Source organism: Harmonia axyridis, chromosome 3 (genome assembly GCF_914767665.1).
Source record: "Harmonia axyridis chromosome 3, icHarAxyr1.1, whole genome shotgun sequence".
Classification (NCBI taxonomy): domain Eukaryota; kingdom Metazoa; phylum Arthropoda; class Insecta; order Coleoptera; family Coccinellidae; genus Harmonia; species Harmonia axyridis.
The window spans coordinates 49,615,688-49,683,852 of record NC_059503.1 but is presented as its reverse complement, the minus strand read 5'-3'; the positions used below and the strand labels follow the sequence as shown (position 1 = coordinate 49,683,852).

General features: G+C 38.0%; 5 protein-coding genes across 5 annotated transcripts; 2 read left to right on the top strand and 3 right to left on the bottom strand.

The window, feature by feature from the left end:
* Positions 1-12,196: 12,196 nt before the first annotated feature.
* Positions 12,197-12,616, bottom strand: LOC123675081 (histone H2B-like). The gene has a single exon (XM_045610326.1). The coding sequence runs from the start codon at positions 12,614-12,616 to the stop codon at positions 12,245-12,247; it is 372 nt and encodes a 123-aa protein (XP_045466282.1). The 3' UTR covers positions 12,197-12,244.
* Positions 12,617-22,761: 10,145 nt separating this feature from the next.
* Positions 22,762-23,172, bottom strand: LOC123675401 (histone H3). The gene has a single exon (XM_045610755.1). It carries the CDS (start codon positions 23,170-23,172, stop codon positions 22,762-22,764), a length of 411 nt encoding a protein of 136 aa, XP_045466711.1.
* A 26-nt stretch (positions 23,173-23,198) lies between these two features.
* LOC123675086 (histone H4) lies at positions 23,199-23,735 on the top strand. Its single transcript, XM_045610332.1, has one exon. The coding sequence runs from the start codon at positions 23,378-23,380 to the stop codon at positions 23,687-23,689; it is 312 nt and encodes a 103-aa protein (XP_045466288.1). The 5' UTR covers positions 23,199-23,377; the 3' UTR covers positions 23,690-23,735.
* A 3,128-nt stretch (positions 23,736-26,863) lies between these two features.
* Positions 26,864-38,550, top strand: LOC123675400 (histone H1B-like). Its single transcript, XM_045610754.1, has 2 exons — positions 26,864-27,585; positions 38,453-38,550. The coding sequence occupies exons 1-2, from the start codon at positions 26,949-26,951 to the stop codon at positions 38,548-38,550; spliced, it is 735 nt and encodes a 244-aa protein (XP_045466710.1). The 5' UTR covers positions 26,864-26,948.
* Positions 38,551-48,241: 9,691 nt separating this feature from the next.
* On the bottom strand, positions 48,242-48,757 carry LOC123675073 (histone H2A). The gene has a single exon (XM_045610317.1). The coding sequence runs from the start codon at positions 48,705-48,707 to the stop codon at positions 48,333-48,335; it is 375 nt and encodes a 124-aa protein (XP_045466273.1). The 5' UTR covers positions 48,708-48,757; the 3' UTR covers positions 48,242-48,332.
* Between the last annotated feature and the right edge of the window lie 19,408 nt (positions 48,758-68,165).

Below are 68,165 nucleotides of genomic sequence, written 5' to 3'. Positions count from 1 at the left end.
GAAACAAACAACAAACAAACAGAGTCAACAACAGAAGCCAGCCGTCCATTTGTGGTTTCAGCAGGAAGACCCAATGGGTTTTCGGGAAACAACCAACATCACCACGTAGGAAGCTATAGCTACCTGCGTGACATCCGAGTCCCGGGATGATCACATGTGTTGAGGATAACGAGGGTTTTTGTTCATAAAACAAAGCACAAAAGGATAAGGACAGTCCCTCACAGAGAAATGCTAACCGTAGACACGTGTTTCGGGCTTAAGGCCCTCATCAGTACGGTGCAAAAATGTTAGGATGAGCAACACCTGAAACAAACAACAAACAAACAGAGTCAACAACAGAAGCCAGCCGTCCATTTGTGGTTTCAGCAGGAAGACCCAATGGGTTTTCGGGAAACAACCAACATCACCACGTAGGAAGCTATAGCTACCTGCGTGACATCCGAGTCCCGGGATGATCACATGTGTTGAGGATAACGAGGGTTTTTGTTCATAAAACAAAGCACAAAAGGATAAGGACAGTCCCTCACAGAGAAATGCTAACCGTAGACACGTGTTTCGGGCTTAAGGCCCTCATCAGTACGGTGCAAAAGTGTTAGGATGAGCAACACCTGAAACAAACAACAAACAAACAGAGTCAACAACAGAAGCCAGCCGTCCATTTGTGGTTTCAGCAGGAAGACCCAATGGGTTTTCGGGAAACAACCAACATCACCACGTAGGAAGCTATAGCTACCTGCGTGACATCCGAGTCCCGGGATGATCACATGTGTTGAGGATAACGAGGGTTTTTGTTCATAAAACAAAGCACAAAAGGATAAGGACAGTCCCTCACAGAGAAATGCTAACCGTAGACACGTGTTTCGGGCTTAAGGCCCTCATCAGTACGGTGCAAAAGTGTTAGGATGAGCAACACCTGAAACAAACAACAAACAAACAGAGTCAACAACAGAAGCCAGCCGTCCATTTGTGGTTTCAGCAGGAAGACCCAATGGGTTTTCGGGAAACAACCAACATCACCACGTAGGAAGCTATAGCTACCTGCGTGACATCCGAGTCCCGGGATGATCACATGTGTTGAGGATAACGAGGGTTTTTGTTCATAAAACAAAGCACAAAAGGATAAGGACAGTCCCTCACAGAGAAATGCTAACCGTAGACACGTGTTTCGGGCTTAAGGCCCTCATCAGTACGGTGCAAAAGTGTTAGGATGAGCAACACCTGAAACAAACAACAAACAAACAGAGTCAACAACAGAAGCCAGCCGTCCATTTGTGGTTTCAGCAGGAAGACCCAATGGGTTTTCGGGAAACAACCAACATCACCACGTAGGAAGCTATAGCTACCTGCGTGACATCCGAGTCCCGGGATGATCACATGTGTTGAGGATAACGAGGGTTTTTGTTCATAAAACAAAGCACAAAAGGATAAGGACAGTCCCTCACAGAGAAATGCTAACCGTAGACACGTGTTTCGGGCTTAAGGCCCTCATCAGTACGGTGCAAAAGTGTTAGGATGAGCAACACCTGAAACAAACAACAAACAAACAGAGTCAACAACAGAAGCCAGCCGTCCATTTGTGGTTTCAGCAGGAAGACCCAATGGGTTTTCGGGAAACAACCAACATCACCACGTAGGAAGCTATAGCTACCTGCGTGACATCCGAGTCCCGGGATGATCACATGTGTTGAGGATAACGAGGGTTTTTGTTCATAAAACAAAGCACAAAAGGATAAGGACAGTCCCTCACAGAGAAATGCTAACCGTAGACACGTGTTTCGGGCTTAAGGCCCTCATCAGTACGGTGCAAAAATGTTAGGATGAGCAACACCTGAAACAAACAACAAACAAACAGAGTCAACAACAGAAGCCAGCCGTCCATTTGTGGTTTCAGCAGGAAGACCCAATGGGTTTTCGGGAAACAACCAACATCACCACGTAGGAAGCTATAGCTACCTGCGTGACATCCGAGTCCCGGGATGATCACATGTGTTGAGGATAACGAGGGTTTTTGTTCATAAAACAAAGCACAAAAGGATAAGGACAGTCCCTCACAGAGAAATGCTAACCGTAGACACGTGTTTCGGGCTTAAGGCCCTCATCAGTACGGTGCAAAAGTGTTAGGATGAGCAACACCTGAAACAAACAACAAACAAACAGAGTCAACAACAGAAGCCAGCCGTCCATTTGTGGTTTCAGCAGGAAGACCCAATGGGTTTTCGGGAAACAACCAACATCACCACGTAGGAAGCTATAGCTACCTGCGTGACATCCGAGTCCCGGGATGATCACATGTGTTGAGGATAACGAGGGTTTTTGTTCATAAAACAAAGCACAAAAGGATAAGGACAGTCCCTCACAGAGAAATGCTAACCGTAGACACGTGTTTCGGGCTTAAGGCCCTCATCAGTACGGTGCAAAAGTGTTAGGATGAGCAACACCTGAAACAAACAACAAACAAACAGAGTCAACAACAGAAGCCAGCCGTCCATTTGTGGTTTCAGCAGGAAGACCCAATGGGTTTTCGGGAAACAACCAACATCACCACGTAGGAAGCTATAGCTACCTGCGTGACATCCGAGTCCCGGGATGATCACATGTGTTGAGGATAACGAGGGTTTTTGTTCATAAAACAAAGCACAAAAGGATAAGGACAGTCCCTCACAGAGAAATGCTAACCGTAGACACGTGTTTCGGGCTTAAGGCCCTCATCAGTACGGTGCAAAAGTGTTAGGATGAGCAACACCTGAAACAAACAACAAACAAACAGAGTCAACAACAGAAGCCAGCCGTCCATTTGTGGTTTCAGCAGGAAGACCCAATGGGTTTTCGGGAAACAACCAACATCACCACGTAGGAAGCTATAGCTACCTGCGTGACATCCGAGTCCCGGGATGATCACATGTGTTGAGGATAACGAGGGTTTTTGTTCATAAAACAAAGCACAAAAGGATAAGGACAGTCCCTCACAGAGAAATGCTAACCGTAGACACGTGTTTCGGGCTTAAGGCCCTCATCAGTACGGTGCAAAAGTGTTAGGATGAGCAACACCTGAAACAAACAACAAACAAACAGAGTCAACAACAGAAGCCAGCCGTCCATTTGTGGTTTCAGCAGGAAGACCCAATGGGTTTTCGGGAAACAACCAACATCACCACGTAGGAAGCTATAGCTACCTGCGTGACATCCGAGTCCCGGGATGATCACATGTGTTGAGGATAACGAGGGTTTTTGTTCATAAAACAAAGCACAAAAGGATAAGGACAGTCCCTCACAGAGAAATGCTAACCGTAGACACGTGTTTCGGGCTTAAGGCCCTCATCAGTACGGTGCAAAAGTGTTAGGATGAGCAACACCTGAAACAAACAACAAACAAACAGAGTCAACAACAGAAGCCAGCCGTCCATTTGTGGTTTCAGCAGGAAGACCCAATGGGTTTTCGGGAAACAACCAACATCACCACGTAGGAAGCTATAGCTACCTGCGTGACATCCGAGTCCCGGGATGATCACATGTGTTGAGGATAACGAGGGTTTTTGTTCATAAAACAAAGCACAAAAGGATAAGGACAGTCCCTCACAGAGAAATGCTAACCGTAGACACGTGTTTCGGGCTTAAGGCCCTCATCAGTACGGTGCAAAAGTGTTAGGATGAGCAACACCTGAAACAAACAACAAACAAACAGAGTCAACAACAGAAGCCAGCCGTCCATTTGTGGTTTCAGCAGGAAGACCCAATGGGTTTTCGGGAAACAACCAACATCACCACGTAGGAAGCTATAGCTACCTGCGTGACATCCGAGTCCCGGGATGATCACATGTGTTGAGGATAACGAGGGTTTTTGTTCATAAAACAAAGCACAAAAGGATAAGGACAGTCCCTCACAGAGAAATGCTAACCGTAGACACGTGTTTCGGGCTTAAGGCCCTCATCAGTACGGTGCAAAAGTGTTAGGATGAGCAACACCTGAAACAAACAACAAACAAACAGAGTCAACAACAGAAGCCAGCCGTCCATTTGTGGTTTCAGCAGGAAGACCCAATGGGTTTTCGGGAAACAACCAACATCACCACGTAGGAAGCTATAGCTACCTGCGTGACATCCGAGTCCCGGGATGATCACATGTGTTGAGGATAACGAGGGTTTTTGTTCATAAAACAAAGCACAAAAGGATAAGGACAGTCCCTCACAGAGAAATGCTAACCGTAGACACGTGTTTCGGGCTTAAGGCCCTCATCAGTACGGTGCAAAAGTGTTAGGATGAGCAACACCTGAAACAAACAACAAACAAACAGAGTCAACAACAGAAGCCAGCCGTCCATTTGTGGTTTCAGCAGGAAGACCCAATGGGTTTTCGGGAAACAACCAACATCACCACGTAGGAAGCTATAGCTACCTGCGTGACATCCGAGTCCCGGGATGATCACATGTGTTGAGGATAACGAGGGTTTTTGTTCATAAAACAAAGCACAAAAGGATAAGGACAGTCCCTCACAGAGAAATGCTAACCGTAGACACGTGTTTCGGGCTTAAGGCCCTCATCAGTACGGTGCAAAAGTGTTAGGATGAGCAACACCTGAAACAAACAACCATAGACGTATCAAAAGAGACCTGATTGTTTACATTTGAAAGTGAGGCCAACATTCACTAGTCCACTATTTGTACTGGCCGACTGTAATCTGGTCTATTTCACTGGGAGAAAGCACTGTTGCCAGATTTATCATTTGGGCTGATGTTTCGGTTCAAAACTTCGTCCGCAGTTCATGTCTATGCGTTCTTAAACTTACTCCGAGTAAGCTATGATTACTCAAAAGCGTTCACAAACGTACTATTCCTTCCTCCGAGTATGCTCTTCGAGTATCACGGCCTATTCGGAGTAAATTTAAGAACGCAACCCTTGAATGATTCGGCGTCTGGGGAAGTGCGGCAACACTGTTCTTATTTTATATAGGCAAATTGTCAAGATGGCAGGTTTCTTTCACGTGGTCTGTCACATTTGTTGCATTGTTGTCAGCACGAGTCCTGAGATATTTAAGGAGATTTAAGGAAATAAATTTGTGTGCTTTAATATTTATTTCGTGATTTGAGCGTTTTAGGCTGAATTTAGTTGAATATATATTTAAATATGATTCGTCAGTGTGAAATTTGTAAGAAAAGTAAGATTTCCCATCCGGATTTATCTTTTCATAAGTAAGTAAAAAAATGTCATATATTCCAGTGACGTAGGTAGATAAAATTATGTAGAATTAGAATAATGTGATTGAATATTCATTTCAGATTTCCATCTGATACCGAAAAGAGAGGAATTTGGGCTTCGCTCCTTGGATTTGAAAGCGTTAATTTCACTAAGAAGTTGGTATTTATTTGTTCGAACCATTTCAATTCAGACGATATTGAAATAAGGCCAAATGGAAAATTCCTCAAGCCAGATGTTGTCCCATTACCTTATCAGAGAGTTTATTCATGAAAATACATTCAATAGAGTTTATTGAATGTATTTTCATGAATAAACTCTCATATTATTATTATTATAACACTGTACTGTACGGTTTTTTTGGTCTCCTGTGAAATTGTTCAAAATGGACTTAGCAGATTTACACTCTTAGCCGACGATATGTAATTGTTCCTCGAAAAAATAAATTATTTGTTTAGAGCATGTTTCCTTCAAGGATACCCATAAAAATTGAAGTCTGAAGTTGGTAACTTATACTTACTAAAATATTCAATAATTCGCAGTTTCCTCAGAATTTGGGAAAAATAGGGGATCCTATAATAAATACCGTATTCAAAACATGTTTTATTTTTATTACCAATAAAATTGGATATTAATTAACAATTTGAAGATTATATTGTGTACCTGCGGAGTTTGGAACTTATTTCAAGTTTATCTTCAGAAATTGAAGGTTCTACAAATTGTACAGAGTATTTATGTGAAATCAGGTACAAAAAAGTAATAGAAAAAATCAAGAAATGGCTATAAAACTCCGTAGGCAGGAAACATTTTTGACTGTTAAGCAAATTTCAGGTATTATTTGAATATTTTAGAATAACACAGTTCTGTTTGTTCATTCATAATTTAAAAACTATTTCTGTTCAATAACTTATAAATTTCAGTGGATTCTAAATAGTTTAGTCTCCTGCCTTTTGTTCTACATGTATAATTTTCATGTAGTCAATTGTGGGGAAAGGGTGATTATTATCTATGCAAAGGTGGAGAGACACTTATTTTTGTTAAAATCTATTCGATATTCGTTAAATCTAGTTTTTAATTAACGTCGACCTGTTTGTCCTATATATTTCATATTGCAAGTTGAACATGTTAACTCATAAAAACTCCTGATTTACTTGTGTTTGGGGTTGAATCGAATCTTTTGCTTCAAATTACAACGATGATATTTCATTTATTATCATTCATATCACCAAAGTACGAGAGAGAAATTAATTTTTTGGTTTTTCAGTTTTTTATGATGGGGTATATTTAATTTTTGATATTTTCTGTTTAACTAAATTTTCTATAATTGCATGTTTGAACCGATTGTTTGCAGCTATTGGTTTTATATATATGGTTCTATTTCGGTTTCGCGGTTTACTTTGGATAATGGTAAAGGTGAAAGCTATGTGTGAATCATTGATCGAAATGCTGAAATCTCTAAACACGTTAAAAGCAAGTTTTTGGTTCGACTGTGATATTGAAAGTTGTTTGCTGGGGTCTAAGAATGTTATGTGATTATTTGTTTCCTTTTCCAATTCGAATTTTATTTTTGGGTGGATATTATTTAAGTATATTTAGAAATTGATTTAGTTGCCTGGATGTTCCAGAAAGGCAAGCATCGTATGTTTTCTACAAATTGATACCAAAAGTATATTTTTAGCGGTAATTTATTGAGTTGAAAATTTTATTTTCTATATAAGACATGAAAATATCTGCGAGAAGTGGGCCTAATGTCAGATATTTTCATGTCCTATATAAAAAATAAAATTTTCAACTCAAAATAAGTGGTAAAAATATACTTTCGGTATCGATTTGTAAATTACATAAACTTGCTTTCCTTTCTGAAACATCCAGACAACTAAATCAATTTCTAAATTACATAAATAATATCCACCCAAAAATAATATTTAAAATATATATATCTTCAAAAACAAATACCGACCAACTTTTCGCCTACGCGGCCAAATATTTCATTCAATAAAATGGGAAAAAGATTTTCGCACGCCCATGGATGGTGTTTTCAATTTCAACAGATAATTCTTTTGCAGTGTTGCCGACTCGAAGCTGAGAGAATTGTTCATCCTTGTCTCACTCGTTAACTGTACTATAGCCGTCCTTATCCAAACAATGTGAATGTTTGCTTCACAACAAAGCGAGTCCCAGTACGGGGATGTTTCGTCTCCTTAGGATAATAAGTCTATGCAAACAACAAACAAACAGAGTCAACAACAGAAGCCAGCCGTCCATTTGTGGTTTCAGCAGGAAGACCCAATGGGTTTTCGGGAAACAACCAACATCACCACGTAGGAAGCTATAGCTACCTGCGTGACATCCGAGTCCCGGGATGATCACATGTGTTGAGGATAACGAGGGTTTTTGTTCATAAAACAAAGCACAAAAGGATAAGGACAGTCCCTCACAGAGAAATGCTAACCGTAGACACGTGTTTCGGGCTTAAGGCCCTCATCAGTACGGTGCAAAAGTGTTAGGATGAGCAACACCTGAAACAAACAACAAACAAACAGAGTCAACAACAGAAGCCAGCCGTCCATTTGTGGTTTCAGCAGGAAGACCCAATGGGTTTTCGGGAAACAACCAACATCACCACGTAGGAAGCTATAGCTACCTGCGTGACATCCGAGTCCCGGGATGATCACATGTGTTGAGGATAACGAGGGTTTTTGTTCATAAAACAAAGCACAAAAGGATAAGGACAGTCCCTCACAGAGAAATGCTAACCGTAGACACGTGTTTCGGGCTTAAGGCCCTCATCAGTACGGTGCAAAAGTGTTAGGATGAGCAACACCTGAAACAAACAACAAACAAACAGAGTCAACAACAGAAGCCAGCCGTCCATTTGTGGTTTCAGCAGGAAGACCCAATGGGTTTTCGGGAAACAACCAACATCACCACGTAGGAAGCTATAGCTACCTGCGTGACATCCGAGTCCCGGGATGATCACATGTGTTGAGGATAACGAGGGTTTTTGTTCATAAAACAAAGCACAAAAGGATAAGGACAGTCCCTCACAGAGAAATGCTAACCGTAGACACGTGTTTCGGGCTTAAGGCCCTCATCAGTACGGTGCAAAGGTGTTAGGATGAGCAACACCTCTGTTGTTGTTGACTCTGTTTGTTTGTTGTTTGTTTCAGGTGTTGCTCATCCTAACACTTTTGCACCGTACTGATGAGGGCCTTAAGCCCGAAACACGTGTCTACGGTTAGCATTTCTCTGTGAGGGACTGTCCTTATCCTTTTGTGCTTTGTTTTATGAACAAAAACCCTCGTTATCCTCAACACATGTGATCATCCCGGGACTCGGATGTCACGCAGGTAGCTATAGCTTCCTACGTGGTGATGTTGGTTGTTTCCCGAAAACCCATTGGGTCTTCCTGCTGAAACCACAAATGGACGGCTGGCTTCTGTTGTTGACTCTGTTTGTTTGTTGTTTGTTTCAGGTGTTGCTCATCCTAACACTTTTGCACCGTACTGATGAGGGCCTTAAGCCCGAAACACGTGTCTACGGTTAGCATTTCTCTGTGAGGGACTGTCCTTATCCTTTTGTGCTTTGTTTTATGAACAAAAACCCTCGTTATCCTCAACACATGTGATCATCCCGGGACTCGGATGTCACGCAGGTAGCTATAGCTTCCTACGTGGTGATGTTGGTTGTTTCCCGAAAACCCATTGGGTCTTCCTGCTGAAACCACAAATGGACGGCTGGCTTCTGTTGTTGACTCTGTTTGTTTGTTGTTTGTTTCAGGTGTTGCTCATCCTAACACTTTTGCACCGTACTGATGAGGGCCTTAAGCCCGAAACACGTGTCTACGGTTAGCATTTCTCTGTGAGGGACTGTCCTTATCCTTTTGTGCTTTGTTTTATGAACAAAAACCCTCGTTATCCTCAACACATGTGATCATCCCGGGACTCGGATGTCACGCAGGTAGCTATAGCTTCCTACGTGGTGATGTTGGTTGTTTCCCGAAAACCCATTGGGTCTTCCTGCTGAAACCACAAATGGACGGCTGGCTTCTGTTGTTGACTCTGTTTGTTTGTTGTTTGTTTCAGGTGTTGCTCATCCTAACACTTTTGCACCGTACTGATGAGGGCCTTAAGCCCGAAACACGTGTCTACGGTTAGCATTTCTCTGTGAGGGACTGTCCTTATCCTTTTGTGCTTTGTTTTATGAACAAAAACCCTCGTTATCCTCAACACATGTGATCATCCCGGGACTCGGATGTCACGCAGGTAGCTATAGCTTCCTACGTGGTGATGTTGGTTGTTTCCCGAAAACCCATTGGGTCTTCCTGCTGAAACCACAAATGGACGGCTGGCTTCTGTTGTTGACTCTGTTTGTTTGTTGTTTGTTTCAGGTGTTGCTCATCCTAACACTTTTGCACCGTACTGATGAGGGCCTTAAGCCCGAAACACGTGTCTACGGTTAGCATTTCTCTGTGAGGGACTGTCCTTATCCTTTTGTGCTTTGTTTTATGAACAAAAACCCTCGTTATCCTCAACACATGTGATCATCCCGGGACTCGGATGTCACGCAGGTAGCTATAGCTTCCTACGTGGTGATGTTGGTTGTTTCCCGAAAACCCATTGGGTCTTCCTGCTGAAACCACAAATGGACGGCTGGCTTCTGTTGTTGACTCTGTTTGTTTGTTGTTTGTTTCAGGTGTTGCTCATCCTAACACTTTTGCACCGTACTGATGAGGGCCTAAAGCCCGAAACACGTGTCTACGGTTAGCATTTCTCTGTGAGGGACTGTCCTTATCCTTTTGTGCTTTGTTTTATGAACAAAAACCCTCGTTATCCTCAACACATGTGATCATCCCGGGACTCGGATGTCACGCAGGTAGCTATAGCTTCCTACGTGGTGATGTTGGTTGTTTCCCGAAAACCCATTGGGTCTTCCTGCTGAAACCACAAATGGACGGCTGGCTTCTGTTGTTGACTCTGTTTGTTTGTTGTTTGTTTCAGGTGTTGCTCATCCTAACACTTTTGCACCGTACTGATGAGGGCCTTAAGCCCGAAACACGTGTCTACGGTTAGCATTTCTCTGTGAGGGACTGTCCTTATCCTTTTGTGCTTTGTTTTATGAACAAAAACCCTCGTTATCCTCAACACATGTGATCATCCCGGGACTCGGATGTCACGCAGGTAGCTATAGCTTCCTACGTGGTGATGTTGGTTGTTTCCCGAAAACCCATTGGGTCTTCCTGCTGAAACCACAAATGGACGGCTGGCTTCTGTTGTTGACTCTGTTTGTTTGTTGTTTGTTTCAGGTGTTGCTCATCCTAACACTTTTGCACCGTACTGATGAGGGCCTTAAGCCCGAAACACGTGTCTACGGTTAGCATTTCTCTGTGAGGGACTGTCCTTATCCTTTTGTGCTTTGTTTTATGAACAAAAACCCTCGTTATCCTCAACACATGTGATCATCCCGGGACTCGGATGTCACGCAGGTAGCTATAGCTTCCTACGTGGTGATGTTGGTTGTTTCCCGAAAACCCATTGGGTCTTCCTGCTGAAACCACAAAAGGACGGCTGGCTTCTGTTGTTGACTCTGTTTGTTTGTTGTTTGTTTCAGGTGTTGCTCATCCTAACACTTTTGCACCGTACTGATGAGGGCCTTAAGCCCGAAACACGTGTCTACGGTTAGCATTTCTCTGTGAGGGACTGTCCTTATCCTTTTGTGCTTTGTTTTATGAACAAAAACCCTCGTTATCCTCAACACATGTGATCATCCCGGGACTCGGATGTCACGCAGGTAGCTATAGCTTCCTACGTGGTGATGTTGGTTGTTTCCCTAAAAACCCATTGGGTCTTCCTGCTGAAACCACAAATGGACGGCTGGCTTCTGTTGTTGACTCTGTTTGTTTGTTGTTTGTTTCAGGTGTTGCTCATCCTAACACTTTTGCACCGTACTGATGAGGGCCTAAAGCCCGAAACACGTGTCTACGGTTAGCATTTCTCTGTGAGGGACTGTCCTTATCCTTTTGTGCTTTGTTTTATGAACAAAAACCCTCGTTATCCTCAACACATGTGATCATCCCGGGACTCGGATGTCACGCAGGTAGCTATAGCTTCCTACGTGGTGATGTTGGTTGTTTCCCGAAAACCCATTGGGTCTTCCTGCTGAAACCACAAATGGACGGCTGGCTTCTGTTGTTGACTCTGTTTGTTTGTTGTTTGTTTCAGGTGTTGCTCATCCTAACACTTTTGCACCGTACTGATGAGGGCCTTAAGCCCGAAACACGTGTCTACGGTTAGCATTTCTCTGTGAGGGACTGTCCTTATCCTTTTGTGCTATATATATATATATATATATATATATATATATATATATATATATATATATATATATATATATATATATATATATATATATATATATATATATATATATATATATATATATATATATATATATTTTTTTTTGTTAACAATCACTGTTTGCAACAGGTTTATATATATATATATATATATATCACATCAGTAATATGATAATAATATATATATATATCTACTCACACCACGAATGGGCTGGTTGAGATGCATCTAACTGGGAACACAGCCAAACTTGGACTTCACGAAGATCTAATAGAGAAGGCGCAAAAGGAGATGATCTTGTGGACCACGAGAATTGTGAGAAGTTTCCTCAGAAGCAATTGAGTGTTGCCTTGTTCTGAGAGGAACCGGCAACCTCTAAGCCTTACCCTGCAACGGTATAAATATATATTTATATATATATATATATATATATATATATATATATAGTAACAATTGAAAAGCAGGTAAATAACATTGAACCGAATATATATACATATATATATATGATATTGGTGTGCAAAATTATCAGACATGGTATAGGAAGTTGACGAACATATTCGAATTATATTAGTATGGATTATTTCAAATTGATAAATCTACATGTCGTTAACGGTGAAATTAGAGATCAGACTATAATTATAAGTTTTAAAAATTTGTGGTTCTGAAAAGAACCGTTTGATATGCAACAACAATTCCTGCTTTATTTGGAACTGGTGTATTTTGTTACTGCTTTAGTTCCTTCGCTGACGGCGTGTTTTGCCAACTCACCGGGCAAGAGAAGGCGCACTGCTGTTTGAATTTCCCTGCTGGTTATTGTCGAACGTTTGTTGTAGTGAGCAAGTCTACTCGCCTCGGCGGCGATGCGTTCGAAAATATCATTAACGAAACTGTTCATGATGCTCATAGCCTTGCTTGAAATACCCGTATCCGGATGGACTTGTTTCAATACTTTATAAATGTAGATAGCGTAACTTTCCTTCCTCTTGCGTTTCTTCTTCTTGTCGCTTTTAGAAATGTTTTTTTGGGCCTTGCCAGCTTTCTTGGCAGCTTTTCCGCTAGTTTTAGGAAGCATCTTCAATCGATCAATCTGACGATAAGTGTAAACTAAAAAATTGGCTTCTCAGTGTAAACTTTTTATTTGAGATCGTACCACCTAAATTGACTCCACCTATTTAAGTTCGGGTATATACCCGAACCTACAAACTTCAAAAGAAAATAGAAGTTGGTCCCGGGTCATCTCCGACAAAACCATTTAGGAACCATAGCACTGCCTTTCACAACACTGCTGACGCATCACCTGAATAATCAACTGATGGACATTTCATCAAACCCGAAGAATTAAAGCTTAGCACAGAGTTCGATGGACTCTAGCAATGGCGAGTGTCTGCAAAAACTACCGCCATCTCATCGTCTATGGTATTCCAAACATGTCGCAAGCTAGATTGTTGTACATTAACCCTTACTGGTGATGGGATGTTATTTACAACTTGTATGCTCATTATCCTCTTCAAAATGTTATGAAACAGTCGGTGGAATGCTGATTAGAGAAGAGCGATATTTCACGAACTGTGATTTAATCACTGAGATCAGAATGTCACAGGTAGTCACGGTTCCGAAAAACGAATACAGAGCGTGACGGGATCACAGTTTGAACATTTCACAGATCTTTTCAGGGCATATCATCGTCCGTTGCAATCGTAAATTATGAAGGCAGCCTGATGTTTTTATTGCTTCGGAACCTTTTTCGACTAACATAATTGCATATTTTTATGACAATCCCAGCATCGTAGGCAACTTTGCATGCTGTAGGAAGTATTTTTGTAGAACTAGTTAAACAATAAATACTTGCTGCAAACTAATAACTACTGCATTACTGCATAATTGGTGGTGGCAATAAAATTCTAATTTTATGCTTATCTTTGATAAACAACCCCAAAGAAATTCTTTCTATATTGAAGTTGTCGACCGAAGCAATAAATGGTACTCTGTATTATAAAAAATAAACGAAAACACGTCAGCGAGATAATAATAATAGGCGAAAGAATAATAACAGGCGAAAGACCAGCAATCTTTGGGCTTTCTTCACAAAAGTTGATGTAAATTATGCTACTTGTAATTTATGCAAGTTGAAATTATCTTTCAAAATCACCTCTTCAAATTTGAGGAAACATTTGAAAAGTCGATATCCTTCTGTTACGTTCCTAACTAAATCTGAAATAAGGAAAAGAGTTGAATATGTAAGAAAAATGGATGTTTTCATAACAATTTTGCTTTGAATGAGTGACCAATTCGAGTTGCAAATATAATCGAACCCAGGTTTGGGTGATTTATACAAATATTATTAACAAGCAACCTAAACAGTGATCACGTCACGCTTTAATTTCACTGATATCATAAAGTAACGTTCACGTTTCACAACGTGATCTAGAAATCACGGTATCGCTTCTCTCTAATGCTGGTCATCAGAATCTTTTGCAGTTGAATGATCGAATTGGAAATAAGACGGCATAATTTGCTTCCAGCTTAAAATAAGCTATTGCGCCAAGATATAGAGGATATCAAAAGACTGATATCCATAATCAAAATTGAAATTCGTAACGCATTTTGTTGGAAGAAATTAAGTAAGGTTATATTGCACTATTGATATCGGATCTTTAATTTGGGATACCTTATAAGTGTTGAAGTAAGAACTGCTGGCCAAATATATTTGGCGCCAGTCCACTTCTATAAAACAACCTGCTGACAACTAATATGATCCGTCTAGTGCGCATGCGCAGCTAGAAATGTAATATGGCCGCTGAAGGTGGAGATGCCAGTTCTGTCAGACACGAATAGATAACGGCGTCACACCTTAAGCAGCAAACCTAACCTCCATTTTGTTTTAGATTTGTGTTTCCAAGTTTGTTAAATCAACGATTAAACTGTACAAAATACCTGTATTTGTCAATCCACCCTTACATGGTATCAGAACCCTAACATGGTAGCGGAGCGTGTAGCGGATCCGAAGTAGCAGAGCTTGTGACGAGCACCCTCACATGATAACAGAGCTTGTGACGTTAAAAGCAATCCACAATCAAGAAGAAATGGATCAATCCCACGTGTCAACAATGGAAGTTCCAGAAAACATTTTCGAGATGCTGACCAACCAGAGTTTTACTCTTACAGTTACACTTTACCCGAGGCAACCAGAACCTATGATTTTGTGAAGAATGCATTTTTAGAGGTAGCAAACTGCCAGTACTTCAGAGAGGTTGACAACAGTATGTATACAGGTAGTAGTTTGAATGATATTTGTTCTGAATGTTTCGATGACACAGATAGGAATCTCGAGACCGAGATCAATGAAGTTTATACTGCATGTTCCTTATGTTTTGATTATCCCATTGGAGAATCTAATATGTTCACGAATAATCTTAATTCTGTTTCAGTTCTCTGCATTAAATGTAGAAAGACTGATAATAATATGATTCTCCATGTGAATGCGAATGTGAAAAGGTGTTTGTAAATCGTAGTGGAATAAAATTGACAATACTTGAGTATTCGGCGTCCGAATTTCTTGAGTGTGCTAAGTCAAGTAGTTAACAGTACAAGGATTACCGTGAGCATTTTATCAACTTAATTAAGATTGCAATACAGTGGTAAATTGGATATTTGAAGACACTTTTCTTAAACTGAATTCACATTCAACGAGAAAACATCTGGAACACCTTATATATGTTGGCTATCGATAACGATAATACATATCGTTCATATCAGTAAATTCGAGATAGGAACCAGACGGTAGATTTATCGGGGATTCCCTTTGTCTGACCAATTGTTTACTGTATTTTTACCGCGGCCTTCCTGTGTTTGTTTTGAAAAGTCTCTTACATAGGCCCGTGAGAGTGAAGGGTGTGTTTTCTTTTCCCATTTTTCCTACCAACGTGTGACAATAATTCCTTTCCCGATTATAGCGTCCGATATTGTTGAAATTTGAGAAACTTACTGTTCTGTTTTTGTTTCTTACTACAAAACTCTTGATAAATTGGATAACTCCTTCTCTGATCACGATATGAATGAGGAGGCAGTTGAGAGAATTCTTCAGGAGATGCAAAAAAACAAGGACGAATTAAAAAGCGCAATATTGTCAAGTGAAAAAAGATTACTGTTTCAAATTGAAAACTTGAAAAGCAGAGTTGATACTCTAGAACAAGAAAACAAACATTTAAAGAATAAACTCGATTCATTAGAGAAAAATTCGAAAGCAAATAACATATTATTATTTGGGTTAGACGTAGAACCTAAGCAAATCACAACTGATTTTGTTGTTGAAAAACTAAATGTTTTGTTGAATGTAAATGTTGAGAAATCACATATAAATAATATTTCGTGCTTGGGGAAGTCAAGGAATTGTCCAGTAAAAGTTGAATTTATATCTCGTCTTGAGAAAACGGAAATTTTCCGTAGAGTAAAAATCTTGAAAGGATCGGGTGTATATATTGAGAACGATCTCACTGCCGCTCAACTTGAAGAAAAGAAGATATTGAGGAGACATCTGCTGGTTGGGAAGAAGAACAAGAAGATTTGTTTCATCAAGAGGAATAAACTTGTTATCGACGGTACTGAATTATCAGTTCCTCAATTATTACAGTTGGAGAGTGGTCAACAGGAACAGATCGGACCAACCACCCCAATCCAAAAGTTGAATTACAACCTGAACCAGGAACAATTTGAACCTCCCGCGGTTAGATCAAGGGAACCCACACCTTTTTCGACAGGAGCAGTGAAGAAGACCCAGAGACCAATTAAACCAGTCGCTACTAGACCTGCCAAGACGAGGTCGACTTCAAACCAAGAACACTAAAAAATTTAAATTAAAGGGAGGAAAATAAAGGGGAAAAATTTTTTTAACACTGAATTGCTGTTTTTCTCCTGTTTCTTTTTTGTTTGGTGTTTATATGATATATTCTATTTCTGTTCGTATTTGTGGGTATTCATTCTGAATTACCTAAAGCTGAGTATTTTGTCTGTGTGTATTTGATCGATTTTTTGTTTGTGTGTATTTTATCTTTATATCTATTTGTTAACATTTCATATTTTCATTGGTTCTGTTTTTACTCATATTATCTATTTATATTTTTTTTTTTTTTTTTTTACTGTATATATACTATTCTTTTGCTGTTGTAGTTTTATAATGGATTGCTTCGAATCTGAGTTGGATGACATAGAGAACAGATATTTTAGTGTTGATGATGCTAGAAAGGAGATTGAATTCGATAGACACATGAATATGGTACATTTTAATATACGTAGTATACGAAAAAATTATGATGATTTAATGTTATACTTAAATGCCTTAGAGTTTGATAATTTGGATGTGATTGTTTTGTCTGAGTGTTGGGATTTGTGTGTGGAGTCAGATTATGGCATTCCTGGTTTCAATGTATATTATAATGGTTCAAAATACAATAAAAATGATGGCTTATTGGTGTATGTGAAATTGACTATAGATGTGTGTGTTCAGGTTGTTAATTTCTCGGAAACTAATGTGCTACATTTAACCTTTGAGTTGAATGGAGCAAATTATGGTTTGACTGCTTCTTACCGACCTCCTTCTACGAATATGAAACTTTACATTGAAGAATTGGATAAGTATCTGATGGGCATTAGTTTTGCGGATGTGGAAATTTTTGTGGGTGACGTTAATATTAATATTGGTGATCCAGTCACTAAGGATAGTTTGATATACCAAACGTGTATGGGACAAAATGGCTTTATTTCTCAGATTAATTCAGGTACTCGGGTTGCTAATACTTCTGCCTCGGTGATTGATCATATTTATGTAAAACTCAGGAATAAACCTCGTAAAACTTTGTTATTATGTCCTGGTATAGTGAAAACTTCGATCACTGATCACTGGGCGGTTTTTTTGTCGGTAAAATCAGCTTCCAATCAAAAACCTAATGTACTTAATTACCCGACAAAGAGAACCTTCATTGATGAAGATAAACTAATCTCTCAACTAATGAATGAAAGCTGGGGGCAGGTCCTTGATGGTTCAGATCCTCAGATGGCATGCACTATCTTTTTGAAATCTTTGATAAAATATATAGAGAGTTCATCCTATATCGTGAATAATAAAAGTGGTAAATTTAAGAAAAATCAGCCCTGGATAACCGTCGGGCTTGTAACGTCTATTAAACGGCGCGATAAGATGAAGCTGTGGCTTAAAAAGAATTTTAACCCTGAAAATAAAAAAAAATTTTGTGAATATAGAAATTTGTTGAATAATTTGATAAGGGAGACTAAAGAATCGTATTATGTGAAACAATTTAAACTAGCCGGTAATGATACTAAGAAATACTGGAAAACTTTAAATGAGATGAATAATACATGTAAGATTAAACAAGATATTCCTCAGGTAATAGTTGATGAGGATGGATGTACTGTCAGGAACTTGGAAGAGAAAGCAAATATTTTCAACGAGTTTTTTATTGATATCGGTAAGCGATTAGCTCGGGGTATAACCAGATATTCAGATTCTGATTTTCTGAAGGTTCCATCGAATTCCTCGTCCATATACTTGGAGCCTGTTGATGAGAATGAGATTGTAAACACTATCTCCTCATTAAAGAATGGTGCCAGCCCCGGACCAGATGGAATCACTTCATCCCTCATTAAGCATATTCATTTGTTCGTTCTAAAGCCCCTCGTGCATATAATTAACTTATGTTTTTCGACCGGTATAGTGCCAACTGAATGGAAACAGTCATATGTAAGTTGTGTTTTCAAATCTGGCGATAGATCCCGTATGACAAATTATCGCCCAATCTCGGTTATTAATAATTTTGCGAAGATTTTTGAAAAATGCCTCAAAAAAAGATTGACATCGTTTCTTGAAAAGAGACAAATACTGAGTAACAAACAGTTTGGTTTCAGGGAAAACATTTCAACCACTGATGCGATTCAGGAACTTGTTGAGAGGGTCATTCATAATATCGATCATAATAGAAAAGTCCTTGCCGTGTTTTTAGATTTGACCAAGGCGTTTGATACGGTGGATCATGCTTTGCTTCTTAGTAGATTAGAGGGTGCCGGTGTTAGGGGTGTTGCATTGAGGTTAATCGGGAGTTATTTGAGCGATCGGTTTCAGAGTGTCAAGATTGGAAATGTGTTGAGTCGTCCACTGCCTGTTGATATTGGTATACCACAAGGAACTGTTCTTGGCCCAACCCTATTTTTGATTTTTATTAATTGGTTACTTCTTGCTTCAGACCTTAATGTAATAGCTTATGCTGACGATTCTGTTATAACCTTCGAAGGAAACACTTGGGACGAGGCTTATCAGACTGCGGTAAAGGGTTTGAAAATTATTTATAAACAACTGTCACATTGTCTATTGAGTTTGAATACCGAAAAAACTAAATTTATTGCGTTTTCACTCAGAGCATCTGATCAGCCACGCTTTCAGTTTGTACGTTTACATGGGGATCATTGTAACCTGTTGGGATGTCAGTGTCCAGCGATTGAGAAAACTGAGTCAATTAAGTATCTTGGTGTCCTCGTTGACCAACATCTAAGATGGAGTGAACATGCAGCCTGTCTTGTGAAGCGTCTCAAGAGACTATTCTACATCTTTTTCAACATCAGGAATGTTCTCTCCACGAAAGAATGTTTTCGTGTTTACGAGGCTCTTGTACTTTCTGTCCTTAGATATGGAATTGTAATATGGGGTGGGGCGAATAGGTATAACATGGGATGCCTTGAAGTTGTTAATAAGGCTATACTTAAAATAATCCTTAAGGTGGGTAGAAGGTTTGCTACTGAGAGGCTTTATGTAGAGTCTGGTCAATTAAGTATAAAACAACTGTACATTTATGAAGTTATATTGAATCAGATGAGACAGAGGAAAAATTTTGTTCAGCACGAGTTTCAAACCAGACAGATTCTGCGTGGAGATCTGTTTGTACCAAGGTTCCATAAAAAACACTTGCAGGAGAGCCTGTCATATTATGGCCCAAAATTTTATAATCTCCTCTCCCAAGAACTTAAATCAACAACCAGTGTAAAAAGTAAACTTTTCAGATATCATCTCCGAAATTATGTAGTTCTTAATTCTGATAGATTCGAGGCCATCCTATCGGCATGATTTTTTGTTTTCTGTTTTTTTTTTTTTTTTCTTTCAACAAATGTATTGATTTTTTGTTTAACTGGGGAGAATGTTCATCAGTTGTAGAAGCAGATAATGACAGCATACAAGCTTGCTTAGGCTGTATATTTCTGCAAGTGAAGTTTTTGTATGATGTATATATTTATACCTATTGATGAATAAATTGAATTGAATTGAATTGAATATATGTGATTTCTGTTTAGAGAGTCGACATGATAGGTTATATAGGTAGCCCCATACGAAGAAAGAAAAAAATTCTTTCAAAAGTCCTTCTGTCAAGTCTTCTGTTCTGACATCTGAATTGGGTTGAGCCCCCTTCTGGGACGAGCTCCCTTCCGTTCAGACAGCTGAACTTGGTTGAGCCCCCTTCTGGGTTGAACTTGCTTCCGTTCAGCCAGCTGAACTGGGTTGAGTTCCCTTCTGGGTTGGGTTCCCTTCCGTTCAGCCTTTCTAGAACTTGCTTAGAGATAGAGTGAGAATTACGAGAGTGTTTTGAGAATAAACAACTAAAATCATCATCTGGGTATTTACAGTTAAAGACAATGGTGTACATAAGGCTCGTTTAGTTGTTGTAGGATGCAAAGATACTGAAAAGTATATTTCTGAGGAAACTGCATCTCCTACACCAACTCTATCAGTAGTTAAATTATTATTTGCATTATCAGTTTCTAGACAATGGCATATTGAACAGTTGGACATCAAAACAGCATTTCTTTATGGTGAAATTGATAGACCAAAATATGTAAGTGTACCAGAAGGAATCAATCTGGATAAAACTAAGGTAATTCTTAAGTTACGAAAAGCTCTTTATGGAATATCGATAGCACCAAAATGTTGGTTTATGACACTCGATAATTTTCTAAAAGAATTCAGGTTTTGAACCAAATTTACGTAAACCATGTTTGTATAAGAAAGAGGAAGATAGTGAGATTATTTTGATTCTAGTATATGTTGATGATCTATTAATTACAGGTACCAGTGAAAAGCTTATTCAAGAAAATGTCAATATGTTCAAATCACGTTTTAATATCAAACAATTTGGCTATCCTACTAAGTTTCTTGGTTTGGAAATCAGTAGATCAAAAAAAAAATAAGTTGTTTCTTTATCAAACTCAATTTGTGAAGGAAATGCTTAAAGAATTTCGAAGGGAAAACTCAAATTCTGTTGATACTCCATTGGTTCCTCAAGGAAATCATAAAGTTCCCGAAGTTACTAATGTAGCAGATTTTCTGTACAAGAAAGCCATAGGCTCTCTGTTGTATTTAAGTTTATTTACAAGACCCGATATATCTTTTGTTGTAGGTTATTTATCTCGATTCCAAGCCAATCCACAACAGTATCATTGGAAATTAGTAAAAAGGGTTTTCAGATATTTGAAAGGTACCAGTCAGTTGGGTCAGTTCATTTCCTGTTGATATATATGAAGACAATGAAGCAGCAAGACAAAACTGTCTTGCAGGTACAAGTAAAAGTCGTTTAAAATATATTGCACGTAAATATTTATTAATTCGTCAACATGTAAGTGACAAGAAAATTAATATTGTGAAGATTAATACCAATGATCAGATTGCTGACATTCTTACAAAACCTTTAAGTGCAGCAAAGCTAAGTAAATTTCGTAATCACCTTGTATTCTATGAGGCTTGATTTTTCAGTTGATTTGTATACAAATAACCCAATATGTTCTCCTTTTTTTCAGTTATCTGTTGTTTATCCATGTATTGTTTAACATACTCGGATAATACTAAAAATCTGTTGAGTATTTGTCTGTGTGGAAAGGTTCTTCGTTCCTGGAAACATGCTATGACAATACTAAAAATCTGTCGAGTATTTGTCTGTGTGGAAAGGTTCTTCGGTTCCTGGAAACATCCTTAGACAATACTAAAAATCTGTTGAATATGTGTCTGTGTGGAAAGGTTCTTCGGTTCCTGGAAACATGCTATGACAATACTAAAAATCTGTTGAATATGTGTCTGTGTGGAAAGGTTCTTCGGTTCCTGGAAACATGCTATGACAATACTAAAAATCTGTTGAATATGTGTCTGTGTGGAAAGGTTCTTCGGTTCCTGGAAACATGCTTAAGACAATACTAAAAATCTGTTGTGTATATGTCGGAGTTTTATTGAAAGGTTCTTCGGTTCCTGGAAATTACTCTAATAAATATGTTTATATGTTAAGTGTTTATTCAAAGTCATGTAGAAGGGTCTCCGGTCCCTGGTTACATACTTTCATAAACACTAGTGTCTTGATTTGAAGGGTCTCCGGTCCCTGGTAATGATAGATGCGAAAGCATTGTGATGAATTAATCAAGTTAGTTCTATATGAAGGAACTTAATATGTATCTGTTATATGTATATGTTGATCTGATGGTATAATATCACTTGTTGGAAGGGTCTCCGGTCCCTGGAAACAATGTATTGATACCATACAAAATATTAAGGAAAGTTGGTTCGCTATAAGGAACCCTATTCGATTGCCTACAGTAACAGCCTCTACAGTTCCACTGACAATCCTGTTGATTTAGTTTTAAGGCTTGATTTATATAAACTCAAAAGAAATATTAACTATTATTTGTATTTATTGTACTGTATATATTCTAGTTTAACTATTGAAATCAGTTGGTTGGAACTTATCTGTATATGTCTTATCTGTTGACTAGTTGTCAGTTCCTCAGTTTGGGAGGGGGTGTTGAAGTAAGAACTGCTGGCCAAATATATTTGGCGCCAGTCCACTTCTATAAAACAACCTGCTGACAACTAATATGATCCGTCTAGTGCGCATGCGCAGCTAGAAATGTAATATGGCCGCTGAAGGTGGAGATGCCAGTTCTGTCAGACACGAATAGATAACGGCGTCACACCTTAAGCAGCAAACCTAACCTCCATTTTGTTTTAGATTTGTGTTTCCAAGTTTGTTAAATCAACGATTAAACTGTACAAAATACCTGTATTTGTCAATCCACCCTTACATGGTATCAGAACCCTAACAAAAGCAATCAATTGTATAAATGTAAAAAAAAAGTTGTGGTTCTGAAAAGAACCGATTTTAAACTTTGTGAAAAAGATGCTTAAGCACGTTCGCCACGGATACGTCGAGCAAGTTGAATGTCCTTCGGCATAATGGTTACTCTCTTGGCGTGAATGGCACATAAATTTGTATCTTCGAATAGACCGACCAGATAAGCTTCGCTAGCTTCTTGAAGGGCCATCACGGCGGAGCTCTGGAAACGGAGATCGGTCTTGAAGTCTTGGGCAATTTCGCGCACTAACCTTTGGAAAGGAAGTTTGCGAATCAACAGCTCGGTACTTTTCTGATAACGACGGATCTCACGAAGAGCTACGGTACCTGGACGGTAACGATGAGGTTTTTTTACGCCACCCGTAGCGGGTGCACTTTTACGTGCCGCTTTTGTGGCAAGTTGCTTACGCGGTGCCTTTCCGCCAGTGGATTTTCTTGCCGTTTGCTTCGTACGGGCCATCTCGAGTATGGGTATAAACTAGTTGAGGTAAATCTTAGATTCATCTATTTATAGCGGAATAGGTAGGCGGTTCCACTGCACATTCTCGCAATATCATTGGTTGGTCGTGTAGATCTAGTGGTGGGGAAAACTGTGATGGTATAAAAGCCGTATTTTACGGTAAAACCTTTAGTTAATTCTTGTTATTGTAATCGTTAACGAAAAAATGACTGGCAGAGGCAAAGGTGGTAAGGGTTTGGGAAAAGGTGGCGCTAAGCGTCACAGGAAAGTTCTACGAGACAATATCCAAGGAATCACGAAGCCCGCTATCAGAAGATTGGCCCGCCGCGGAGGGGTGAAACGTATCTCTGGTTTGATTTACGAAGAAACTAGAGGTGTACTTAAGGTATTCCTAGAAAACGTTATTAGAGACGCTGTAACTTACACCGAACACGCAAAAAGGAAGACTGTAACAGCAATGGACGTCGTATATGCTTTGAAACGCCAAGGTCGTACGTTGTACGGTTTCGGAGGTTAAATTTCACCATCGAAATATTGCTATCGGTCCTTTTCAGGACCACAAAGTTAACGTTTCTTCGTTTTTTCCATTACACAAATATCATACAATCCGAAAGCAAACAAAATTCCCACAAAGGCTAAACCTGTCCGTGAGATGGGCAACCAAATTACAATGACGAGATAATTCTTTTGGAATTCACCGTTAAGGGTAAACAGCTAACATTTTCATTCACCCAACTATAAATATTATTTATTAATTTTTTTTTACTTGGAATTGCTGTGACCATACGATCACAAAATATATAAATATTCCGAGGACAAACAAAAGTGTTGTCTATTCAAGTTTATAAGCATTTAGTTAGTAGTGCTCTAGGAGGAACATTTCTTATCCAAATTTTATTGCCACCTTATTTTATCAATTTGAACAAATTAAGAAATGGGCATATATAAATTATTCCATAAAATATTTTCACAGAATCGATGACGGTAGGCGGCGATAAGATATATAATTATTTCTTCTGCGCGTTCCGTTCATCAACTTTACATCGACAACAGAATGGTAGAGAGTCGAAACAATTTCGTACCTCGGCATGGGATCATTCAAGGGAAATCCGCTGTAGGATTGAAAAGGCAAGAGCAGCTTTCATTAAAATGAAAAAACTTTTCACGATTCACGACCTGAACAAGAAGACCAAAATACGACTTCTTATTAAATATATTCATGTACTAGTACAATACATGTTTTTCCTATGATTACACTTTTCGTTTATTATTATTGTTATGGCAATCAAAAAAAACTTGCAACCTGGTGTGGACATTTTTATTATGGTCCTTAATTTCAGAAGAAAGATTATAGTTTATACCTGTATTTAAATTAAGATAATATTCAGAAAATTTTAAGATTCGTTGTAGGTACTAAAAATACACGTGATGTTGAGAAGGGGGAGGGGGGGTGGTCTTAAACCTCACTACGTATCACCAATGGGTGAGGGGGGTTTAAAAAATGCTAAAAAAAGATCACGTGATTAATGGACAACCCCTAATACAGCAGGCATGGTTGGGGGAAGGAGAGGTCCCGGCAGGAGGAGAATTTCGTGGCTCTGAAATTTGAGAGTCTGGTTCTGGGAAACAACAATTGGACTGTTTCGTGCAGCAGTGAATAAGGTCACAATAGCCAGAATGGTCTCCAATATCCGATAACGGATTGGCACTATCAAGAAGAAGAAGTTCCGTTCATCCCACCCGTTTGAGTTGATAATTCTCGCTAAGTTAATCCCCTCCGCGTATAACGAGATCACACATTTTCTAATCGAGAAGCCAATTTTCTCATTCCTATCCCGCATTGCACAATATTTCACACACGGTACAATCCATATTATATTTACAAAGAAAAAACATATATATCAACCGTTGAACTTATCTCTCATAAGGGTGTCAAATATGAACCGCTGGGTTCATATATATATATATATATATATATATATATATATATATATATATATATTAGGCCATTAAATATGCTGATGATGTCAGTGGTGCCGGTATTAATCATATTAATTGCTTTCACTTAAATATAACATCATTAGTAGTGAATCTTACAATAGAGCGTCTGCCAAAAATATTACATGCAAACTGCTCACCAAAACCTCTCAGCGTGTTCAGATGTTCATTTCTGTTCTATATTGTTAACAAGTGTCGGGGACGTGGCACATCCTTGTATTAATGCTTTTTGAACAATATTCCTTATTCTTCATATAGGGATCTTGTTTTCGCTGTATATTACATGACTCCGATCAACAATACCATTGCATAAACCAGCAAAAATTCTTCATTGCTCACCTCTTTCTTTCTTCTTTTCTTCAATAACAGATTTATGGAAAATTACATTACGGCACTATTATGACCGTTAATAACAATAAAAATTAAATCTGCCAGTATGTACTCATCATCATAAACATTTCAGGCTCTCTTCATCGTTCAGCTTAATGACGAGTTGATGGAAATTTATACTTTCGATTCTATGACCATTCAATCTGCCAGTGAGTTATCAGACTCATCATCAAGACATTCCATATCCATTATAATATAATTATAATACAATATTATTATAATATGATAATAATAATGAGTGGAGGGTGAAGCAACTTTACCTAGACATTCTTCCAGTGCCCATTGGACTGACAATATTATACTTGAGATTTATACTCTCCCGTGTTAATTAAGTTTCACATGTTTGAAGTGCAGAATTAACAATTTAGTATTTCACTTGAATTATTAAAAGTAGTTTACTTACTGAATTATTTGATATCTTAATTAAATGAGGTAATATAGTTTTGTTTGCACGATATCGCTGGTTCCCATTTATATCATTCGCTGATTCCTGCTTCCAGTATGGGATTTCAAATTGTTTTTTTTTATGGAGATTTTATATTATCCTTTTTTTTTCAAACTATTAATTTGTATGATTACCTCCTGGTCCGTTCTTCAGGTAATTCATCCGTTAGTGCGTGTCTAACATTAATCGAGTTTTCATATTAGATTGACTACTTTTTCCGAACGCTCTTTTGTATTACGGCATTATGTAGCGGAAAAGCTTTTCTATGAATTTATGAACAATCAGCTACATTTCCAGCCTGCTCCAAAATACGATTATTATCCTTTCCTGTCTGTTATTTCTCACGAGTTGATTTAAAATTGTCTTCATTGAACAGTTAGAAGATTCATCCACACTAGATCACCCTACCGACTCGCCACTTTCAGAACTATAATAACCCTAATTGTAGGAAAGTTATCGATTATATCAAGTATGCTTTGAATTAATGAAAATTCGAACAATTTACGTTCCCTGAAATACAATTGATTATATTTCCTATTAATCAAATTACATGGAGAAAACTGAGGCCAATACTCTGGCTCGAAGGACCACCTTTGTTAACGATAGCGTTTTATACCGGAATTCACATTCCTTCGTTCGAATGTCGTTTATTATCGATTATGGGACATTTTCCGGGAATATTTCTAGACGATATGGTGCAGAAATTTTCTATTTTTGATTTTTCCATTCGGAAATTTCAAGGATTGATCAATTGAGCATTTTGCTCGAAATAATCCTCATATTCATACATTTCTAGCCAAAGTTCCGTCGACTTCAGTTTTAATGCATTAATTTTCAGTATTTTTCCTGCAGAAAGTGTATCTAACGTTCTTGATATATATACATATATACATATATAGATAAATATATATACCGTGTAACGATTTCATCAATTATCACGATAATGTCTTCTGCCGATACAGAGGTGCAACAAAGCGGTGCGTCCGTTCCAATCGGTGCGAAAACTGCGAAGAAATCCGAGAAAAAGACTGCGACCGCGAAACAGGCCAAACCCAACCATCCTCCGACTTCAGAGATGGTTAATAACGCCATCAAAGATTTGAAAGAAAGAAGTGGATCGTCATTGCAGGCCATCAAGAAATTTATAGCTTCCAACTATAAAGTAGATTCGGAAAAGTTGGCTCCTTTCATTAAGAAATACCTCAAATCAGCTGTGCAATCTGGATCTTTAGTTCAGACAAAAGGAAAAGGCGCATCTGGTTCGTTCAAATTGGCAGCTGGTGGTTCGACATCGGGATCCCAGAAGAAAGTGATTAAAAAAGCCACCTCCAAGTCCAAAGATGATCTTAAAAAATCCACTTCGGCATCAGCTGTGGTGACCGACAAGAAGAAAAAGAAGTCTACTGTTGCCAAAAAACAAGCCGCTGTAACGAAAACGAAGAAAGCAGTTGCAACAACCGAGAAGAAGAGCCCCAAAGCCGCCAAATCCCCTTCTAAAGCTAAGAAGATTGCGAAATCGCCAACTAAGAAACCGAAAGCTCCAAAACCCAAATCAGTCAAGTCTGTGGCAACTCCGAAAAAAGCAGCACCTTTGAAGAAGAAGAAGTGAATATAAAAATTACTGTTGTGATGAGAATGGTTCGTCTAACTAATCGGTCCTTCTCAGGACCTTCAAAAATTATCGATCAAATTTGAAATATTCATCTTGTTCTCCAATTTTTCTGATTCCCCATTTCTCTGTCCACCTTGAAACCGAAAGGCCTTACCGTATTGATTGTTGTCCTTCAATTTATTTTAGAATGAGACTACAAAAATTTTTTTTACAAATTTTGCCTTGAAAATGTTCTTCATTTCATTTCAGGGATCTTAGGGCTTGATGTGCTCTGAGGAAGATGAAAGACTCTGGCATTCTTGTATCGTCAAGTTCTGCGTGCCGACCAGATCTGTCCCCTATTAATTGTACTTGACTTCTCTCTTCGCCTGAACCACGGCACATTCATCTTTCCCCGGCTTCATTCCGATAGCCTCAAAGAACGCTACCACATTTCCCAATTGCTCGTCGTTAGCGGAGTAGAGCTTGAGGTCGTCGATGTATCTAACTGGCTTCTCAGTAGGTTTAGCGCCAAACAAAACCAGAAGAGACTCTGCGTGTCCCCCTGAAAAATATCTATCCTGATTTTGATTTCGACAGTTTTAACATAGATCTTGTTCTTATCCAAAAACATGTGGACAAGAGGTGGCGGGTCAGGTTTTTTTACCTTTAAAACAAAGTCAGTACTTGCAATCAATCATTACCGAATACATATAGGTACTTCAAATAAATATATAATTCAAGCGGAATATCGAAAAAATGCCAATATTCACGTAACAATAAATCGGACAAATGCAGGTACCGAATGAATAATATAAGGCTGCTAATTTCACACATACTTTCTGAAGGACTAATTGATACGTAAGTATCTATCACTTTGCAATCACAAATAAACGTTTCAGAAACTATAATTGATCATTTCAATGAGCGATTAATATTTGTTATTCATATTTAATACCTATATATGTGTGCTCGTTAAATCGCTCTTTGAAATGATCAATTATAGTTTCTGAAAGGTTCTGTGTTTGCAAAATGAAAGGTACCTACGTGTTCATTAGTCCTTTAGGATGTCTGTGTAAAATTAGAAGGTTTTTTCTTATTCCTGCATTTCAAACAGCTGAAAATAGAAAACATGAAATTCGAGCGATTCTTGGGTGTTATTGGTGGTAATAACCTATTGATGGCGGAGCTTATCAGAGAGAAGCACTCTAGCTCAACGATAGAGTCAATAAGGAGGCTCTCAGAAAGGTCCGGAATGATAGTTGGGAAGAGAAACTACTTTCTCTTTCCACAGAAGACAACAGTGTTTGGCGGATGGCCAAAGCACTGCACTCAGATAGGAAACCAACCCCGCCGATTCACGGTTTACGAGGAATGGTATACAGTCCAGAAGAAAAGTCTGAAGCTTTCGCAGATAACCTCCAACGCCAATGCAGCTGTAGTTACAACTATGCGGAATTGGACCACATTGAGGACGTCAACCGCAAAGTGAAAAATGAATCAACGGAAGCTATTGGTTTCGAACCGTTCAGGAAATCCAGAACACTATTATGTCGAGTAAAGTGAGAACGGCACCAGGACCGGACGGCATTACTAACTTGACGTTGCGGAACCTCCCTCGAAAAGCTTTAGTAGCACTGACGAATATAGTCAATGCTAAAGATTCAACACAATAACGAAAGAAAAGAATATCATACAGTAGGAACAGTTCGGTTTTTAAAGCCAACATTCCACTGTGCAACAAGTGCTCCGAGTAGTGGAACCAATCACGGATGGATATAACCGGAAACAAGTCACAGGAGCTGTGTTTTTGGATGTAGCCAAATCGTTTGATAAAGTACGGCCCAAAGGACTGCTATACAAACTGCTTACGGCAGGTTTCCCACTCTCCATGGTCCAACTTTTAGCTTCTTACCTGCATTCTCGCAAGTTTAGAGCCAGATTTGACGGAGTATTGTCTTCAGAGAGGTCTCTTTTAGCCGGAGTTCCGCAAGGATTTCTGCTGTCTCCAATATTTTTCACAATATATGTATCCGAAATGCCAAAAACGGTGAAAAACTCCATGGCACTTTACGCTGACGATACCGCCTTTCTTGCCAGTTCTTGGTGTCCCAAAATGGCAACGAAGTACCTACAAGAAACCCTGAGAAGATCAAAGCAGTTTTTTTTAGCCGAAAGAAAATAGATCCCATCGGACTCGTCGTAATGTTCGGTAGGAGGATTGTAATGGAAAAACGAGGCCAAGTATCTGGGAGTGATACTTGACAAAAAACTCACTTGGAACCAACACGTCACATCAGCTGTGACGAAGGGGAAAGACAACAGCGGCAGCGTTGCAACCGCTACTTTGCAAAAGCACAAAAATGTCTCTTTCCAACAAGCTTCTTCTTTATAAGTCCACCATCCGGCCGGTCATGTGTTACGCATGTTCGGCTCCTAGGAAACACAAACGACCGAAGATGGCACTTCTCTAGGAAGTGTGTATTAGAGCCAAACCCTTACTGGCACAGAGATTGTGTAATGATTACACAAACTTTGCCACCTGCTAGAGCAGATCAAAATAGCTCACCAGAGGTGAATTATATTGAGATGGAGCAGTAAAAGGCTAATTTATAGCCTGACTGCAAAAGAGAAAGAAGTTGTTAGCTCTTCACTGTATTTAATAAGTAGAGCGAGTATGGACTGTATTTTTATTATAGATGTTGCGATGGCAAAAACAATTCACAGATTTTCCGCTAATGAGAAACTGTATATAAAAGCTCTTACCAACTCCAAATGGGCCGTGATGATTTTGGGGGCTTCCTTTTCTTTCGTAGGCCAGGAGGGATCCCTCAATGATGGCACACCAGTTGTCATGCACTTGATATTCTTGAACCTTATAACTAATTACTGTCTCTATCAGTTACTAACACTTGAATTAATTTGCCACACACAGCGAAGTTAATAAACTTATCGAAATTAGCGATAATGCGAATACTATTGTTTATAGCGACGAAATATGCGGAGAACAAGAAAGTAACATTAACAGTTCCAATTAATAATAATGTTTTTGCTGTTATAAAAAACCGCTCGTTCCATATTGGCTCATATTGCCAATATTTTCAAAGCGTTTTATGAGTCAGCAACCCACAATACAGAAAAGTGCAATTGTGTGCTGCCGACACAACAGAAGTTGTAAGTTAAAAAAATTCATACTAACTTTTTTTCTCAAAAATAAAGGGGGAATTCATTTGTTTCAAATTTGATTCATAATGCATTGGGGAGAAGACACAGTAATAACACTAAGAAGTTTTAACACATGATTTATTACAATTTCGATAAGTATGACAGCTTCATAATTTTTCTTTTTGGGTTGAAGGAATCAATAAGGTCAATTGGCTTGAAAAACAATTATGTATGATAATCAAAAAAACAGTTCCTCTGTCCGAAATGATCAATGAGCCTCTCCTTCAACGGAATCGTTCTTCTAATTCTTTCTTTCTACTGATTACTGGTTTTGGAGTTATCTACTAAAAATCTACCATCATCGTTCAGAAATCTATCAAAAATCTACTGACATACTTTTTAGAAAAAATTCCACAGTTGGCACTGCATTACAATTTCACATTATTCAGATTACACTTCATTCTAGTGTCTCTTATGGTTAAATTTTACTTCATGAATAGGATAGATATTAGAGATGCGTATAGATTCGCACATAAAACAAGAAAATTTTTAGGAAATCGTTAAAGAATGGATCGAATTTTTTAGACGAGATATATTCTACGCCTATGGACTCAAAACGTGAACTTACCTATGATAGGTTAGGTTTTCATTTCCGGATGTTTTACACACTATACATGTTTTTCGAGGTTTTACCATGATTAAAATTAACAATATGTAACTTTAAATTCACAAACTTGTATAAAATAACGACGATTACAAACGTGAAATTAAAATGAACAGTTAACCCTTAACGTCCCTCTAGTTGTCACGTGCAATAACAACAACAGAACCGTGTTGCCAAATCCCCACAATATTCGCAAAACATCTATGCCACAGAACGGAGAAAAGTTTACTTCTTCCTCAGAATGGCAACGCAGTACATTATAAGTGTTTGTAAACAAAAATGTTATAGCGATGTCAACAAATGCTATAAGGCACCTCTATATTTTCTTTCCTCTGACGTATTCACCATAAAATCGTACTCAACTTATTATATTTTTCTGTTTATCAATAAGAATTTTCCTTTTATTTACTGTTTTGAACTTGTGACCAATAAATTTTATGTAATGTTGTCTTTGATTTATTGAAATTCAGATGCTTTTTGGTCAAATTTTATCCAGACTGATATATTGGTTGCTGTTGGTAACGATCAAATCATTCAATGATTCTTTGAAGGTGAAATCGTATTTCACAGATTTTCTTCCTCTAATAATCCAGGCTGTAATGACTTGCCTTCTTTTTTCAAACAGTACTGTGAGAAATACTCAAATAAACTAATCAATGTGTGTTTGAAATTGATACAACTTTTTAGTTTCAAAATTTCTTGGATCAAAACCAATAATACAAACAAACTGAATAATCTAACCTCCTGTCAATGACATTTCCAATGCCAACCCGAAATCTGCAATTCAAAATGTTACTGATCGAATGAGCCATTACCAACTTAATTTCGATTTTCCACCAGCCACCCGGGATGTCAATAATTCCTGAACGGACTATATTCTAAAACAAGTTGCAGAATGGGCTTCTATTCTAACACGAATGCGAAATTCGAACGCATGAGTGTTGGAATTGCCTTCTGCAACGAGTATTAGACGATATTTTCTCTATTTCAGTCAAGTTTTGTGAATTATTGTCGAAATTAAATGAAAAATTTAGATTGAATATCCTAGTGACATTTGTATTGTATCATTGCAGTTGGTGTGACTGTTACGAACATTGACAGATTACGAAATTTGGATATGAATCGTACGTTTAGAATTTTGAAATAATTTACAATTACTCATTAAATTCGTTAGTTATGTCTGACGAAATCGATTTAACACCACCAGAATTAAGAGAAATTGCGATTAATGTTGCAAATCATTTCACTATATCCGAATTACTGTCTCCAATGAGTAACGTCATAAAATTCGTACACTCGCTCATAGATGTCCCTAGCAGTATTAAAAATACGATATATCAAATATGATAATTAATGCAGTTAAGAGTTAACTCGTATTACTCGAAACACCACGGGAGCAAGATTTTTCGTTGAGTTACGTATAGTTCGACATAGGCGTAGTTCGAGTTATACAATTCATTCTTGATTAAATTCGACTTACGGGAGAGTTGGATAATACCGAGCCCCTAAGGACTTGGACCTATAATTAGGAAACTATTTGATATTGAAAGAAACAACATTGAGTAATTAGTAGGACATTTATTCAGGTACAATAACCGCATAACAAAAACTTCTGAAATTTAATCAAAAAGTATTTATTGTCAATTTATAAAAAAAAATAGAGGCGCGGTATTATCGAACTGATTCGATATTATCGTGCCCAGGTTTGACAAAATCGTGCCCACATTATTTGCTCGCGAATGGGTAAGTAACAAAAGTATCTAATAATAAAAAAATTGATATCTTTCTGAGTAATTTTCCTGCGTGAAGATAGGGAGAGCCGAATCTTCTTCTCAAAATTAAATCAGTATATAAAATATCACGCAATAAGTATTGATGGAAACTTAAAGTCTATATGACAACAAAACGTAAATATTTTTTTATAACATGAAGTCTAAGTAAATTTTCGTCTGAAGTTTCTAGCAGATGTCTTTATTTTATTTCCGTTTCGAATAGCCTCAAGTACAGACTTCATATTTTACGGATTGATAATATCGCGCCCCGGCGCGGAATAATCAAACTTGATAATTTTATTTTTTAAGCTCAAAATTTTATGGGAAATATTATAGTACGTAAAAAAGTATTCGGTCAATAATTCTACAGTGTACAAGCATTAGAAATTTATAGTATCAAAGTATTACAATATAAATACAGTATTACTTACCTCTTACTGAAAGTACGCGAAAAATTATAAGGAGTGACGAAAAAAACTTCTACAGGGCGTGCTATTTTCGTCGTTTCAGGGACCGTGATGGCATTGCGCGGAGAAGGATGTAGGCATGTCCAGCTTTGATGTATACACACTACATCAAAGAAAAAGTGAATAGTTTTTGAATAATACTGAAGCGCGGAATTATCAACCCCGCGGTATTATCCAACTCTCCCCTACAAGATGATATAGACCTAAACCGCTTTATAGAGGTAAAGAATAGTGATATTTATTCCCTATAATAGGAGTAGATCGTACATATTTGATGAATTTACTGAAAAATGAATTGACAGTGAAAAATTTTATAATGAGATAGACCAATATGTCTCTCTGTGTTGACAAATTCTGAACATTTTAAGAGTTTGTCTGATGGAGGAGTCTGATTTAGACTCTAAAACAAAGGTTAATTAATTCAAAGTGTAAGTATTCCATTTTTTCGTCAACATTTTTTTCAATCCAAGAGCGTAGAAATGGGGAGGTACTGGGTGTGATTACCCCACCCCAAGATTTTCAAAATATAAAATTCTAGAAATATCGCGAATACGAATAACGAAAATTTCTCCATCAAATGAACCAATAATAATAATCATTTTTCTTTCCTTTGAAATCGACACGTCAGTAAAAAATCGGACCCCTTTACCGTTTATGAGTTTATTATCGCTTTCAAAATGAGTACATTAATTGCATTTCAGCTCGTCTTTGTCCGAGGTTTATTATTTTCCTTCATCTATCCGTTTTCTCGGCATCGCCCCTTTTTTGTTACCTGTGATTTTTGCATTCGTCATCGGTATACACTTACCTACCCGTTGTTTTCAGTTTTTTGTATAATTTTCGTCACAATACTGTAGTTGTCAAAGAACTGAACTGAGTAATTCCCATCTGAAAATTGTCTGGGCTGTGTTATATAATTTATTGTGGATCATTCAAATTGCAATTTTTTTTGTGAATATATCAGTTTTGAATTGATTATATCTGAACGGTGTTCCTAAATTGGAGGTACAAATGAAAATGACAGATTTCTCGGATCCTTTTAGGAAAAAAAGTCCTAACACGATTACGCAAACGCTTTGTTTTTGAGATGCCGGTGTTAAAGTTCAAGTTTTTTTCTCATATCACCTATCCTTCACAAGATATTCAATTTTAATTGGCATAGATCTTCCGATTTAAAGTTTTCAGCTTGTGATATGCTTATTTTGTATGCAAATCTGCAGTGTGATATTTTTTGTGGAAGGGTACCTGCTTCTTTCCACCAGAACTATTTTTTGGTGAAGCACTGGTTCTATAGAAAAATGTGGAAAGAAACTCTTGTCTTGTACAACACTTTTTGTTTTGTTATAGTTTTGTCGTTTCTGCTATCGATTTCGAAAAAAAAATTCAAACAGCTCTCTGGTAATCCTCAGGAAAATCCAAATTATTATAAAAATCCAGTTAGTAAGCTGTGATGAATAAATTGATTATAACTTCTGGTACTTATCAACAAATTCTGTAGCGAAGATTAATAAAGATTCGATAAACTAATAAATATAAGCATCACTAAAAATTATGACTATACAAGAAACACCCTGTATCTCGAAAACAAAGCGTTTGCGGTCTCATGTTTATAGGACTTTTTTTTCTTAAAATTATCCTAAGGAATATTTTCCTTCGTAAATCCTTTTTAGGAAAACCCAGTATAAGGTGAGAACAATCGAATTGGTAATAAAAAAAAATATTGAGTAATTAAGATTCAACTTCGTTATCAAACTTTTTTCCCACATTACAGATATGAGTAAACGTTGTTGTAAAAAAAAATTTTGTTCGAGAATCCCCCCCCCCCAAGAAAAAGAAAGATCTCCGTCCTTGGTTTCCAGATTCCTCGTCATTGCTCGTTGCGAGGCGTATACTTGAAAACCGAGTTGTGATCTTTCGAATTATTATGTGTGCTCCAATTATTTTTTCTCTTGATATTTTTGGGCGCCCCTGCAGACCTTGCGCCCGTGACAAGTGCACCTTTGCCACGCCCTAGATACGGCACTGGTATTGCCTATTACCCTAACTGAATCAGGGATGTAATGTATTTCACAAAGACGAAAAACAACACTTCGAATTACGTGGAAGTTGTTTACACATTTAACATATGGAAATTTCCTACGATTCTGCGTTCGAAACTAGTTACTGACAAAGGCTAAGTGTTTTCAGCGGAACAGATGTTTTTAATCTCATTTAGTTTTCGAAGCTTTGCATGCCTTACCGCCCTTTGTATCAAGGCACTTAAACATGAGCCCGCAAACGCTTTGGTTTCGAGATACAGGGTGTTTCTTGTAGTGCTACTTTTTGTGATGCTTAACCAGTTTATCGAATCTTTATTAATCTTCGCTACACAGTTGGTAAATAAGTATCAAAACTTATAATTAATTTATTCATCACAGCTACCTAACTGGATCTTTATAATCATTTGGATTTTCCTGAGAATTGCTATAGAGAGCTGTTTGAATTTTTTTCTCGAAATCGATTGCAAATACGACAAAACTATAACAAACCAAAGTGTAGTACTGAACAAGAGTTTCTTTTTATTTTTTTTAAACTTCCAGTGGTTCACAAAATAGCCTAATTTACATTTTCTTGATATCTCTTTTTGTTAAAAAGTTATTACCATCGGAACACCTTACCCCGGGAACTTCCAGCCCCACTCTCCCCTAATCTCATACCGCCAGTACGTGAAAAATGCAAATCGAATATGAATTCTAACATATGAGTTTAGCAATAAAGAGTTCTAATAATAATAACATAAGATTCTACGGATAGAAAATACATTCGGAAAGATGAGTATGATATGGGTTCTTTGGTTTTTTCAATGAAATAAATTCTACGAAAGTAAGAAAGATAATGGAAAATAAAAAATATATACCTGTATAGCTATAATGGGTTCATATACCTGTATACCTGTAATGGGTCTATGTAGATTGTAGTGTCCCAGCGCAGGTTTTACTGCGTCTACTTAAAGATCTATTGTATTTTGTACGTTGTCATGGAATAGAACTAATTGCTGGATTTTCCAAACGACAATTTGATTATAAAAATATAAGTAACCATTTTTTCGGTAAAACCAGGGTACTCTCGACTTTCCAAGAATAACGAACATTTTTACATTTATCCATCAGATAACAGTAAACTGTGTTCAGTATTACCTGTTCATTCAATAAATCTGTTGAATAATTATGCATATTTTTCTGCTATGGAAATTGATGGCATGGTGGCTATGTTGGAATATCGTGATATTGATGGAGATTCTGTGCCAGTTTTAATGGCATTCAAACATGGATTGGAGGAAGAAAGTCTAGATGACTTTAATAGCAAAATATTATTTATGACAATTCCATCTTTTTTCAATTGTGAAATGCTCATTATTTTTTAAACCACCGGAAATATATTTATTTATTTAAAGATATCAACAAAGTTCCAGTCATAGGTGGCTAGGTTTTTTGAGTGGAATCTGGAATATTCGAATAAGTATTAACTAAATAATCATTGAATATTCACTTAATATTCATTGAATGATCAGTTATTATGTCATAAGAGCATATATAATATTCGATTAAACACTGAGACACGAGAGTGCAACTCGTGTGGTGTTTCCCGAAATACGACGAGATGAAAAGGTCCGCATAATCGAAATATATAGTCTACACTCTGGTATTCGTTATGATTATATCACGAAAAATAATTTCAATTTCTTATTTATTAATGGACCTATAACCAAAGCGCTGCCTTTTAAAAAATTCAATGACATTTCAGTGAGCTTGACTTTTTTTTTTTTGGGCGAACGTCCAAGTACGTTACTATGGAAATAATCACAATCTGACAGGAGGCGAAACACCAAAACGATTATACCAAGTCGTCAAAGGTGTATTTACTTATCAAAACGCCGGAATAGGGTGATAAATTAGTTTGAATAGAGCCTAAAATTATTATGTTATTTAAATTATTCTGAGGAGTATAGTTACGATTGGGTTCCGCTAGCTCAACCGTAAAGCTCGCAGAACCCGCGATTTCTCCGACAATTCAAGAAAAAAAAATTTTTGAATAAGGTAATAATAAATAAGCCTACAAAATCAAAATAAAAATCAAAAATTCGAAAGTCTTTCTGCTAGCTTAACGAGGGTGCACCTTCTCCCCACAAGATATTTAACTTGAATTTGGCATAGATATTCCAATTTAAAGTTTTTGTGATATTTTTTCTGGAAGAGTGCCCGCTTCTTTTCACCAGACCTTTTGGATGAACCACTGGTTGTTTAGAAAAATGTGAAAAGAATCTCTGGTCCAGAACTACACTTAACGGTTTCTTGTCAAACAAATTTTCAGAAATCCCAAGGAAAATTCAAATTATTATAGGATCCAGTGATAAATAATTAATTATAATTTTTGGTATTTATTTATCCAATCTGTAGAGAGGATCAATAAGAGATTCGATAAAATGTTATATGCATCACAAAAAAGTAGGACTACAAGAAACGTAGGTACCCTGTATCCAGAAAACATAGCATTTGCGGGCCCATGTATAGTACATTTGCTCCTTAAAATTATTCAGGGAATTTATCATTTTTCTTCGCACCTCCAATTTAGGAACAATCGAATGGTATGAACAATCGAATTAGAAAAATTCTATTTTAATTTTTGCTTCAAACTTCATTATCGAACTTTTTCTCACATTACAGATATGAGTAAACGTCGTCGTCAACAATTTTTTTTTGATACGCACATTTATCTGGTTATCTAGAACTTCAAATATATCCTTTTCAGAATTTCTAGATGCTTTAACTGTTCCAAAACTTAGAAAGTTTGCGACATACTTCCAAAATATCTTCTCCCTCATCGGAGTTGAATGTGGATATTTTTAATTGAATGTTCGACAAGATCCAAAATTTCATTAATTGAATAGCGGAGATTCACATGGGCGCCCGCAGGGGGGGGCCAGGGGGGGCCATGGCCCCCCCTGAGATTTTGATTTCCTCATTTTTCAGCACAACACCCTCAATATAACTTTATCAATCCAAAGAGCAAAGAAAAAAGGAAAGTAATGGATTCACAACAATTTTCCGGTTTTCAATGACAATCAAGGACACCTTATCGTTTTTCAATAATTTTCATTTTGCCCCCCCTGAGAAAAATTTCTGCGGGCGCCCATGGAGATTCAGTTCGTGAAATTATATTGCACTACTTTCAATAATGAATACACCTGTCACTTGTGAAAAAATTACATAGTTTAATTTCTATGCTATAGAATATTTATTTGAAACGCACCCTAAAAACACATTAGATGGAATTAACCCTACGTATAAATAAATAGATAACATTGATTGATAAAATCTCGAATGACTTTTAAATTATTGAATTTGGGAGCATAATAATGCTGGAACAGTACCCGCTTCATTCAATATATACTTGCGCAGAATTACCCCATCCCATGCGCGATATTATCCCAGCACATGGGGAATTTCGCGCAATGACATTATTATTTCAGATTTTTAATATATTCTCAAAGCGATTCGTCAAATAAATGCAAAATTTCGAAGTTAAATTGTGAAAGTTTGCATTTACATAGGAAACATTTTTGAAACCTTTTCCGTTAGGTGCGCGAAATTCCCCCGTTCTCCCCTACTCAATAGATAAATAATAATGATACTTCCGTACACCGTTCTCTGAAACGATTCGTATCAAAGTTGGTATAAATTAAAATCCGATTGTCAAACAGTATTAATATTAGGGAGAAAAGTCTCACAATTAGACATTAGTAGGAAATCGGAGAAATTAAAGTAGAGGCGTAGGGAATAAAATTCCAGTCCTTATACCTAAAATGAACATCTGAGTCATTATTAATATTCCTACCCCTGATTTTCGATTATGTGAAAAAGGACCTTTTCTCGGAAATTCTATGGGAACTATTTGTAATATTGTTAATGTCAACTTTCAAAGAAAAAGATGGTCATTTAGCTATTGTATAGGTAGCGTTTATTATTGCATTCAAAGGATTTCAGACATGTTTTATTATATACATAGGAAAGGTTGATTTCACTTTTATATGGGTATCTTCGATTCTGAGAAGCTACCAACTTTATCTATTCAAAATATCTGCTCATTAATAACGAATTTGCCTTCTGAAAGACAGGACCTACAAATCCTTTTGTTCGAGTAATAACCAGAGGGCCAAGGGCGTAGAAATGAGAGGATACTCGGGGTAATTACTTCCCCCCCCCCAAGATTTACAAAATATAGAATTTCAGTTTATTATCGCTTTCAAGATGATTACTTTTATTGCTCTGCGAGCACGTCTATGTCCGAAATTTATTATTTTCCTTTATCTACCCGCTTTCGTCGGCGTCCCCTCAGAGGAATATAAATGACTTATCATATTTCAAAATGAAAACAATCTTAACGCGTGACACCACATTTTGCTAAATTCACTATTTGAAGGAAACCTATAAATGTAAGCATTGAATTGAGTTTTACGATATCGCGCAAATACTACACCATAGACGAGATATATTCTATATGTAGAATTACAAGGAACACCCTGTATCTTGAAAACAAAGCGATTGCGGTACCTCCAATTTAGGAACACCCTGTATAAGGGTTGATGATCGAATCGGTAATCAAAAAATTGCTATTATTTTGAGTAATGTTTGCTTCGAACTTCGTTATCGAACCTTTCTTTCTCACATTACAGGTATGAGTAAACGTTGTCGTCGAAAAATGTTTTCGATTTTTTTTCGGTCTATCATATCAGTTCATTTACATATATGTATTATTTCGCGTTATGAACTATTTTGTGTTATCGTTCGAGAAAAACAGACAAATCTGCAACATAAAAATTCCTTTTTTTTTCATTTCGCAAGCTTATAATTATGATGATAATCTTGAGCAAATTTTTGTGATATAAATAAAAATTTTTTTTTATCAAACACGAAAAGCACGGAAGTTCGTTAGGAAAGATATACCTACAGGAGGTATATTTACCCCTAATATCCAGAGGGAAAGGTCATAAAAAAAGGTTATTTTTGAAAACATTTCTTCCCAGAAAAGGCGAGCGGCATTTTCAAAGAAGTGAATAACAACAATCGTAAAACCCACTAGAGTATTAGACCAGATGTAACCATTCACCAAATATTTTGCAGCAGAAAACGGTTCATTTCAATTATGTGCGTTGAGCTGATAAGTGAGTTTTAGGTGCGTCGTTATGTGAATATAATAATTCTTCATTCTACGCAGTGTTCGGAAAATAATACATAGGTTATTTTAATAAAACTGTATGAATCATTCGATGACGCTATTGAAGGTGAATAGGTAGGTCATGTAATCTGTATGTACCTATTTATCGATTAAATATTAATTTCATCAGATTTGTGGTCGATTCTAGATTTATAAAACTAGCAAACTAGAATTCTGTTCGAATCTGAAGGAATCGTTATAAGGATATAACGATCCCCCAAGATGACTCATCATTCGAAGCACTCATTGAAAAGTACATTGTTAGTGGATATCAGACGATTCATTAATAATGAAATTCCATAACATGAAGCAATATCTATATGACATATTTAATTATCAATTGCTCCACTGATCATATTTTTGTACAGTATCGTCACAGTTATTACATCAACCCATAGAAGTACAGTGCATCCCATTTTGGGTGAGACAGCCAGGTTTCTCGCTTGTTATTTAAGATAGAGCCTTGCGGATTTCACGTTCCTGTCCTACTTTTTTGTGAAACTCAAGTTGGTCGAATCAGATTCTGTATAACTGTTTCCGTTCAAAAGATACAGGGTGATTTTGGAAATTTATACTTTTCGGACCCCTTCTTTATCTCCGAAATTATGAGAAACAATGCTGAGCTGAAAACTACGTCTGAATCAGAATTTTGCGTAGAATCCAGTGGCGTACTCAATATTTTTTTTCGGGGTATGGTTTTGAAGATTCAACACAAACCTATATTTTTTTTAATGGAACACCCTATATATCATTACTTCGTTGAATTCGTTATTTTTTTCCCTTCAAAATGATACATGATACTATGTAGGTAGGATGTTCAGAAATGTTAAAAAAACACTAAAACGTCAAATAATGATGATTTTTCTGTAAATGGGCCATGAATTTTCTATGTTTCAATAAGAGGATTATCACTTTCGATTTTTAAAAATAGTAGGTCATTGATGACACAAACATCCTTGTTGTTATTATGGCTACTATGCATTCGGGAGCATTGTTTTATCAAGTAGGCATTGGAGGGAAAAAACCAATCTGATCTAGCTGTCATCGCTATAAATTATTGTTATTATTATTGATTCTTCTTTTCTATGGAAAATCCATTGCCCATTAACAAAAAATCATCATTATTTGATGTTTTAGTGTTTTTTTAACATTTCTGAACATCCTACCCACATAGTGTCATATATCATTTTGAAGGGAAAAAAATAACGAATTCAACGAAGTAACGATACACATAGTGTTCCATTTAAAAAAACATAAGTTTGTGTTGAATCTTCTAAACCATACCCCGAAAAAAAATAATGAGTACGCCACTGGATTCTACGCAGAATTCTGATTCAGAAGTAGTTTTTACCTCAGCATTATTTCTAATAACTTCGGAGATAAAGAAGGGGTCCGAAAAGTATCAATTTCCAAAATCACCCTGTATCTCTTGAACGGAAACAGTTATGCACAATCTGATTAGACCAACTTGAGTTTCACGAAAAAGTAGGACAGGAACGTGAAAACCGCAAGGCTCTATCTTAAATAACAAGCGAGAAACCTGGCAGTCTCACCCAAAATGGGATGCACTGTACAGTGACTGTCTCTGCAGTGTGCAAACAAATATGCTCCGATAACGTTTCTGATTATTTTTCATTCAAATTAATTCAATCGTCATATTTCAAGCGCCATAAATTTTTTCAATTTTGAATCCGTTTTCTCTTCTTCATATCGCCAAATTGTACATATAACAAACTTTTGATGATGACCTTTATTGTTATCTTCATTTACTTCTGAAGATGTATAATTATTTTCTCTACAAATCTATTTTAGGACCTCAAAGTATCAACTTAGGTACATGTGTGCTCTAGCTTAATATTCTAACAGTTATCAGTCCATTTGATATCTGAAATTCATAAAAATTAACTTTCATATTGAATATTTGATATGATGCACCTCCAGCCCATAAACGTGTTGATGAACATCTAGAAGACAATACATATTTATTTTCTTTCCATAACATACTATTCTCGTCATTTCAGGTAAAATGACGAGAAATTGAAGGCTCAATTTTAATTAATATTTCATATTGTAAACTATCAGATGAGTCATTTTAGCTATTATTAGCAGTTAGCTATAGCTTTCCGCGTGGTGATGTCGGTTGTTGCCCGAAAACACATTGGGTCTTCCTGCTGAAACCACAAATGGATTGCTGGCTTCTGTTGTTGACTCTGTTTGTTTGTTGTTTCTTTCAAGTGTTGCACATCCTAACACTTGTTCACCGTACTGATGAGGGCCGAAAGCCCGAAACACGTGTCTACGGTTGGTATTTCTCTGAGAGGGACTGTCCTTATCCTTATGATTTATATATATATATATATATATACAAAATGTGATAATTTCCTAAAGTAATTAATAAACAATGGTTTAAGGGGTGTTGGAAAACACCCCTTAAACCATTGTTTATTTATATATATATATATATATATATATATATATATATACCAACCCTATAAGGTGGAAGAAAGGAGAATATATATATATATATATATATATATGATAGTTCTGGATCACGGATATGGTTATTGTTAAAATCATTAATATTTTCCATACAAGAAACATTTGGGGAAGTTCTGGAATCATAGGGATGATGATAATTAATTTGATATTTCAGTAAAGGCCGAGGAACAGAATTTAACTTAAATCCAGTTGATTTTGAAGGAATATTATAATCGCAAGTAAGAGGGCTTTCAGATATATTAGTACATTGAAATACGATATGAGGAAAAACCCAGTCTAATTATGTTCTAAATTTAGTTTCTCATGGATTACCTGAAACCTAAAACAGAACTTGTAATAAGCGACAATAAAAACTACTTGATCTGTTCATTGCTACCATACATGCATTACAAACACAATTAATTGTTGGCTGTTCAATCAAATACCTATTTATTGGAAACCTCGAACGCTGATTGGCTTATTATGAGAATAAAATTTTTACATCGTGATACGTATACCGTGTAATGCTGAGTGACTGTGACGTCACATCCGTTGCCAGTGTTAGCACTAGCGGTTTCACCCCCCTGCTCTAAAGGCTGTCGTGTAACTTTGCCAAACCCCTCATTTGTAAGAATAACCCTTTTTACAGTCGCGGTTTTTGTTGCGCGTGTCACAGTATTGTTTCGCTATTTTGATCCACTCTGCTTATGTAATTGAAAGATTTGCGCGAGAATAAGTTATTATGATTCGATTTTCTAACGTTTCCATATCACATTCATTCTCAATTTCAGAAGTTCATCGCACCTGCGCCAACTCAGGAGATGGCAATAATCAAAGCAACCTGTTTTAATATGCACTGAAGGAATTCAGAAGTTACCTCACTAGGGAGACATTCTACAGGAGCATCGTTCAGAAATTTTTATTGCTCCGGAAGGAACACTTGACTTATTCGCTTTGTATCCAACATTCTGCCTTTTCAAGTATCTATGCTCGCTATTTAGCATAATGCACTGGACTTATTTCATCTTCACTCGCACACCAGTTTATAAAAGCTTCGTACGCTTTTCGGATAGCTACTCGAAGTTCTGCCTTCTGGTGGCGTGGATTCAAATTCACAGTCGAACATTATCCGTTGAAATCGGCGATAATTTAATTAATGACTCAACTGTCGTCAGTATTATCAAAACTTGATTATTGGTGTGATAGATCGTTAAAACTGTTCAAGTATTCTAATGAAAAGTGTTTTTGGCCACAATGGAACGTATGTTCAAAGGGAAAATTAACAATCCGCTGAAGTTTACGGTTCTTAGTGACAAATTGTAGTTTAGTTATAAGTAGATTATAACGATATACTGTGATTGGTAGGTGTTACGATTAACCTATAATGTGGTAGGTAGTGGAGGTAGTTTGAGCCCCCCTCCCCAGGGACATGTTTTGCTATATATAGTTAGTAGCCTAACGTTTCTGAAGATCACATCGTTGGCGAAACGATTCGAGTGTGGTTCTACATAATTCATCAATCGTGAAACATTTTCATCATTCTCTACCTCGTTGAATTTTTCATATCGGGATGATATAAAATCATCCCGCGTGCTTTCAATTCCCGGATCCCAATTAACCGTAAAAAAATTTCCTTTTGTAGGTAAGATATCATTCACTTTACGCATTTTCAATTAGGTGTTCATGTTGTTAAGTTACGACTTTTATTCCTAGATTGTCGAACTTGTCGGATTGTCGGATTCTTCAGCAAGTAGAATTTTTGCAGCTTTTCGTCGATACATTTTCCTTACTACAACACGAACCCTAGCATTTTTCAAACCACGGGAGCGTTATTGATAGGTGTAGCATTCCTACCTGTTTGTGTGAGTTCGAGGTATAGCGAAAGATGGTAAGTTCGCGAGTGAACAAGTGAACAATTGGTGGCTTCATTCGGAAACTCCCGCATTATTCGTCGATTTTATATTCGCTCGAACGCATTATGTTAGAGCTTTTCTACACCGCCCTTGAAAACCGAAAGTTGGAGCTGAAATACAGGGTGTTTCCTAAACATGCGGCAAAAATTCAGGGGGTTGTTCCTTGGACTATTCTAAGAATATTTTGTCCTTTGATGATTTTTGAAAAACCTATTTGTTTCGAAGATATAGGGGAAACAAAATTTCAGATAATAACATTTTATTATGAAAAATTACATGAAAATTCAACTCAACCTACAAAAACTGTTGAAAATGACCACCTCTAGCCAGCATACAAGCATCCAATCTTCTCCTCATTGACTGTCGAACCCTTTCAAAAACACCAGGATCATTTCTTATTAAGTTACACCCAGCAATGATCCGATTTCGCAAGTCTTCCACATTTTCTACTGGAGTGGTATAAACTAATGATTTTAGATGGCCCCATAGGAAATAATCTAAGGGGTTTAAGTCCGGGGAACGAGCAGGCCATAAATGAGGTCCACCTCTTCCAATCCAAATTATTATTAATTATTGAACTATTATTAATTTTAAAAATATGAAAAATGTTGTTCGCCCTGTATCTTCGAAACAAAGAGGTTTTTCAAAAATCATCCAAGGACAAAACATGCTTAAAATAGTCCAAGGAACAACCCCCTGAATTTTTGCCGTATGTTTAGGAAACACCCTGTATATCCCGCACCAAGGGCCCTGTGGAGAGGCTATGTTTTCTAACCTGACGCCCATCAGGTAAGTTATAATGTTAACCACAATTTTAGACTTTAGTATCATTTTCATATGTTTCGCTGTCGCTTATACAGTCCACCATTTCTCCACTAATTTAATGAACAATCGGACTCGACTTACCTGTTGCAACCTCGTAGTATAGTTATTTTTTATTGAGTTTGATTTCATTATCTTTTACTTTTGTTTTATTTCATTTTCAAAAGATGAAAGCACCAATTAACATAGCCCCATTAGTTGACATAACTATTGAATAATACAAAATAAATAAATTGTAGCTCGAAAGTAACTCCGAAATCCATCGTTGCCACCGGTACGATAATTATCGAATTATACGATAATTTATTCGATTCGATAAATCGAAGTTTGAAGGTCTAGTTAACTAGAATAAGTCCTTTCCTACTGTTCATAGTGGGGGACTGTTTTACAAATTTGTTCATTTTTATTCGAAAATAGACCATTATTCAGAACAACCGATTTCGTAAATTTCTTACCTGATCTCCCACTGTATTATATTATGTCTTTCGACCCGATTATCTCGTCGGTGGGTTGCGATCGACCCGGGTCTAATAGCTACCTAAGCCACTGTATATAGGGTAAATGCACTGGTTAGCCGACCGTCAGTGTCTCTCGACTCGACCATTCCGTGATTTGAGATAAAATAATAATAAAATATATCTTGTAGTGTAAAATATTTCCGCCGTACGTGTTTTCTCGACCATTGCTACCCTTTCAAGATAGTTTGCATAGTAGGGGTATAGGTCAAAGTTTTCGCGCTGAAATAGTATATTGTGCAACAAGTGGGGAAAGTCCAACTTTTCTCGCGAGTTCACACGAGCGAGAAAAGGACATTCTCCACATGTTGCACACTGTACTTTTCCTACAACTGCACAAATTTCAATAATTCAAGTAATGGACTTGATTCAAATTAAAATGGCCTTCGTTGACAGTATGCGCGAATTTATTGCGTTTCCATAGAAACGACTCAAAAGCCCAATTACATTGGTCTACCAAGCGAGGTGTGGGCAAAGTGCTGTGAGAAATAATATTTCCCACAGTATGAGCAATACATAGTTTTGAAATTGAGTAAGCTATGAAGAATACGCTACTTTTCATAGCAGTTGTGGGAAAATGTATATTATTCGACAGTCGCGAACTGGTATTGGAGAATTTTTACCTTTTATTTCTCGACCAAAGTGGTCGACAACCAATATGTAATTTCAATAATTGTTTATTTCAACCGATATATTTCTGTTGGATCATGTTCGTTTTTTTTTTTGAATATTAGTTTGCGACCACTGAATTAACGTTGAAACATACTTATTCTACCTTTCATTTATTCTCGGTCGAGAACCAATTTGATTGTATAGTATATACAAAGCCACTTGAACTAGTCCATAAAAACGCTCGGCCAGATGTCTCTTTGAAATGGAAACCGCGATCCGCTAAATACCGGGGGTTTATTCGAAAGTATTGTTAGGCAATAAATTCACTGGCCCCAAAGGAATTTCTGGAAACTTGGACAACCCTTGAACATATAATTGAAATATTCTGGCTTCCTCCAAGTGACTTTGGATATACTATACTTAATTCTCGACCACTTGTGGTCGGTGTTTTATATACTCATTAGTTTCTGAAAAGATATTAAGAACAAAATAACCAAATAATATTATTTAATATGAGTTCCTATTTTGAAATACTTATAGAAAATGAAAACTTTTGCAGAATAATTTTTTTACGTTCCCAGTGTTTCTTACTCAATTACCTCATCTGAAATCCATCTGATTGATATAAATATAAAATTTTTAAGTGAAGACGAGAAGTGAGCAGCCACTATTATTAGTGGTCGAAAACAAACAAAAAAATGGTCGAGAACTCTGCGGCATGGTCGTGACCCGAATGTTATTCAGATTTTCTCTGTTTTCACATTTCGAAGGTTGAATGCGAAGAGAACGTTTGAAATTATATGACAAATTATTTAAAACTAGCCAAAGAATCGATGAACATCAACACCTTTAAAATTAGTTTATGATTAGTTTATGTGTGAAAAAGTCGTACCCGAAATCGATGTTTTTGTTAATTTGGTCGAAAATCAGAGCATTTACCCTACTTACGAATGTCAGTAGGACCGTGAAATTGTCGCAATTTTATTATACCCAAAGTGATCAGATGATAAAAAAATCTTTTCAATGAGGAAATATTGTGGCCCTGAAAAGGGCCGTTTCACATACAGATTGTATTTATGATTTCTTTTCTGTCTTCTTTGGCAAGAGGACGGCTTGGATATTCGGTAAAACACCACCTTGAGCGATAGTTACTCCCGATAGCAATTTGTTCAACTCTTCGTCGTTTCTGATTGCCAGCTGAAGATGTCTGGGAATAATTCTGGTTTTCTTGTTGTCACGTGCTGCGTTACCGGCCAATTCCAAAACTTCGGCGGCTAGATATTCCATAACAGCGGCTAGATAGACGGGTGCTCCAGCTCCAACTCGTTCAGCATAATTTCCTTTGCGTAATAAACGATGAATACGACCAACTGGAAATTGTAATCCAGCTCGGTTGGAACGAGACTTTGCCTTACCCTTAACTTTTCCACCTTTACCGCGACCAGACATTATAATATAATACGGGAATATGGGAGAGTAAAACGATTGTTGGGCTTTGATAATTCCTCGAAACTTGGAACTTCGTTCTCTTTTGCAGTCAGGCTATTAGCCTTTTACTGCTCAGTCTCAATATGATTTACCTCTGGTGAGCTAATTTGGTCTGCTCTAGCAGGTGGCAATATGCCACTTCAGAAGGTTTGTGTAATTATCTCTGTGCCAGTAAGGGTTTGGCTCTAATACACACTTCCTAGGGAAGTGCCATCTTCGGTCTTTTGTGTTTCCTAGGGGCTTTTTCATCATAGTCGCAAGCCTTCCTTATAAGAGGGTTTGCGTGATTTTTCATTTTGTTGAAGGTCTTCACGCTCAGATCTATTAAATGGTCGTCTAAGAATGGTATATGCAGGTCTTCATGTATCCGTACGTTGCTGACAAACCATGGTGCATTTACGGCCCGTCTCAGGATCGTACTCTGCACGACTTGAAGTCCCTGCAGATGCGTCTTTGCGGCGTATCCCCAAGCCGGGCATGCGTAAGACATGACCGGCCGAATGGTGGACTTATAGAGAAGAAGCTTGTTGGAAAGAGACATTTTGCTGCTTTTGCAAAGTAGCGGTTGCAACGCTGCCGCTGCTGTCTTTCCCTTCGTCACAGCTGATGTGACGTGTTGTTTCCAAGTAAGCTTCTTGTCAAGTATCACTCCCAGATACTTGGCCTCGTCTTTCCATTCGATCCTCCTACCGAACATTACGACATGTCCTATGGGATCTTTTTTCTTTCGACTGAAAAGAACGGCTTCGCTCTTCTCAGGGTTTACTTCGATTCTCCATCGAGCAAACCAGGATTGAAGTCTATAGATGGCTTCCTGTAGATACTTCGTTGCCATTCTGGGACACCATGAACTGGCAAGAATGGCGGTGTCGTCAGCGTACAGTGCCATGGAGGTTTTCACCGTTTTTGGCATGTCGGATACATATATTGTGAATAATATTGGAGACAGCAGAGATCCTTGCGGAACTCCGGCTGAAAGAGACCTCTCTGAAGACAATACTCCGTCAACTCTGGCTCTAAACTTGCGAGAATGCAGGTAAGAAGCTAGAAGTTGGACCATGGAGAGTGGAAATCCGTCCGCGAGCAGTTTGTATAGCAATCCTTTGTGCCATACTTTATCAAACGCTTTGGCCACATCCAAGAACACAGCTCCTGTGACTTGTTTGCGGTTATATCCATCCGTGATTTGTTCCACTACTCGGAGCACCTGTTGCACAGTGGAGTGTTGGCTTTGAAAACCGAACTGTTCCAACTGTATAATCTTCTTTTCTTCTGTTATTGTCTTCAGTCTTTTCAGAATGACCGCTTCCGTAATCTTCCCTATGCACGAGAGAAGACTGATAGGACGGTAGTTCTGCGGGAATTTAGCATCTTTGCCGGCCTTGTGGATTGAAACCACGTTGGCTTTCTTCCATTCCTTCGGAAAGTACCTTAGTCGTAGCGTAGCATTGACTATATTCGTCAATACTACTAAGGCTTTTCGAGGGAGGTTTCGCAACGTCAAGTTAGTGATGCCGTCTGGTCCTGGTGCCGTTTTCACTTTACTCGACATAATAGTGTTCTGGATTTCCTGAACGGTTGCGAAACCAATAGCTTCCGTTGATTCCTTTTTCAGGTCTCTTCTCACTTTGCAGTTGACGTCCTCGATGTGGTCCAAATCCGCATAGTTGTAGGTACAACTGCATTGGCTTTCGAGGTTATCCGCGAAAGCTTCAGCCTTTTCTTCTGGACTATATACCATTCCTTGTAAACCGTGAATCGGTGGGGTTGGTTTTCTATCTGAGCGCAGTGCTTTGGCCATCCGCCAAACACTGTTGTCTTCTGTGGAAAGCGAGATTAATTTCTCTTCCCAACGATCATTCCGGACCTTTCTGAGAGCCTCCTTGACTCTAGCGTTGAGCTGATTGAACACTCGACGGTCCTCAGGGCTGAGTGTGTTCTGAGCTCTACGCCTCGCTCTATGCTTCTCCCTGATAAGCTCCTTGATGTCTTCTGGGATCGAGTTCTTCTGACTAGGCAAAGAAGAAATTCGTGTTGAACCGTCCAATGACGTTTTGATGATTTTCGTGAGGGACTCGACGGCTGAGTCCAGTTCCTTGGAGTCATATATGAGTCTAAGTGGACCCATATTCGTCGTCATTTGTTCCTTGAAAAACTGCCAGTCTGTCCATGACTTGGTTTTTGGCGGATCCACGTCGAATTCATCTCCAAGATGAACCAAAAAAGGATTATGATCGGAACTCAGCTCAGATATGGCTGTGATCCGATGAACTAATGGGATGTTCTTGAACATCGCGATGTCCAATACATCCGGGCGACCTATCGGTCCGTAATGAGTTGGCTCATTCGGTGCATCTATAACGATTTCTTGGTTATTGTCCGCAAAATCGTTCAGTGTTCTTCCACTAGCATTTGTGATTCTGCTATGCCATGCTGGATGCTTGGCGTTCAGATCGCCTGCCATCAGTGTCGGAGTTCTGGGATCGAAAACACGCCTCAAGTCCTCATTGAGTAGTTTTCGGCCCGGTCTATTATAAGCGGCAATCAATCTTATGTCACCGGAGTTGGTGTACACGGTTATTGCGTTGGCTTCCAGATGCTGAAGATCGGGTAGATCTATTTCCGAATGAGCAATAGACTTCTTGATCAAGATGGCTGTTCCACCTTTTCTCTCGTCATTCCGGTCCCTACGATAGGTCTGGTAGTTGCGGATTTTCAGAGAGAGGCATGGTTTGAGGTGGGTTTCACACACCAGTGCTACATCCACTTCATGCCTGTTCAAGAAGTCTTCGAACTCGTCCTTTTTATTGGTGATGCCGTCTGCATTCCAGACCGCTATCTCCAGAGATTTTGGCTTCCTTCTGTACTCCAGTGCTATTCCAGAAGTTTGATCATCTGGTTCATCATGACCTGGAATGTGGCCATGAGTGTTTCAATTTCTGCCTTTTTCGGAGAAATTTTCTTAGGCGATTTTTTCGCCGTCTTCTTCGTTTTGAACGCTGGATTCTTTTCCTTCGGGGTCTTCTTCTCGGGTTTCTGCTCTACTTTGGCAGGAACCGTCCTTTTTGGTGCCGAAATGGGTTTGGCCTGATCTTTCTGTGAGACGGCCGGCTTTGAAAAGGAAACCGTCGGATTTCCCTTTGAGGGATTGAGGGGGCATCCCTTGTAATTGGCCGGATGAGGGCCATTACATAGAGCGCATTTCGCCGGGCTCTTTTTATCCTTGGGGCACTTCGTCACCCCATTGTGGTCCTCTGCGCAGGCAACGCATTTCCTTGGTGCGTTGCATCTATTTGCCGCATGCCCGAATTTCTGGCACCTATGGCATTGGCCCAGACCGGGTAATTCCTCGAAACTTGGAACTTGGAACTTCTTTCTCTTTTGCAGTCAGGCTATTAGCCTCTTACTGCTCAGTCTCAATATGATTTACCTCTGGTGAGCTAATTTGGTCTGCTCTAGCAGGTGGCAATATGCCACTTCAGAAGGTTTGTGTAACTAATTATACACAATCTCAGTGCCAGTAAGGGTTTGGCTCTAATACACACTTCCTAGGGAAGTGCCATCTTCGGTCTTTTGTGTTTCCTAGGGGCTTTTTCATCATAGTCGCAAGCCTTCCTTATAAGATGAATTGCGTGATTTTTCATTTTGTTGAAGGTCTTCACGCTCAGATCTATTAAATGGTCGTCTAAGAATGGTATATGCAGGTCTTCATGTATCCGTACGTTGCTGACAAACCATGGTGCATTTACGGCCCGTCTCAGGATCGTACTCTGCACGACTTGAAGTCCCTGCAGATGCGTCTTTGCGGCGTATCCCCAAGCCGGGCATGCGTAAGACATGACCGGCCGGATGGTGGACTTATAAAGAAGAAGCTTGTTGGAAAGAGACATTTTGCTGCTTTTGCAAAGTAGCGGTTGCAACGCTGCCGCTGCTGTCTTTCCCTTCGTCACAGCTGATGTGACGTGTTGTTTCCAAGTAAGCTTCTTGTCAAGTATCACTCCCAGATACTTGGCCTCGTCTTTCCATTCGATCCTCCTACCGAACATTACGACATGTCCTATGGAATCTTTTTTCTTTCGACTGAAAAGAACGGCTTCGCTCTTCTCAGGGTTTACTTCGATTCTCCATCGAGCAAACCAGGATTGAAGTCTATAGATGGCTTCCTGTAGATACTTCGTTGCCATTTTGGGACACCATGAACTGGCAAGAATGGCGGTGTCGTCAGCGTACAGTGCCATGGAGGTTTTCACCGTTTTTGGCATGTCGGATACATATATTGTGAATAATATTGGAGACAGCAGAGATCCTTGCGGAACTCCGGCTGAAAGAGACCTCTCTGAAGACAATACTCCGTCAACTCTGGCTCTAAACTTGCGAGAATGCAGGTAAGAAGCTAGAAGTTGGACCATGGAGAGTGGAAATCCGGCCGCGAGCAGTTTGTATAGCAATCCTTTGTGCCATACTTTATCAAACGCTTTGGCCACATCCAAGAACACAGCTCCTGTGACTTGTTTGCGGTTATATCCATCCGTGATTTGTTCCACTACTCGGAGCACCTGTTGCACAGTGGAGTGTTGGCTTTGAAAACCGAACTGTTCCAACTGTATAATCTTCTTTTCTTCTGTTATTGTCTTCAGTCTTTTCAGAATGACCGCTTCCGTAATCTTCCCTATGCACGAGAGAAGACTGATAGGACGGTAGTTCTGCGGGAATTTAGCATCTTTGCCGGCCTTGTGGATTGAAACCACGTTGGCTTTCTTCCATTCCTTCGGAAAGTACCTTAGTCGTAGCGTAGCATTGACTATATTCGTCAATACTACTAAGGCTTTTCGAGGGAGGTTTCGCAACGTCAAGTTAGTGATGCCGTCTGGTCCTGGTGCCGTTTTCACTTTACTCGACATAATAGTGTTCTGGATTTCCTGAACGGTTGCGAAACCAATAGCTTCCGTTGATTCCTTTTTCAGGTCTCTTCTCACTTTGCGGTTGACGTCCTCGATGTGGTCCAAATCCGCATAGTTGTAGGTACAACTGCATTGGCTTTCGAGGTTATCCGCGAAAGCTTCAGCCTTTTCTTCTGGACTATATACCATTCCTTGTAAACCGTGAATCGGTGGGGTTGGTTTTCTATCTGAGCGCAGTGCTTTGGCCATCCGCCAAACACTGTTGTCTTCTGTGGAAAGAGAGATTAATTTCTCTTCCCAACGATCATTCCGGACCTTTCTGAGAGCCTCCTTGACTCTAGCGTTGAGCTGATTGAACACTCGACGGTCCTCAGGGCTGAGTGTGTTCTGAGCTCTACGCCTCGCTCTATGCTTCTCCCTGATAAGCTCCTTGATGTCTTCTGGGATCGAGTTCTTCTGACTAGGCAAAGAAGAAATTCGTGTTGAACCGTCCAATGACGTTTTGATGATTTTCGTGAGGGACTCGACGGCTGAGTCCAGTTCCTTGGAGTCATATATGAGTCTAAGTGGACCCATATTCGTCGTCATTTGTTCCTTGAAAAACTGCCAGTCTGTCCATGACTTGGTTTTTGGCGGATCCACGTCGAATTCATCTCCAAGATGAACCAAAAAAGGATTATGATCGGAACTCAGCTCAGATATGGCTGTGATCCGATGAACTAATGGGATGTTCTTGAACATCGCGATGTCCAATACATCCGGGCGACCTATCGGTCCGTAATGAGTTGGCTCATTCGGTGCATCTATAACGATTTCTTGGTTATTGTCCGCAAAATCGTTCAGTGTTCTTCCACTAGCATTTGTGATTCTGCTATGCCATGCTGGATGCTTGGCGTTCAGATCGCCTGCCATCAGTGTCGGAGTTCTGGGATCGAAAACACGCCTCAAGTCCTCATTGAGTAGTTTTCGGCCCGGTCTATTATAAGCGGCAATCAATCTTATGTCACCGGAGTTGGTGTACACGGTTATTGCGTTGGCTTCCAGATGCTGAAGATCGGGTAGTTCTATTTCCGAATGAGCAATAGACTTCTTGATCAAGATGGCTGTTCCACCTTTTCTCTCGTCATTCCGGTCCCTACGATAGGTCTGGTAGTTGCGGATTTTCAGAGAGAGGCATGGTTTGAGGTGGGTTTCACACACCAGTGCTACATCCACTTCATGCCTGTTCAAGAAGTCTTCGAACTCGTCCTTTTTATTGGTGATGCCGTCTGCATTCCAGACCGCTATCTCCAGAGATTTTGGCTTCCTTCTGTACTCCAGTGCTATTCCAGAAGTTTGATCATCTGGTTCATCATGACCTGGAATGTGGCCATGAGTTTTTCAATTTCTGCCTTTTTCGGAGAAATTTTCTTAGGCGATTTTTTCGCCGTCTTCTTCGTTTTGAACGCTGGATTCTTTTCCTTCGGGGTCTTCTTCTCGGGTTTCTGCTCTACTTTGGCAGGAACCGTCCTTTTTGGTGCCGAAATGGGTTTGGCCTGATCTTTCTGTGAGACGGCCGGCTTTGAAAAGGAAACCGTCGGATTTCCCTTTGAGGGATTGAGGGGGCATCCCTTGTAATTGGCCGGATGAGGGCCATTACATAGAGCGCATTTCGCCGGGCTCTTTTTATCCTTGGGGCACTTCGTCACCCCATTGTGGTCCTCTGCGCAGGCAACGCATTTCCTTGGTGCGTTGCATCTATTTGCCGCATGCCCGAATTTCTGGCACCTATGGCATTGGCCCAGACCGGGTAATTCCTCGAAACTTGGAACTTGGAACTTCGTTCTCTTTTGCAGTCAGGCTATTAGCCTTTTACTGCTCAGTCTCAATATGATTTACCTCTGGTGAGCTAATTTGGTCTGCTCTAGCAGATGGCAGTATGCCACTTCAGAAGGTTTGTGTAATTAATTATTACACAATCTCTGTGCCAGTAAGGGTTTGGCTCTAATACACACTTCCTAGGGAAGTGCCATCTTCGGTCTTTTGTGTTTCCTAGGGGCTTTTTCATCATAGTCGCAAGCCTTCCTTATAAGAGGGTTTGCGTGATTTTTCATTTTGTTGAAGGTCTTCACGCTCAGATCTATTAAATGGTCGTCTAAGAATGGTATATGCAGGTCTTCATGTATCCGTACGTTGCTGACAAACCATGGTGCATTTACGGCCCGTCTCAGGATCGTACTCTGCACGACTTGAAGTCCCTGCAGATGCGTCTTTGCGGCGTATCCCCAAGCCGGGCATGCGTAAGACATGACCGGCCGAATGGTGGACTTATAGAGAAGAAGCTTGTTGGAAAGAGACATTTTGCTGCTTTTGCAAAGTAGCGGTTGCAACGCTGCCGCTGCTGTCTTTCCCTTCGTCACAGCTGATGTGACGTGTTGTTTCCAAGTAAGCTTCTTGTCAAGTATCACTCCCAGATACTTGGCCTCGTCTTTCCATTCGATCCTCCTACCGAACATTACGACATGTCCTATGGGATCTTTTTTCTTTCGACTGAAAAGAACGGCTTCGCTCTTCTCAGGGTTTACTTCGATTCTCCATCGAGCAAACCAGGATTGAAGTCTATAGATGGCTTTCTGTAGATACTTCGTTGCCATTTTGGGACACCATGAACTGGCAAGAATGGCGGTGTCGTCAGCGTACAGTGCCATGGAGGTTTTCACCGTTTTTGGCATGTCGGATACATATATTGTAAATAATATTGGAGACAGCAGAGATCCTTGCGGAACTCCGGCTGAAAGAGACCTCTCTGAAGACAATACTCCGTCAACTCTGGCTCTAAACTTGCGAGAATGCAAGTAAGAAGCTAGAAGTTGGACCATGGAGAGTGGAAATCCGGCCGCGAGCAGTTTGTATAGCAATCCTTTGTGCCATACTTTATCAAACGCTTTCGCCACATCCAAGAACACAGCCCCTGTGACTTGTTTGCGGTTATATCCATCCGTAATTTGTTCCACTACTCGGAGCACCTGTTGCACAGTGGAGTGTTGGCTTTGAAAACCGAACTGTTCCAACTGTATAATCTTCTTTTCTTCTGTTATTGTCTTCAGTCTTTTCAGAATGACCGCTTCCGTAATCTTCCCTATGCACGAGAGAAGACTGATAGGACGGTAGTTCTGCGGGAATTTAGCATCTTTGCCGGCCTTGTGGATTGAAACCACGTTGGCTTTCTTCCATTCCTTCGGGAAGTACCTTAGTCGTAGCGTAGCATTGACTATATTCGTCAATGCTACTAAGGCTTTTCGAGGGAGGTTTCGCAACGTCAAGTTAGTGATGCCGTCTGGTCCTGGTGCCGTTTTCACTTTACTCGACATAATAGTGTTCTGGATTTCCTGAACGGTTGCGAAACCAATAGCTTCCGTTGATTCCTTTTTCAGGTCTCTTCTCACTTTGCGGTTGACGTCCTCGATGTGGTCCAAATCCGCATAGTTGTAGGTACAACTGCATTGGCTTTCGAGGTTATCCGCGAAAGCTTCAGCCTTTTCTTCTGTACTATATACCATTCCTTGTAAACCGTGAATCGGTGGGGTTGGTTTTCTATCTGAGCGCAGTGCTTTGGCCATCCGCCAAACACTGTTGTCTTCTGTGGAAAGAGATATTAATTTCTCTTCCCAACGATCATTCCGGACCTTTCTGAGAGCCTCCTTGACTCTAGCGTTGAGCTGATTGAACACTCGACGGTCCTCAGGGCTGAGTGTGTTCTGAGCTCTACGCCTCGCTCTATGCTTCTCCCTGATAAGCTCCTTGATGTCTTCTGGGATCGAGTTCTTCTGACTAGGCAAAGAAGAAGTTCGTGTTGAACCGTCCAATGACGTTTTGATGATCTTCGTGAGGGACTCGACGGCTGAGTCCAGTTCCTTGGAGTCATATATGAGTCTAAGTGGACCCATATTCGTCGTCATTTGTTCCTTGAAAACCTGCCAGTCTGTCCATGACTTGGTTTTTGGCGGATCCACGTCGAATTCATCTCCAAGATGAACCAGAAAAGGATTATGATCGGAACTTAGCTCAGATATGGCTGTGATCCGATGAACTAATGGGATGCTCTTGAACATCGCGATGTCCAATACATCCGGGCGACCTATCGGTCCGTAATGAGTTGGCTCATTCGGTGCATCTATTACGATTTCTTGGTTATTGTCCGCAAAATCGTTCAGTGTTCTTCCACTAGCATTTGTGATTCTGCTATGCCATGCTGGATGCTTGGCGTTCAGATCGCCTGCCATCAGTGTCGGAGTTCTGGGATCGAAAACACGCCTCAGGTCCTCATTGAGTAGTTTTCGGCCCGGTCTATTATAAGCGGCAATCAATCTTATGTCACCGGAGTTGGTGTACACGGTTATTGCGTTGGCTTCCAGATGCTGAAGATCGGGTAGATCTATTTCCGAATGAGCAATAGACTTCTTGATCAAGATGGCTGTTCCACCTTTTCTCTCGTCATTCCGGTCCCTACGATAGGTCTGGTAGTTGCGGATTTTCAGAGAGAGGCATGGTTTGAGGTGGGTTTCACACACCAGTGCTACATCTACTTCATGCCTGTTCAAGAAGTCTTCGAACTCGTCCTTTTTATTGGTGATGCCGTCTGCATTCCAGACGGCTATCTCCAGAGATTTTGGCTTCCTTCTGTACTCCAGTGCTATTCCAGAAGTTTGATCATCTGGTTCATCATGACCTGGAATGTGGCCATGAGGTTTTCAATTTCTGCCTTTTTCGGAGAAATTTTCTTAGGCGATTTTTTCGCCGTCTTCTTCGTTTTGAACGCTGGATTCTTTTCCTTCAGGGTCTTCTTCTCGGGTTTCTGCTCTACTTTGGCAGGAACCGTCCTTTTTGGTGCCGAAATGGGTTTGGCCTGATCTTTCTGTGAGACGGCCGGCTTTGAAAAGGAAACCGTCGGATTTCCCTTCGAGGGATTGAGGGGGCATCCCTTGTAATTGGCCGGATGAGGGCCATTACATAGAGCGCATTTCGCCGGGCTCTTTTTGTCCTTGGGGCACTTCGTCACCCCATTGTGGTCCTCTGCGCAGGCAACGCATTTCCTTGGTGCGTTGCATCTATTTGCCGCATGCCCGAATTTCTGGCACCTATGGCATTGGCCCAGACCGGGTTTTCTGCGTAATGTTTCCACCTTAACGCAGACATCAGCGGCAGTTTTTATGTCGTAAATACGACTTTCGTCTCGCGGCAAATGGACTAGAACCAGGGGGGTTGGCTTTCTTCCTTTGCCGCTTTTCATCCTAAAGGCTCCCGTTGGGTGGAAGCCTTGTTTCTTCAAGTCCTCTTCGACGGTTGTCATCTCAACCGTTTCAGGTATTCCCCTCAATACCACTTTTAGAACTTTCTCCTCAGGAAGGGAGAAAGAGTGATACGGGAGATCTTTCTGGTCGAAGATTTTGGTGATTCTCCGATAATCGTCGGCTCCAGCGGGTTGTATTCTGACCCCATCTTTAATATTCTGACTCCTCAGAATATTTATTCCGCACTCTTTGAGGAACCGTATTATCTGCGACCAATTTTCCTTGGTCCGCAGGATAATAGGCGGAACTCTCGTCTTTTTCTCATCCGCAGCAGCCGGTTTGGGTGATACCGGCGCCTCAGTCCTCCTTTTCTTTTTTCTACTGACGAGTTGGAATTCCTCGTCATCCTCGTCGTTTGAGACTTTTTCATCTGCTTTGTTGTTCCCCTGGATCTGATGGTCGACTTCCATCTCGGTTGTCGCCTCCTCATTTGTCGAAGTTGTTCCTGAGGGGGCGTGGCCTATGCTTGAACATTGCGTGAGCAATGTTTCAAGTTGCGTATTTCTACGGCTGAGGGCAGCTACTGTCTCTCTCAACTCCCGTATTTCAGCCATAAAACCCAGAATATCCTCATTTGTGATTGGTCTGGTCACCTTGTTCTCCATTTTTTATTTATTTTTTTTTTTTTTTCACTGATAACTAGTACTGAAAAGTACTTAAAAACTTCTTGAGCCGTAACGGAACACAGCATTCACTTAACGACTCAATTACCACGTGTTTTACCACGTGTTCACTCTCTCACTTTTTGCTACCACGTGTTTCACCACGTGTTCACTCACTCACTCTTTGCGCACCTCGCTGCGCAACCTTCACTTTACAACGTCTACCACTTCTCTCTAATTCACTCACTTAATTCCTCGAAAATGTCCTCGTATACATATATATATACTCGCGGTTTCGACCAATCAGCGTAGTACGTTCCATACTCTGAATGAGGTAGGGCTTAGTATACTAATTTCATACATTGAATGCCATTGATTGCCATCCATAGAGTTTGAATTATTATTTGTTTTTTGTTTGTTTTTTTTATTTGCATGCAGTCCCAATATATTTGATAATTGGTTCCGCAAACAGCTAGAAATTAACAGGAAGAAAAATACAATCGCACAGTTGACTATGCAGGTTTAGTCATTTCATTTGAATCTTTCACTTAATGAAACATTCGTCTGTAATATATAAATCATCTAGTGCTGCGATCACTATTCTGTAAATGACATCTATCATCTGCGTATAGAGCTAGCATATTCCTTGACCTTTTTGGGGCGTTGCATATGCAGATGTTGTTGATTTTGGGCTTAGAACTGAACCTTGAGGCACTCCTGCTTCCATTTGTCTGGTGGGGATATTACGTCGTCTATTTTGACATAAAAACTCTTCAGAATCCGAATAGCTCGAGCGTTCTATCAGATACGGATCAAAATAATGATTTTGACTTATTTATTCGGTGTGATGTCATTTTGATGATGACATCAGCATATTGGATTCCCTTCACTTCTAGGTACTGTTGTTGCCTAGTGATACCGGCAGCTAGATAGGTCAGGAGAGGAGTTTTTTTTTCATCTTTCGTAGAAGTAGATTGTGTGATATTAACTACGTCCTTTGGGGAGACCTCTGATTGCTTACGGGCTCTAGAGTTTCCGTTAATTGAAGAACACGTAATGATTGTAACAGCATGATATATGTAATCTTTTAGCGTTAGTTACTCTGAGAAATACCGAGTTGAAAATTACTACACAGCAGAAAGGATGCCCCAAGAATAGGATCGAAAGAACAGCTAGTAGACATCCTAATTAGGAAAAAATCTGGGTAAATCTTTTTACGACATACATATTTAAATTTTGAGAATATACAAGATCCGACCCCAATTAAAATAAACTTCCTGGAGTATGCGACTGGAGAACTATGATATCATCTAACATATAAGATCCCCAATTAATGGGGGCCATTTCTATCGAGACTCCTCCACCCCTACTCAACTCTATCTATAAACAACTGAACGGCTACTGAAACGAAAAAAAAAAGGTTTCAATATCAGAGGCAACAATCTACACAACAGTTGTAGAATCTATTTTAACTTATGGCTGTGAATGCTGGCAACTTCCAGAAAAAAAAAAAAGACCATAGACAAATTAGAGATGGACATTTCGATAAGATCTTGTAGAGTTTCCAGATTGCAACATATCAGGAACGAAGAGATAAGAAGGGAAACTGGGCGGGATTTTACAACGGTAGAACGCATGGAAACTAAACAGTTACTGATATTATTTATATATATATAATTACATAATACGACCCCATTCTGATCATACGACCTATTTTCGAATCTTCATTTATTACTTTATATTTCATGATAAAATATTGTTAACTCATCAATCTCAAACACGGGATAATGTGGGTGGAATGAATGCCTATTGTAACTATAATACATCCTTTGTTCTTACAATGTAATTTTGCTATTTTAGCTATTCTTTGTGTGACGCTTAGGATCACGCCACATTTTGCATTAGAGATAAGTAATGTTATAAATTCTCAGATGCATTGTTTTTTAGTCAGTCAATAATAACCAGTCAATAATAGATCAGTCAATAGTCAGTCAATGATTGTACCTTTCGTCTTTTTCTTGTAAATAAAGTTTTTTTTTAAAAACAAGGTTTTCCATCTCAAAAACATAATTGGCGACGAGGATGGGATCTCTTTAAATATTTCGGAAATAATAGCGCGACGAGAAAAACGCGACGTATTATCTGAAATATTGTGCCGGTCGTAGAAGTGACAAAACAAAAACTTTCTTTCGACTATCAGTTTCAACTGTTAAGGTGAGAAGCAACCCTGAGAAGGAAGCCAAGAAGCCCTGTGGTGGGATTCTGTAACGGCAAAGCGAAGCGAAAACGTGACGAAACGACAGTTTTGCTCGGTTCGGTATTCTGTAAAGGGATTCGGCAATAGTCGTGTTTGCCGAAGCAAAGAACGACCTCATGACGATAACGAAACATTTTAGGGTTCGTTGTCATTACGAAAAGTCCGACGACGTTTTTGATTGGTTTACTTTTACCACGTGACCAAGTCTTAAGCGTCATATTATGACACTTGAATGATTTCGATTTCGAGGTTATAATTTTGAATGTTTTGCTTCACAATATCACAATTCTTAATATTAAGTTTGAAATTCATTCTATTAATTATTGAGAAATTGCGTTATGAAAGTTATCTTCAAGAAAAGAAGAAGAAAAAAAAGAACGATGGAGTAGGACAACTTTTATGCGTGAAAGTGGAGTACCCAATTGATTCGACAGATAAGGTTCCTTTTTAATTTCGAAATATCTTCAAGTGCTTTTCTCTGTTGAACGAGGTTCCAGTCAGATTTTCTTCGAGTGCTTAAAATTTGTTTTTTGTGATAATTAAGAATAGCATCCTGGTATTCCACATTTTTCAAAAAATTTCCCTTTATTTTGGGTCTTCTCAGAATCATTAGGGAATTTAATTCTTCCTTGGAATACATGGTTAATCAATTTAGTCACTTCACTAACACAACGACTGACCATGGGTTGACTTACTGCTAGCAAATATTCTTGTCCAATACCGCGTCGGTAATTTCCACTGGCAAAAAATCTCAGAGTTATCAATATTCGCTGTTCAAATGGCGTTCTCGTGTTCCTCCAATAATTATCCATAAATGGTTTCAATTCATCAAATAGAACGTGAACTAAATGTTTCGACAAACGGAAAACGTCTATGAATCTCTCATCCGTTAAGTTAAATGGATCACTTCTATCTCGAAGAAATCTATTCTCCTCTCTTGTAAGAGTTAGACGAACTCTTCTTGAGATTTCCTCGTCGATGATCAGAATCATTGAAAACATGATGAATATTTCTTTATACCTATACACACTATTAGTTGACTCCCCGAACTTATTTTGTAGTATGGGTAGGTTTTGTAACTTGAATAAGAATGAAGGTTTTAAATTATAATCCATTGAACGAGGTTCCATTTCGAATTTCTTCCAGTGCTCAAATAAGACTTTTTGTAATACTCAATATTTGCATTCAGGTGCTGTATTCAATTAGCTAATTCATTCTTAATGATAAACTAAACAGTTTAAAATGGTATGAAACCCTTTGTTAAGTAACTTCCAATGAGAGTCATAAATCAAAATATAATTTCTGACAATACTCAAGTTAAATACTGTGGATTATTCAAAGGACATTACAGCTAGAGTCCATAAAAGGGACTCTTATCTCATTGCTCTTATTAGAGATTATCTCAGGTACCTCATATGTCAAAACCATAGACCTAATATCATAATGATATTAGGTCTATGGTCAAAACCTGCAGAATCCTACAGTAGCTTAAATGTCTACTTATTTGCAACGTTGCCAATGTTCCTTCGTGTAAAGTCGGTAAGCTCCGACAACGAAACTAAAAGCGTAAAGATAACGAAACGATAAAGAAAAAGACGCTTACAGAATACCGCATTCGCTTCGCTTCGTAACGTTATCGCTTTCGTTTGCTATGATAACGAAAGTTACAGAATCCTACCCCTGATCTTTGGAGTAGCGCCCAAGACGACTTCACTACAAGGAATACGAAACAAAAAAGGTTAGCAATCCTACCCGTTATTGACTCCCAGTTTACCCTATTCTGGACAAAAAATAGTCACCCTTTTCCCAAAGTTTTGAGTGTAAAACTTGTAGAACAGTTTTTCCTAGGTTTCTTTAAAAAACCGACATAAGAGTTTTTTCTAGGTTACTCATTTAAAAAACCGATTACCAATTTTAATTCAAGATTACTTCAATAAAACATTTTAAAGGCCGTAAAGCGCAAACAGTAAAAATGGCATTAGAAAATATAAACTTAACATTACCGGAAAAGTTCGGGATGCTTTTGCCAAGATTTTCAGGAGTGGAGAATGAATTACATTCTTTTATAAAAAGTACAGAAGAATATTTAAGGATGTTCACAAATGAACAAAATATAGTAAAAAGTTATTGTTTATCAGTTGTTAAAAGTAAATTAGTAGGAAGAGCGTTAGCTGAGGTAGCAACTTCCGATATTCCTGATGATTGGAATTCTCTAAAGAGATTCTTACAGATTAAATTTGGCGATCAAATCAATTTAGATGTATTGATACACAAATTACAATTTTTGAATAAATCACATAATGAAGATATAATAGATTTTATTGATAAGATAATTTCCTTAAAGATAAGAATAAATTATAGAATTGACGCGGATCCCATGCCAGATCCAGAAAAACAATTATATAAAACTAATATTTTAAAGATTTGTAAAACAGTTCTTATATCAAATGCCCCAATAGAATTGAGGACTTATTTAATAACAAATAATGCTTTGAATTTTGACGGAACAGTAAATGCAGTTAAAGATTATATATCGAATTTAGCTCAATATGATTTACTCGATAAAAGCAGAAGACACAAATTTCAAACACGCCCTGAAAAAAATAATTTCAGAAATAATCCCAATACGAGAACAAATAATTATAGATCAAATTATATTCCTAATAATTATCATTTTAGATCGAATAATAATTATAATTCGAATTCAAATTCAAATTTCCCCTCACAACCTATTCAGTTTAATCAAAGACCTGTGAATAGATACTATCCCTCAAACAAACAAGTTTTTGGACATACTAATACTAATACTAATGTTTTCAAACCAAATCCCAACCAAAGAATTAATACACCACCAGAAAAAATGTCAGTACAAACAAGAGTTTACCCCCAAAAACGTCCAAATTATTCGACGCAATTCCCAACGAATCCCCAAAAGAAATTTTTTAATGAACGCGTTTCTAATGAACCACATTTTACTTTTGAAGAATTAACTCAAATAGGATCAAATCCTAATAATGAATCCTTTGATAGATTTAATTATAATAATCATGATAGAGATTTTTATTCGAAACCTTCGACTTCCAAACAAAATTTTCAGGACCCTACTTTAGAAAACGAATTGACATGAAGCATACCCTAGATAATACAAATCAAAATCCTATTAAATTACCAGTAGACCTTAATCATCTAGAAACTAAAAAGAAAGATTTATCACAAAAACAGAAACTGCGTATTGCAAGTGATTTTAGAAAATTAAATGAAAAAACTATTGACAGTAATAATCCCAAACCGGAAATAAATAGTCAATTGTCGAAATCTATAGAAATGAATAACATTGAATACGTATTTTCCAAATGCGATATAACTAATGATTCCAATAAAAGCGAAACCAATGAAATTGAAAATAATAAAGTCACGGAAGAAAAATCAGATAAACCCTCTGAATTATTAAATACTATTGAACAAAAAGATGATAATGTTTTGATTCATAAATCGATAGAAGATGTAAATGATCATAATTATACGGATATTTCTAGTGATCCAAAACGAAAATACTTAAGGAAGAAAATAAATAAAGAATTTTCGAATAATAGAAATTCCCATAAAATTCCCCATGATATTTATCGAAAAAGAAAATTCAAACGTTCTCCCATACAATTTCAATCAAGTTACGTAGGTCACGAACCGTTCAATTACTCCTATTGTAATACAAACCCAACTGTTATCAAAGCACCGATTATTCGCAACCTTGATCCTATATTCAGAAGAAAGCAAGTATGCAATTCACGATTTTTCTCAACTAATAAAGAATGTGCTTACCCATTGAGTAGAATTATTTTAGAATCTGATAATGAAAAAAATCAAATTGAAACATTGAATTCCCAAATAGATGATTTGAATGAAATTGAAGATTTAAATTGTATTGAAGATTTAAATGGTATTGAAGATTTAAATGGTATTGAAGATAATTTAGTTTCAGTGATTAATCAAGTTACTGACGAAGAACTTGATGAATGCTTAGAATTATTAAATGCGAGTGAATACGAAAATAATGATAATGATGAATTTACTAATGAAATTGAAGATGATATAATTGACTTCGAAACTCAAAATGTTATTATTCACGACAATATAACTATTCATTGCAATATTGAAAATCCAATTTTCGAAATACCTTATACAGAAAGAAGTATTAACTCATCTAATTTACAAATAATATTCAAAACTGCATCTAATTATAATGTTATAAAAATTAAACTATTCGGAGAAAAACTCAGATTTATTGTTTCCATAAATTCAATCGAAAGCGATTTATACAAATTTATAAAAGAATATATTAAACCAAAAAGTTCCTATACATTATTTTTCAAATCACCAGAATTAGAAAAACCGCTTATACGAATCTTGCAAGAGAAATTTGATTACAAGAGTTTTGATTTAAAAATTTCAAGAATTCTGTTAGAAGATGTGGAAGATATAGATGAAAGACAGCTTAGAATCCGTCAGTATCATGAAACCAAAACGATACATCGAGGATTAAGAGAAAATCTTATTAGTTTGAAACGGAAATTTTATTGGCCGAATATGAAAGAACTCCAATTCAATTACAATATAAACCTAATCCTGTTGATTCTAAACCCTTTTCTCATCTTTATTGTGATACAATACGATTTGGTCAAACATACTGTTTAAGTATAATAGATTCATTTTCTAGATTTGGACAATGTTATCCATTACTTCAAAAGAACGGATTAGAAATTGTAGACAAATTAATAATTTATTTCAGCCATTATGGTATACCTAATAGAATAACATGTGACAACGGTATTGAATTTAAAAATAATGTTGTACAAGATCTATGTAAAGTGCATAAAATCGAAATTCATTACATTACAAATTACAACCCAAATTCGAATGCTTTAGTGGAACGATTTCATTCAACACTTATAGAACAATTACGAACTATTGAAAGTAAAAACAGTACTTTTCAAAATAAATTAGCTCAAGCTTTATTAAGCTATAATAATTCAAATCACTCAAGTTTAGAAATGACCCCCATGCAAATTATTAAGGCAGACTTAAATTACTCATTACCTATTGAACGTACGCATAACGAACAAGTTCAAAATTATGTAGAAAATTATATTGAAAATTTGAAGGACATCACGAAACAAATAGAAAGACAACGAGATAAACAATTAAATCGTTTAGAAAAAACGAATTATAAGAGACGTGCGAAAGAAGATCACCCTCTTAATAAAAACCCGACCTATATCAAAGCCCCAATCACAAGAAAACTTGATCCTGCATACAAAAAGATAAATGCGAAAGAAATTGATTCACATCGTATTCAAGACGATAAAAATAAGCATATTTATCATAAAAAAATTCTGAAACAACGGAAAAAGTAAATTTTAATTTTTATTTCAGATTGAAAATGAATTATTTCATCGTGACACTCACACTACTTGAGATTATCATAGAATCATTTACCTTAGAAATTATTCCTATTGAAAATAATATTTTACCTATACAACTTGGAAGAGCATTTATTACAAATAGAAATTTGCAATTAATATATCATATTGATTTAAGTAAGATTGAAAAAGTAATTAGCGAATATCAGAAAGAAATTGAGAATATTAGAAAAGAACCACTAGGTTTTGCACAAACAGCGAATTTTAAATATTTACGACATTCCAATGAATTGAATATCAAGGCCCTTGAAGAATTATTAAATGAAAATATAAAAACAAAAAGAGGACTTATTAATCTCGGTGGAAAAATATCAAAGATTTTATTCGGAACTTTAGATTCAGATGATGAGGAATTATTTAAGAATTATTTTGATGGCATAAAGAAAAATGAGAAAATACTCATGAGGAATCAAAAGAATATTGCTACTGTAGTTAATGACTTAAAGAATAAATATTACGATAAATTTCAAAAAATAACTGAAAATTTGAAATTAATACAAATTGTACCTGCACTCCAAGAAGTCGAACAAATGCATCTTATGACATTTCAAATTAAAGATATTAAAAATACTATTGATGAAATTCAAACGGCAGTCAGTTTTGCTAGATTACATCTTTTACACGAATCTATTCTGCCTTACAATCAATTTTCTGAATTAATAAAAAATGTTACGATAATCCCTGTTCATCATTTGAAGGATTATTATCAACTTTGTTATACGAAAGTTATTTTCAAAAACAAGATGTTATTGTTCTTAATATCGATTCCAACTATTTATGAAAAGGAATACGAGTTGTATAAGTTTTACTTCCTATCACAAAATAATGAAACCCTTCCTTACACCGATTCCT

What these genes read in the sequence shown, in the direction of transcription:
- LOC123675081 (XM_045610326.1), bottom strand. Translation starts at nt 12,616, where the DNA reads ATGCTTCCTAAAACTAGCGGAAAAGCTGCCAAGAAAGCTGGCAAGGCC.
- LOC123675401 (XM_045610755.1), bottom strand. Translation starts at nt 23,172, where the DNA reads ATGGCCCGTACGAAGCAAACGGCAAGAAAATCCACTGGCGGAAAGGCA.
- LOC123675086 (XM_045610332.1), top strand. Translation starts at nt 23,378, where the DNA reads ATGACTGGCAGAGGCAAAGGTGGTAAGGGTTTGGGAAAAGGTGGCGCT.
- LOC123675400 (XM_045610754.1), top strand. Translation starts at nt 26,949, where the DNA reads ATGTCTTCTGCCGATACAGAGGTGCAACAAAGCGGTGCGTCCGTTCCA. An exon ending in GTCTGTGGCAACTCCGAAAA is followed by an intron (nt 27,586 to 38,452) that starts AAGCAGCACCTT and finishes TATCCTTTTCAG; the next exon opens with AATTTCTAGATGCTTTAACT.
- LOC123675073 (XM_045610317.1), bottom strand. Translation starts at nt 48,707, where the DNA reads ATGTCTGGTCGCGGTAAAGGTGGAAAAGTTAAGGGTAAGGCAAAGTCT.